The sequence below is a fragment of the Chelonia mydas genome, chromosome 5, assembly GCF_015237465.2.
Source record: "Chelonia mydas isolate rCheMyd1 chromosome 5, rCheMyd1.pri.v2, whole genome shotgun sequence".
Lineage (NCBI taxonomy): Eukaryota > Metazoa > Chordata > Testudines > Cheloniidae > Chelonia > Chelonia mydas.
Window position 1 is genome coordinate 84231569 of NC_051245.2, and position 72089 is coordinate 84303657.

The following is a 72089-nucleotide window of genomic DNA, read 5'->3' on the forward strand; positions in this document are numbered from 1 at the left end:
GGATATTTGTCTATGTGATTGCGCCCATGGTATGCCATGATCAGCGTGACTTGAGAGTGGGGACAATAGATCTCCATGTTAACATGCAGCAATGTTATACAAGCTCGGAAGAGGGTAGATCTTTTTACTCGGAGTGACTGTTTCCCAACGTGCTTTTCCTATAATGAGAATACACTTAATTTTTTCAACTTGTCTCCTGTGCACATGTTTATAAAATTTTAAAGCTAACAGTGTAACAAAGTCCAATAATGATACTGTAGATGTATTAGGTATCAAGCGGAGTATCCCAGGGGTTGGTCCTGGGGCCAGTTTTGTTCAACATCTTTATTAATGATCTGGATGATGGGATGGATTGCATCCTCAGCAAATTTGCAGATGACACTAAACTGGGGGGAGAGGCAGATACACTGCGGGGTAGGGATAGGGTCCAGAGTGACCTAGACAAATTGAAGCCAAAAGAAATCTGATGAGGTTCAACAAGGACAAGTGCAGACTCCTGCACTTAGGACGGAGGAATCCATGCACCGTTACAGGCTGGGAACTGACTGGCTAAGCAGCAGTTCTGCAGAAAAGGACCAGGGGATTACAGTGGATGAGAAGCTGGATATGAGTCAGCAGTGTGCCCTTGTTGCCAAGAAGGCTAACAGCATATTGGGCTGCATTAGTGGGAGCATTGCCAGTAGATCGAGGGAAGTGATTATTCCCCTCTGTTCGGCACCGGTGAGGCCACAGCTGGAGTATTGCATCCAGTTTTGGGCCCCCCACTACAGAAAGGACGTGTACAAATTGGAGAGAGTCCAGTGGAGGGCAACGAAAATGATCAGGGGGCTGGGGCACATGACTTACGAGGAGAGGCTGAAGGAACTGGGCTTGTTTAGTCTGCAGAAGAGACGAGTGAGGGGGAATTTGATAGCAGCGTTCAACTACCTGAAGAGGGGTTCCAAAGAGGATGGAACTTGGCTATTCTCAGTGGTGGCAGTTAACAGAACAAGGAGTAATGGTCGCAAGTTGCAGTGGGGGAGATCTAGGTTAGATATTAGAAAACACTATTTCATTAGGAGGGTGGTGAAGCACTGGAATGGGTTACCTAGGGAGGTGGTGGATTCTCTGTCCTTAAGAGGTTTTTAAGGCCTGGCTGGACAAAGCTCTGGCTGGGATGATTTAGTTGGGGTTGGCCCTGCTTTGAGCAGGGGGTTGGACTTGATGACCTCCTGAGGTCTCTTCCAACCCTAATGGTCTATGATTCTATGAATCATGAGACTAAGATCTATAGGAGTCACAACAAGTTTCAATTAAAGCAGTAGCAGCTGCACAATTGAAAATAGACTGTCATAAGGTCTAAATATGCATGATGGGGATCAAATTTTAAAAGCCAGGCAAATTCATTCATGTTTCATATCTGCCTGTGTGATCACCTGGGAACTGTTGATGAACAAGCCTTAGAAAGCTAAGTTCAGAGTGGTAGGGAAGTTTGTGGACTTAGCTAAACTGTCTGTGAGGCTCTTTAGTTTGCTGTATTGGTCTGGAAATATTATAACTACGGGTTTTCTTATGAGATTGCTGGTGCTAGCCGGGGACTGGAGGTGACAAAACAGCTGAAGAGGCAGAGAAGATTCTTACTGTTTTGTGACTCATCCCTTGTGAGAATATTTGGTGTTCAAAGCTTGTTGTTTCTTTGGGAGAAAATGCTTGGTCCATAATTGTATAATTAGCCTTTCAGAATCCCCAAGCCCACTCATGTTCAGCCAGAAGGAAACTGTCCTGGGCAAGGGTGACCAACACTATCAACTTCTGCAGTAGCTAAGCTTTAATTTAAACTAATAATAAGTTACTAGCCTTCCAACTGAGGAAAAAACTAAAAATGTAGCTGAGTTTAACTGCTGCTTTAGCTACTGGTGGGAATGCAGCTGCTGCTGTTATGCTGTCTGGTCTGTAAGGATGCTCCACTCACTCTACCTGAACTCTTCTCCAAAGTGATTGGAGAAGCAGCTGTAACAGCCCCTGTTGGTTCCTCCTACACTGATTCCTTGAGGGAATAAAGATCAGCAGCTTCTCTGGGCTCCCCCGCCCCATCCCTGGAGTAGGCCTGTTTCCCCCTCATTTCTTAGCTGGCTGAGACCAGAAACAGAGCAACACACAGCCTCCTTCTCCCATGCAGCACTGGTGGCCTTCTCTTCACATTTAGGGGGGAAACAGACGATACCTAGCTCCCTATCCCTTTACAGGGACAAGGGCCCTGCTCTCTCTCCCTCACACTCAAAGTAATGTGGCCAGGATGATAAGTGCAGTGCCTGCTATTTAGAGCCAAGTGGAGGCTGATGGCACTTACGCGCAGGATGTGCTCAGCATTTGGCAAAGGTGGGTCAGATGTGAACAATTTAAAGAGAATTAGCCATCATCTGTAAATCTGTTTTATCCCTCTGTATTCCTAGATTTTAAAAGGATGTGTCCACTTAAAAAGTCACATTTCTGCCTATACACACATATGGTTCCCATTAGTTATGATTCATCTCCACAAGCTAATAGTTTTTTTTCATTGGTTTCCTGAAGAAGAACATATAATGGTCCTTGGACTGATGTTTTTTACATTAAATACACTAAAGGGCCTGTACTTGTCAGAGGATTAAAAAATGTGGGACTCTGCCTCTAGAGTCATTGGTAAAATCCATGTTATTAGGATTAAAGAAAAAATATGGACACTTAATTGGTCACCATTAATATTCTGTCTTTAAATGGAATTAACTGTTTATCTGTGGAGAATCTTAGTAACAGACATAAGTATGGTTGGATAGGAAGGAATATTTCCCTCATAACATAGAGGCTTGTAGGGAGAGAATCACTTTCCACTGAGAACTAAGCAGGTGTCATCTATTCTTGTCAGGTGAAGCTATCCTCCAAAACCAATTTCCTGTATGGGTCGTTCTCAGTCCTTTCTATATTATTCCTTTTTTATGTTTCTATGACTGCTTCTGCTCTGCAACGAGATAAACCATATCTTTGAATACCAGTTATCAACATGCAAGTCTTTATCATCGTTGTCACTATGTGCCATCTTGATTTGTGAGAGATATGCTGATAAATCAGATTAGTTTATAGCAGCCTGACTTTTAGCTCAGTATAACAGAAGCTTAACGGGTGAACAGTTGAGGGTCTGAATCCCTGGTGAGAAGTTCTGTGTTACTTTATTTCCCAGCACAAGTCTCTAGTCCATAATTCAAAGATTGTAAGATACTACTTTAACATGTTATTAATGTTAGTCATTACATTTTTGAGCATTTATTTTTCTGCTTTGAAAACCTTCCATATACTTCTAGAAGTTTGTTGGCAGTTAATGAAATAACTCAGTCAGTGAACATGATTTCATTTTTTTTGAGAGAAAGAGTGAGAATCAACATACTTGATACGTACCAGGGAAGTGAGTATTCTACAAATAACCCACACCTCTCCAAAATTCATATTAATGCTATATGAGGATATCTAATAATCTCAGTGGAAACAGAGTTAATTTAATACCGTAGATTCAAAATCCAATCAGTGTTTTTTCTCTGTTAGTGTAAGGGAAAGGTTCAGAGAATGCAGTAGCACGAGGGCATTTGATTTCTAAATCACTAATTTGGGAAAGTGGAAGAAAAAACAATTTATGAACATGGTATAGTGGGAGGTAGTATTAAATTCCATGAGCATGGATGAAGGCTAAAGCATTTTAAAGCCACTGTAATTAAGACTGAGGAGAGCATAATTCTAGTGAAGAAGAAAAAAAATAAGGACTGAGGAGCTTCCAGTGTGGCTCAGAAATTGCTCAAAGATGTGAGCATAAAAGCAAATCCGTATCAGAAGTGGAAAAGGGGCATAGTCGAGGCTTTGCAGGTGAATGGTAAGCATTTTTGTTACCCTTATCTAAGAATTGATGGTAAACATGAGCAATCTGAGTTTAGTACGTCCAAAATATTGATATGCGCCAGAGTCCACTCAAATTGAAATTAGAGCTTTGGGGCCTCACATAGAGTTAGGTAGTTGAGACTGGCATTTCTTCTGCAAAACGGCTGTATGTGTTTGTGTATACTGGAGACCACATACTGACATAGCAGGGAAACCAGGCCTAAAGGGTTTGATTTCTACCCCCAATACTTGTTTGTTTTTCTTTTGTTTGCCCCAAATACCAAACAACCCCGAAAATAAAGCCAGTCTGATTCACTAACTCATTCACCACAGTATTCCTGCTACCCCTGAATAGGCTTTTAACTGTCTTCTATGGGTGATGTGGTGATCTCTTGCCCACTTCAGCCTTTAAGATTAAGCTATCTGGTGTCCTCCCCATCCTGACATTTTCAGTAGGAGGGTAGGCAAGGTACACCTAGTTCCCTATTCTCCATATCTCCCAGTATTATTATTAGAAGATTGTGCAGTTTACCTGAAAGGTGTCCCAGAATGCATCTCACTGTTGGGAAACTCTGATGTCTAGCTGGGTTTTTACATTGCTTCAGATTTTGATGCCAAAGGTTTGCACAGCTCTAGATGTGCCCTGGGAAATGGGATATGAACTTCCTGTGAAGGCTTCTACCCTCAGAGGAGGAAGGACATCTTCCAGAAGATGTCAGTTGCTGTCAGAGAGAAAAACATCCACATAGTAAAGGAGAGAGGGAAGAAATGAGAATACAAAGCAACAAAAAGCAAAGAGAAGTAAGCGAAGTCCAGCAGCATACAGTTTTCTACAAGGAAATAGATTGTGTGGGATATTTTCATTTCTCCATCTCAGAACTCATGTGGAAGATAAAATCTCCCAAGCTGTCCCAACTGATATGCCTTGAGGGAAAATTTCTGCACAACTACAAAATAGTCTCTAAGGTGCCACAAGTACTCCTTTTCTTTTTGAAAATAGTCAGTATTATTGATTTTAATTCCATGCATCCCTGGTTTATGTCACCATTTTTCACCATTCTTATTCTCACCATTATTTGTATTCTCTATTTACTAAACACAATTCCCTTTATTGTTGGTTAATTGTTAATTGAATTTACCCAGTCAATACGTGCTTATCCTATCTATTCTTGATGTCTGGCTACTGGTCCTTGGTGCTCCACATGTTCTGTTTTCATCTTCCATGTGTATTGAGATGTCTGTTTACTATGTTTTTGGATTCTGGTATGAGCTGACACAATGTACATCTCTTCAGTAGCTGCCAACAGCAATGACCATCATGTTGGCAAATAAAATGAAGGCCATGGCCCACAAGAGAATGCAACTGTTTAGCTTCTTCCTTGTGTTTTGGCTTTTTCCAGCAGCAGAGCTTCACATTCAGTAGAACTGTATTTAGATAGTTGTTTACATTCCATTACCGCAGCTATAACACATCTGCCTGACGTGAGCTCTTAACAATATTCCCGTAAACTTGGTACCATCAGAGTCATATAACCTTATCTAATGAGTAACATTAATTAAAAAACACGAAAGATGATTGTTAATACTATGAAGGCTTAAAAAAAGGTCATTTTTAAAGTGCAACTTTTGTCCCAGGCAGGCAAGAGTAGTTCATATAATCCTGCCTTGAAAATGGTATGTCAGGCTTAACACTTACAATACACTACAGCTTGCATCTCATACACTTGGCCTAGATGATGACCAAAACCGATGGATGATTCCTTTTAGCGGTTATATTCCAAACTTTAATATATGGTACCATGCTTGATGGATTAAAACAGCAGGCCGTTCATTTGTAATATCTTTTAAAATAGCTTGAAATTGCTTTTAAAGTATGCTTAATGTTCACTTGTGACATGAGTGAAAGATGCTTTTCATAATGTCACCAGGATTCATCAAAGAGGTGTAAAAGACAGCAAGGTTACAATAACAGAAAGCTCTTGTAGCAAGACTCTAACTGTTGTGTTTATTTTCTGCACTGTTTGTAATCTCCAGAATCACCAATCATTGCAAGTGTCAGACTGATAATCAGGATTAACTGTATCACATTGATTTTACTGCTACTTAGGGTAGCATCTGCTCTAGTTATGAGCAACACTTTAAATCACTGTAAATATGAAGAGTGATGATAAAAAATATATTGTCTCTGGAATCACAGTCCTCTGTCGCACTGCAGGAAGCTGACCACAATCAGCTTCACACCTCTCCATGTTTAATCGGGAAGAAATCAGTGATCATCTTTCAGTAGAAGTTGGAACATAATCAGAGATTTTGCATGAAAAAGGTCTGAAAAATAAAACAAATAAGTGAAAATAAAAACCGCAGTGCCTCTTAACTTTAGCAGGGCAATTAAGTTTCTTGTAGCCACTCACACTACTGTCTGAAGTTACAATGCAAGTTATCACTGTCCAGTATATAGGTATTTCATGGTAATATTAAACTCATGTGAAGGGGATGCGAGGGGAGCAGTTTGTCTTTTTATTGCTTGACCAGTGATGGGGTCACTGAAATTCACTGGGGGCATGGCACTGTACCACAAAACAGAACAGAAGAGCTGCACGTTACCTTTCCTTCCCTTCATAGTAAAAGTGCTGGTGCTGTAATTTTCATAAGAACATAAGAACAACCATACTGGGTCAGATCAAAGGTCCATTGAGCCCAGTATTCTGTCTTCCGACAGTGGTCAATGCCAGGTGCCCCAGAGGGAATGAACAGAACAGGTTATCATCAAGTGATCCATTCCCTGTCGCTCATTCCCAGCTTCTCGCGAACAGAGGCTAGGGACACCGTCCTTGCCCATCCTGGCTAATAGCCACCGATGGACCTATATTCCATGAATGTATCTAGTTCTTTTTTGAACCCTGATATAGTCTTGGCTTTCACAACATCCTCTGGCAAAGAGTTCCACAGGTTGACTGTGTGTTGTGTGAAGCAGTGACCCCTAGTTCTTGTGTTATGAGAAGGAGTAAATAACACTTCCTTATTTACTTTCTCCACACCAGTCATGATTTTATAGACCTCAATCATATCCCCCTTAGTCGTCTCTTTTCCAAGCTGAAAAGTCCTAGTCTTACTCATCTCTCCTCATATGGAAGCCATTCCATACCCCTAATTATTTTTGTTGCCCTTTTCTGAACTTTTTCCAATTCCAATATCTTCTTTGAGAGGGGGGGACCACATCTGCACACAGTATTCAAGATGTGGGCGTACCATGGATTTATAGAGAGGCAATATGGTATTTTCTGTCTTCTTATCTATCCCTTTCTTAATGATGCCCAACATTCTGTTAGCTTTTTTGACTGCCGCTGCACATTGAGTGGATGTTTTCAGAGAACTATGTACAATGACTCCACCAAGATCTCTTTCTTGAGTGGCAACAGCTAATTTAGACCTCATCATTTTATATGTATAGTGGGGATTTTGTTTTCCAATATGCATTACTTTGCATTTATCAACACTGAATTTCATCTGCCATTTTCTTGCCCAGTCACCTAGTTTTGAACAATCCTTTTGTAGCTCTTCACAGTCTGCCTAGGACTTAACTATCTTGAGTAGTTTTGTATTATCTGCAAAATTTGCCACCTCACTGTTTACCCAGTTTTCCAGATAATTCATGAATATGTTGAATAGGACTGGTCCCGGTACAGACCCCTGGGGGACACCACTATTTACCTCTCTCCATTCTGAAAAGTGACCATTAAAGAAGGGAAAGAGGAAAAGGTTGGGGAGGAGACTGAAAACCAAACACTTTGGGCTTTTTGTTGTTGTTGAAAAACTAGAAAATTTTAAACTAAAATGTTTATTTTTATGTAACCCCATTTGGTGTTTGTCATTCCTGGAACACTGGACTGATATGCTAGTGGACTTATCCTATTGACTTCTGCAACAATGGCTCCAGACCCTCCAGATACCATTTCTCAGTCTGGAGGAGTCTCACTGTGGCGTGGGGACAGAATAGACTGGAAGCTCCTGCAAAAGCCAACAGGGAGGCTTTGGATGGGGGTGATTTATATAAACAGTTTGCTGGGTCAATGAGGAGCTAGGGCTTCTCATTCTCTGAGTGAGGGGATAGCCTGACTCAGAGACAAAGGGACTAATTCTAATTTCACTTTTGAAGCTTTATTTGAATTTGGAGATAAGAGAAGAAGCAATATGCCTTAGGGAGTCTCTGCTTAGCTCCCCGTTCCCACAAAGGGAGACTTGGAACTGATGTGGGACAGTCAGAAAATTGATGTCAGACAATTCCAGCCCTGTGGACACCAGTGCTCAGAGAGGAAGAGAACCAACCCACGCTGGCTACCTACCACCAACTAGGAGAGGACCCTTCTCCATTTGTGTGAAAACAGTGTGAGAAGAGTGCTTTCATTCCCTTTAAGATGTCTTACATTTTCAGCACTGCTATGCTTATCTCTGGACTCATCTTATGCATTCCATCTGGCTGGATAGGAGCCCGGGAGAGAGCTGGCAGGTTGTGGGACAGTTGTGAATGAATGCGTCCCAAGCACAGAGAGCAGTCCTCTTGGGTGGAGTCACCAGTGGTCATAAGAAAGGACCCAACCCATGCAAGGATGGGGGAGAAGCCACTCTAATTAGCAAGCACCAGGGAGGAGGTTTGAGGCATGCCTCTAGGATGGGGTTACACATCAAAAAGACATTTTTTTCATTAAAAAAAAGTTTGATGAAAAAATGTTCACCAGTTGTAGTTGTAAGATTTCTTTATGGTCAACTTGCTGAGTTTCATATATTTTGACATTCACCGTCCTTTCCACTTCTCATCCAAAACTATGATGATTTTAGATGTTATCAGGAAATCAAATGTATGGGCTTCAATGCCCTTGATCTGCAGAAATAATACCCGGCTTGAAAGATACCACTGAGTTAGGCATTGCCAGGCACCCTTGAAAGTGCTTTTAATTTATTCTTGTGAGTAATTTTGGTTTTGCAAAAATTCACTGATTAGTTTTGCAAAAATAAAACTAGAGTTTTGCATGGTTTCAGGTCTCAGAGTTCATAGTTGGAGGGAAGGGGCTTGATTTTTCAGGTGGGATAGTAGATTTGCTCATGATTCTGGAGATCGGAAAGCGGAGTGTGTTTGGGGGGGGAAGATGAGATGTTCTAGCCTTAATTTATAAAAAAAGAGACTTCTGTAGACTTAGACACCTAAATGTGAATGTAGGAAGCCTAACATTAGGCATCTAATTTTGAAAATCTTGGCCTCAGATTTTGCTACATTGAGATAAAGGAAGTAGTATGACATCCAAGAGGAAACATGGTCAGAGAGGAATAAATGAACACATGAATTGGGGAAGAGAAGTAGTTTTGACAGGTGTTTTTCAGCAGAGTGGACAAATCTCATGGGAGTAGGGAGAGTCTCCTGGAAGTCTGTGTGGAAGGAAAAAAAGAGGACTAAGAGCAGTCACTAAGAAACACTAACAGAGGAGGAGGAGGAAGAAGAATAAGTGAAAGTATTGCTGAAGGAGAAGTGTATCAGGAAAGTTAGAGGTACAGAAGCCCAACAAAAAGGCAGTCTTACAGGGAAGTGGGTGAATAGTGAATAGCAGAAAGATCACAAGGTCTTGAGAAAGGACCCTTATGCTTGGAAAAGAAAGAGGCCATTAATGATTTTTATGAGAGCAATATCAATGGAGTGGAGAGTGCAGAAATCATACTGTCGGATTGAAGAGGGAGTTGGAGGAGAGGAAGTAAAGGGATTGGAAACATTACAATAAATACCTCTTTCTAAGAAACTGGAGGTAAAAGAGAAGGGAGGTGGGGCAATGGTTAGGGAGAGAACTGTAGTCAAGTGAGGATCCTTTAAATATGAAGAACAGTATCCTTGAAAGCAGAAGTGAAGAAGCTCATGAGGAAGAAGGGTAGAGATTGATGATAGGAAAAAATTAAAAATGAGGAAGACAGCAAGGGAGGTTAGGAGGCATGAGGTGATGGGGTCAAGTTTAACTGAATCTGAAATAGGTCAGTGAATCAAACTTAATTTACATATATTTGCTTTGATCATCATTAAATACACATAATTCCATGTGACAAAGCAAGAGTGATAAAAAAAGTATTTTTGTTTTCCTTAGAAATACATCTTTGAAGTAAGAATTAGGAGTCCAAGGATTCCTCCATTGCAATAACTATCGTGAATAAATCTGTTCAGATAATTAAAGCAGCTTTGAAAGAAATGCCTGTAGTAATACATGGAATATATTAAAACTAATTTTGTGAAATTCAATTCAGGGAATAGCAGCATATTGCATAGAAAATTATTAAATGTTCCCCAAAGCTTCTCTGAACCCTTTAGAGTGTCTGCGAAACCCAAGGGGGCCACATTACTTTCCATGTTTACTCTCCAAATCCTCACATTATTGTATTTGTGCTTCTGACTGTGGAGGGATGGACACAATTCCCTCAAGAGCCTGTTAGTGCTGACTACGTATCTCCCAAATACGTTTCTGTAGACCAGTCCAAGACTTTTTTTTCTCTCTAGGGATTGCTGAGTGCTGCTCAGCCTTTTCTGTCATATAAACAAGTGACCATTTGAAGTTATGAACTCAAGTCCCTGAAGTTAGCACCTTCCAGTACAGTTAGACCACTAGCTTAATTTCTGAGCGTTCTTAATTATTAAATAAAATATTTTGAAATTATAATTTATTTAGACAGATACTCATGAAGAGTATTAATGTTTGATCCTGTTTCCACTGATGTCAGTGGAAGTTTGGTCATTGATTTCACTGGAAACAAAATGGGGTCCTTGGATGTGACATTGACTCAGAGAATATTTACAGTCAGTCCATCTCTAATGAAGAGAACTTTGAAGAAATCTCTTCCTGAGCTACAGTAAAATTTGAAAATGGACAAGGAAGAGGAACAAAGTTTTTTTGTTTTTTTATCATATGGAAGTGTGATTATTTTGGGCCGGATAGTGGCTGGCTGCTATGTAGGTGCACAAAGGATGGGAGAAGTGCATGAAGATATCTACCCTGCTGCCCCTGAGCAGGGGCTGGGCAGAATTCCAGTGGGGGGGTGTAGTGCCTATTTCCTACTAAGTGCTCCATGGGTGTTAGTTGTCTGCAAGGGGACAAGGAATGAAATCGTGGGGGTGTGGCCATGAACCCATCCAATTCTCTACTAGTTAGAGAATAGAGTGTTCTATGCCTAGCTATAAAAAATGCTATAGAACACTCTATACTCTTTCCAAAGGTGGTAGATCTGTCACTCCAGCAAGTGCATCCTAGTGGCCCCCAGGTGGAATTTTGGCTGATTCAGACAAAATTTCTCCAGGGATATCAGATATAAGGTAGCATCTCTACACCTTCACCCGGTGAGCCTCCAGTTTCCCTGAGAGAATGTTACTCTGAGAGAGCAGTGATTTTAATACACCTCTACCCTGATATAACGCTGTCCTCGGGAGCCAAAAAATCTTACCGCGTTATAGGTGAAACCTCGTTATATTGAACTTGCTTTGATCCACTGGAGCGTGCAGCCCCCCACCCCGGAGCGCTGCTTTACCACGTTATTTCCAAATTCGTATTATATCAAGTCGCGTTATGTCAGGGTAGAGGTGTATTTGTAAAAGGAAGACTAGATGAGTTAACAGAATCTTCAATCAAGTGGTAGTGAGACAAGATCATCAAACCCCAAAGAGACAGATTTTTCTCTTTTATAGCGATGTCTGGAAATATGCTCACCACTTTTGAATTAGTATTTGTTAGATTTAAATAAAGTGGAAAATGTTGATGTGTTCAGCACAATTTCCCCCCCCTCCCCCCCCAGCTTCTGTCAAATCATACATGAGAGAGGATTGGGGGATTTTGTATGTTTTTTGCAGGCAAAACCTACCTTGTTGACTTAGCAAACACTTGTATAAAGGACTATGCAAAAATGGTTCTGCTGAATTATTTTTTAGTAAAAATGTCATGATACTATTGCAAATTAAGCCATTATCCACATTTCTATTATTATTTTTTATTCTTCATTTACATACTTTTCTACTTTATTTTCTGAAGTAAAACTTATTGGTTTTACTGAGCTCTGTTTTCTGGCAGCCCTTTATTTTGGGGTATGACCAGTTTCTGCCAGGCTAGTTAACAGTATCAGCCTCACACCTTCTGTCCCAAGGAAGATGTGTACATAGGGGTATCCATTACTCTGAACAACAGTGAGCCCACTGTTCTTCGACATTTCCAATAAAACTGTGACATCTTAAATCTTGATTGCTTTACTTTTAAAGGTTAAGCTGGAAAGTGTGCGATGCCTCCCACTTCCATCAAAGCAGTAAATATATACAAAAATAAGACTCGGGGGGATGTGCTCACCATCTATAAATACTACCGACATATCAACATAAATTAAAGAAGGGATTTATCAGTCTCAGAAGATGTTAGAAAATGGAGTAATGGCTTAAAGCCAAGAAAGGAAAAATGTAGGCATGATATTAGAAAAAATTCTTAACTGTGGTCTCAATCCAGCAAAGCACACACTTAACTTTAAGCATATGAGTAGTCATATTGATCTCAATGGGATTACTATGTGGTAAAATTAAACATATCCTGAGATGTTCTGCTGCATTCTAACTGTGACAAAGTGGGAATTTTTTGTAATATTTTTATGAGCCTTCATGTGCATCAGTTTAATCGAATACTTTGCTTTGCTACTTAGTGGGGGTGGTGGGGGTGGGAGGGTTAAGTGTGCTCTCAGGGCATACTAAGAGATGTAGGGGTGTGTGTGTCGCCTACCTGTCTGGGTGGAATGAAGGAACTGTTTGACACAGATCAAGAAGGGGTCCAGAGAGACAATGCAAGCTCCAGTGATTCAGGGATCAATACTCTTTGCAGGAAAGCTGAGCAAAGACCCTGCCTTGAGGGGAAAAAAAGACCGAGACAGAGAATAAGAATGGGCTTCTGATTTTGGAGGAAGCTAGCTCTATACTGGGACTGAGTAAGGAAGTCAGAGTGAGACAGAACCTGAAAATGGAGTTCATTACTACTTGGCTGGTGAATTGCTTTGGCTTGATCAGAATGGACTATGCATTAACCGTTATTTATCTATGCTAACCTGAGGATTTCCAATGTTGTATTCTATCTGACTAATTAATCCTAATCTGTTTTGAAAATGCTGCTCTGGTGTCACTGAAAATACTTGCTGAGATGCATTAGTCCCTGAAGACTGAAAAGTCTCGACCAGGAGTCTATTTAAATTGGACTCACGAGGCAGAGCTCATAGTGTGAAGCAGGAGTGCTGGAGCCCAGCAACTCAGTCTAGGAGGTGGAGAGGCCGTGTGGCCTACATTGAAGGAAGAGTGAGATCCCTGAGGAGTCTTCCACATTAAGGGGGTTTATCCAAGAGACTGTTTAATAGCTGGGGTGTAGCACAGATCCTGTGGATCCATGACACTGACCTTTTGAAATCTGTTCCAGTTTAGAATGGAAAATGGGGAAAAATATCAAGATTTCAGAATTTTTCATGGAATGGAAATTCAAAAATTCTAAACTTCAACAACAGCTGCTCCACTGAGCAAGCCCTAGCCTTAAAAGTTGGTTTCTCTTTTTCCCATCCTAAACTGCTTCATAGAAGAATGCTGCTTTTGAGCAGCCTCATGCTGGGGTCTGCTGGTTCCACTAACACAGCTTTCAAATGGGAGCTGTGTCAGGGATGGTGCAATATGGGATGAAGTGGGAATAGAGTCGGAAAAAGACTTTTTTTGTTGGTTGTTTGAGAGTCAAACAGTTTCTGAGTCTGACCTGAACTGCCTTCACTCCCTCTTTTTACCTTTCAGAACAGCGAGGCAGCTTTGTGAGGTGAAATCAATAAATATGCCCTGCTTCATAGCAGTACCCAGCAGCCTTGGGGGTCAGAGACACTCAGCAGTACCCAGCCATCACTGCTCCCTTTAGCTAAAGATGCAAGTCAGAGAATCACAGACTCACCCAAAGGCAGCAATAACAGCGAATTACCACTCACACTGTGACATCATGCAGGTAAACTGAATCAATTTGAAACAATGTGCGCACGTCCAATGAAAGAAAACACAGGGAGATATGTCACAAGCCAGTCCCTACACTGACAAGAAATTTTTCCACATGAAGTCAAAACGACACAGTCAAAATGAAACAATGATTAAATTTGGAATGAAGCAAAACAATAAAGTTGAAATGAAATACTCTATTTCTATTCAAATTGTATCAAAAGTTTTCCATTGAAACATGTCAAATCAAAATGTTCCAGTGAAATATTTTGATAAAACAGCATTTTTCAATGGACAAATATTTCACACAAAAATTTCCAGCCTGCTCTAAACTGAGGACAGTCCAGTAACGTGCAGGGTGTCACACTTGATGACCCACGTGATCTTTTTCAGACCTACTATCTATCATTCTATAATAAAACAATTTTAACACCAAGCCAAAATTTGAGATCCTTGTTCAGTACCTATTTATGTATCTGGATTTTTACATCCTTCCTGTCACTAAAGTATCTGAGTGTTGTCAATCTGTTCTTGAAAATCGTCAGAGGAATTATTTGGGCCCAGAATCATAAAGGTACTTAGGCACCTAAACCATAGATTTAGATGCCTAGGTCCCAGTTTTAGGGTCTGCTGTGGTCCATAAAACTCCTGTTCAGTTGTGCCTACCCCAGTAGTCTGCTAAATACAGCTGGCACATAAGTTTCCAGGGTAAAAGTTCCCCACACACCAACGTCTCTTGCTTTGAGCATGTGCACTGTTGCCTCAGTCGAGGCATCCAGACACCTCTCGCCCACCTAAGCTCCACAAATCAGGGGAAGAGAAGTAGAAGAGCACCTATATTACTTCTGGAGCCCAATCTGGTAGGCATGCTCAGAGGTTGTCTACTGGGTAGCTCCCATTCAAAATCTGGCAAGAGCTGGTTGAGTTTCCCCTCTCTGCTTGATGAGGAGAAGAGACACACCTCTACAAGTACTACCCTCTAAGCACTGAGCTATGGGATATTATGATGTGGGTCTCCCACAGTCTCTCCTGTTGGAGCTGGTCCACTTTGGATCAATACTTAAATAGTCATTGAGCCAGATAGTGAGAGAATGACTCTATGGTCCAGTGGTCTATAGTCCACCTAGGAGGTGGGAGTAGAGGTGCTCCTCTACTTCTATTTTCCCTGTCCCAATGACTCTTTAGTTATTTATATAAAGTGGAATAGCTTCAACTGGAGAGATGGAGGGACCTCCGTGTTACAATATCCCATAGTTCAGTGGTTAGAACATTCTCCTGAGAGGTGGCTGTTCAAATCCTTTCTTCCCATCATGCAAGGGTGGAAATTAAACCTGGGTCTCCCTTATCCCAGGTGAGCGCTCTAACCACTGGGCTAAAATTTATAATGTGGGTAGGATGGCACCAACACTTCCTCCTCCTCTTCTCACTATTTGTATTGTTAGGCATCTACCTAACTCCTTCTCACAAGAAATGACTTATATTCCTAAAGCATTTAACTTCTTGGCCAAATTAACTTTGTCATCAATCCCTTGTTACAAGTCTATTTTGGAGCTGTAAACTGGGAGATGTCTTTGGGCTGCACAGTCTATTCAGTTTCCTTAACTTTCACTTACCTGGAGAGGAACACTGCCCTCCCTCCCCTGGCAAGCATACACTTGTTGTGATGGCCTCATCTCTTACATCGTTCTACAGAACTCAGCATTCTTTCCCTTATTTGGTTCCATTTTAGTTTTCCTTGTGATGGCACAGACTTAGTATGTGTGTGTGTGTGTGACCTGTAATGATGATGTTAATTTGATTAAGATCAGTAAGCTTGTTATGATTATATGCATTTCTTAAATAAAAATCTATTTTAAAATGTAGGACTGGTTCCCACATTAACTTCATGTGTACTTTACCACCTCAGTATTCTGATCTACACCCTTACAATTGATATTGGGTATTTTAATATACAAAGAGCACAGTGAGCCAGTGGAAGAAACTTTTAGCTCCAGAATTAGTACACATTTGCAGATAGAGCTATTTATCATTTAAAAAACTAAATTACATTTTTTCGGGGGTGCAAAGGTTACACAATGGTAATGCTTTAACTTGTCACCTCTGGAAATGGTCTTCTTTTTGACATATTGTAAACAATAGGTGAAATAAATTAGTTCTCTAATCAGTGCCTGGCTGGCTCACAGTTGCCCATGCTACACAACCATAACACATTTATCAGTTTCTGTTCAGGTGACGCTCAGGAATGGAATAGATGGGATGTCGTAAATTAGGATTAAGATGCATTGAAAGCAGTGTGAGAAAGTGATGCACGTATGGTCAAACAAACGCTGATCTGTTACACTAGCGCAAATCCAAAGTAATTCCACCTCCGGGAAGATTTTTCTCTATTTAAATTGATGTTACGGAGAGCACAATTTGACCCAGTGGAGTTAATTTAGATTTTCACCTGTGTAAATGAGATAAGAATCTGCTTCATTTTGTCTCCTCAGAGTGCATTGGTGTCTAACATATGGCTACACCTATGCATGGAGCTAGGGGCGTGATTCCCAGCTCTAGCAGACATACTTATGCCTCACTGAGCTAGCGTGTTAAAAGTAGTAGTGTAGCCAGGGCAACAGTGAGAAGTGGCACAGGCTGGCCATACTGAGTACATACCCACAGGGGTCAAGCAGGTTTGTTCTTGGCACAGCTGGCCAGGCCACCACTTCCAGCTGCCCATGCTACCTCAGCTACACTACTATTTTTAGTCAGTTAGTACGTACCCAATGACAGCTAGCATGGGTACATCTACCTGAGCTAGGAATTGCACCCCCAGCTCCCACATATCCTATGTGAGCTAGTAAATGTATGCTACAAACAAAAAAAACCTCCCTCCCACTCCTGGTAATTCAAACAAAAGGCAGCCTTTGTTTTAACATAATTGTCATTTTTTTCTCTGAATGTTAAGCCTCGATGGTAGGCCTGTTCTTCCCTTTACCCATGAATAGTCCTATTGAACTTAATGGATTTACTCACATGAGTAAAGTTAAACACATACTTAATTGGTTGCTAGTTTGGGCCTTAATGTTTATTTTTGGACAGTTTATTTTTATAGCATTTTATATGATTACTTTCTCTCCTTCCCCATTAGTTTCTTAAATTACTTGAAGTGGGTTCTCTAGTTTTGGGTTTCTTTAAACTATCTAAGAACAGATCTATGTTTTTTCTTCCTGAATTGGAATGATTTTGCCTTTTTAATAACAGTTTTGATTTTCACTCTTTTCTGGAATTTAATTATTACAATACTTTTTTTTTTTGTAATGTATCCATTTGAGGATTTTCCCCCTTGTGTCTATGCTTTCAACATGTCTACTTCAGCATTTTCCTCTTCATTTTGAAGATAAATATAGCAGTAATGATTTTTTAAACTATTTGCTTTGAACATTTTCTCTCTCTCTAAACTACGTTCTGGTGAGGCACTGAAAAGTTTGACAGACTAGAATGATTCTTTACCACCTAGTTAAGGATTTTTCTACCTGGTAGATAAATGGGCAATAATAATCCATGCTTCCTTCTTTCCCAGAGCTGCTTGCAGATTACATATGTTTTGTAGACTGATATTAGATCTCTTGTTAGCATGTGCATATCTCCTGTTCAAAGCACAGTTTTGCAAGTATATGTGGACTTCAGGATCTATCTTTTAGAGCATGACATCTTCAAAGTGGTGTTTTGTAGAGCTTAAATAAAATGTATATTATTTTCGTGTACTGCAGTAGTACAGTTCTTCTTTAATTCCTCTGTATCTAATAGTATTCTGTAACTCTCAAGTATATTAGGCCAAATTCATTTGTACTGTAACTCCATTATACCAGTGATAAATTTGTTAATTTATTTCATTGAATAAAACAGAGAGTGAAACCAGTTTTTACGGTGGTGTTGGAGAGAGCAGAATTTGGTCCATCTGTACTTTGCTATTGCATCTCTTTTTAGTAATGCTGAATGTTTGCCTTCTTCTGGTTTGTGGCCTTTATGCCAATTTCTATTTCTTCTAGAGATGGATCCAAGCCAAAACCTTGAGGTTGAGAACTGCTGAACTTTGATGGGGTTCACAACTCAGATCTGAATTTTGTGCCTCAGGCCCTTCTTTAAATTTATCCATAATGTTGTTTACCAGCATAAGCCAGAGACACTTCTCTTAGCGCACTCTTGTAATAATTTGGAGTTCCCATACCTTAAAATAAATAGAAAAATCTGTTTGTGTCACTTGGACCCTCTTGGCCTCTCTTGGCTGGGTCCTGCTTTTACAGAACAAAGTATTTACAAGAATAGCAGAATTTTATAAAACTCAGTGAGAAAAAAAGACCTGAAAAGTCCCAACATTGCATAAAAACTTACCCTTTGGGGATTTGCTGATTGAAAAAATTATGTTGTGTTTTCCATTGTATTCAGGCTTCAATGGGCACAAAGACATTAACAGGGAAAAAGTGATGGGAGGATTTAGGATGATTTTCTTTATGTAATAATTTTATACACTGTGATTGAAAAGGGTAGAAGCAAAACATTCAGTTAACCCATTGGTATCTAAGAATCAATTGTGTTTCTTGAATGTGAGGTTGGAAATGTTTCTATAAGTGTTATTTTTGTTTCTTCCAAATTGTGAGATCCTCTGACATTTTCATAAGCTCCTCACGGCAAGAACCATGTTATCCTATGATTTTGTACAACAAGGGGATAATATAATGTAAATAATAGTAGTAAATAAAAATATACATCATCTGTATACCGCACTCCCACATTTTGCTATTGCTTTGAGTCACACTTGGAATGGTTATTGAAAGAACACCAAGGCTGTTCCTCTGTAGTTTGGTTAATGCTTGTTTTTTTAATAACTAGTGTCCAGAAAATATTCATGTGTTGTATTTGTGACATGTGGTATGTTATATTGTTTTGCTGATATTTGCCACTGTAAAAAACCCATTGTCAGAGTTTTGGTCTGTTTACATTAAACAAAACAAAACAGTTTGCTTCTGACTTCTTCAGATCTGTGTGATCAATACTGAGAGTTTGTCAAGAATAGATTGTGAGGCTCCGCTCAGCACAAACTTCAGGTCAGAGAAAGCCTGAATGATTTTTCATTCCAAGAGAGGGCTGATCTTTCAGGTCAAGAATGAGGTTATTCAGAGAACAATATGAGAGTGCCTGCAAAGTGTCTATACTTCATTTGGCCAGTATGTAGACAGCATTTTCCAGAGGTGTACATTTCTTCACTTTAAAATGGATGTACTTTGGATTATTCTACATGGATTTCATGTTCAATATCTCTGCAGATTAGATATCTATATTTTAAAAAATTCTGGTATAGCTTGGGATAGTGAATTCATTAATTGAGTTTGCCAGATTCTCCACAGAACCAGGCCTGGGAGGCACATGATTAAAAGCAATAGATAATTTAAGAGTAAACAGTCAAAAAAGACTAGATTATTTGAAAGCAGCCCTGAAAATATCTTTAGACCTACCAGGAACAGTCAATATGGATTCACCAAGGACAAGTCATACCTGACCAACCTGATTGCCTTCTATGATGAGATAACCGGCTCTGTGGATATGGGGGAAGCAGTGGACACGATATACCTTGACTTTAGCAAAGCTTTTGATACGGTCTCCCACAGCATTCTTGCCAGCAAATTAAAGAAGTATGGATTGGATGAATGGACTATAAAGTGGATAGAGAGCTGCCTAGATTGTCAGGCTCAACAGGTAGTGATCAACAGCTCAATGTCTAGCTGGCAGCCAGTATCAATCAGAGCGCCCCAGGGGTTGGTTCTGGGGCTGGTTTTGTTCAACATCTTTATTAATGATCTGGATGATGGGATGGATTGCACCCTCAGCAAGTTCATGGATGACACTAAGCTGGGGGAAGAGGTAAATATGCTGGAGGGTAGGTAGCAGATCCAGACCTAGACAAATTGGAGGATTGGGCCAAAATAAATCTGATCACAAGGACAAGTGCCGAGTCCTGCACTTAGGATGGAAGAATCCCATGCACTGCTACAGGCTGGTGACCAACTGGCTAAGCAGCAGTTCTGCAGAAAAAGACCTGGGGATTATAGTGGATGAGAAGCTGGATATGAGACAACTGTGTACCCTTGTTGCCAAGAAAGGCTAACAGGCAGCATTAGTAGGAGCATTGCCAGCAGATTGAGGTAAGTGATTATTCACCTCTATTTGGCACTGGTGAGGCCACAGCTGGAGTATTGCGTCCAGTTTTGGGCCCCCCACTACAGAAAGGATGTGTACAAATTGGAGAGAGTTCAGCGGAGGTCAACGAAAATGATTAGGGGGCTGGGGCACATGACTTATGAGGAGAGGCTGAGGGAACTGGGCTTGTTTAGTCTGCAGAAGAGAAGAGTGAGGTGATGATTTGATAGCAGCCTTCAACTACCTGAAGGGGGATTCCAAAGCAGATGGAACTAGGTTGTTTTCAGTGGTGGCAGATGACAGAACAAGGAGCAATGGTCTCGAGTTGCAGTGGTGGAGGTCTAGGTTAGATATTAGGAAAAACTATTTCACTAGGAGGGTGATGAAGCACTGGAATGGGTTACCTAGGGAGGTGGTTGCATCTCCATCCTTAGAGGTTTCTAAGGCCCAGCTTGATAAAGCCCTGGCTGGGATGATTTAGTTGGGGTTGGTCCTACTTTGAGCAGGGGGTTGGACTTGATGATCTCCTGACGTCTCTTCCAACCCTAAACTTTTATGATTCTATTCCAGCCATAATTCCTTTCCTGCTTGTTTTAGAAATTTGTCATCTTGCAAAAACATTTTCTTCCCCAACACCCGCTTATCTATCTATCTACCTTCCTTCCTTCTTTCCTTCTTCTTATGTTTTGGAGCACAGGCCACTTTTGTTTGTTTGTTTGTTTTTTAAGGTATGTCTACATATATAGTGGTGCAGTGCACATGGTGAAGATGCTCTATGCCAATGAGAGAGAGCTCTCCTATTGGTGTAAAAGAACACCTCCGCGAGTGTCATAAGCTATGTCTTGGGAGAAGGTCTTCCACTGACATAGCGCTTTGCACATGAACACTTACGTTGGTGTAACTTATGTCACTTGGGGGTGGTGGAATATTTACACCTCTGAGCGACATGTGTTTTGCTGACATAGGCTGTAGTGTAGTCATAGCCTTAGTGTATTATTACCAAGATCTCAGTACAAGTCTGGGAACAGTGTTCGTTCAAGAACAACAACAAAATAAATATGGACCCTCCCCAGAATTCTTGAAGTGTGTCTTACGCACATCTCAGTGAGTTTTAAATATCTGAGAGGTGAGATGACAGAAGTCTGAATACAAATTTCTTTTTAATTAATTTTAACAAATTAACAGATATACTTGTAAATTCTAAAAAAAGATGTATTCTGTGTTCAGAGACCTAAACACTGGTGTAGTCTGCTCTATTTCCTGCCAACATGGCTACCACATCTTTATTAAGCCAGTGAGATAGGTCTTTCCCATTGGCTTAGAATATCTTCACCAGAAGCGCTACAGTGGCGCAGCTGCGCTGCTATAAATTATGTAGTGTAGACATAGGCAGGGACTGAGATGAAAAGCCTGAGGAGTGCAGGCTGGGATATGTGTCCCATAATATAGAGGAAGATAGAGGACTAGGAAAGGGACAGGCTAGAAGGGATAGGGCAGAAGGGAGTATACTTAGGGGGAAATGAGCAGAAGAGTCTGATCATTAGAGCACATTCCTCTCCAGAACTTGAAATGGAACCCGAAATTCCTGAATCTCCCCTAGTCTGCTGTCAGCATTATCTGTGAAACCCACTGGCAAACTGTGTTTTCCATCCCCCTCTAGTGCTGGTCCACATAGAGAATGACAACCTGTTACTGCTATTAGTTCCTCTGTTAGCTCAAGTGTCAGAGGTCTGTGTGGTGGATCGAAATGTTCCAACGCTGTATTATGTAAGAGTCAATATGATTAAATTTTTTTTCAGATGCTTTTTTGAAAACCTAGGAAATTACACACACACAAATCTGTATTAAAAGAACATTATTAAGATTGAAAAATCAAGCTCCCAAAAGTTAGGAAAAACCAGAGTTAGGGTTTCCAGTATGTCCATAGGCATTCTGATACAGGGTTTAATTACAACACTTTTGAAAATCAGGGCACTTTTTAAGGCACTTAAATAAGAACCTCAGAGTATAAAGGTAGACACCCATTTAGAAAAAAATCTTGGCCTGAGTGCTTAACTATACGACCTTAACATTATTTTAACATAACTCTTTTAATGTAATCTAATATGAATCTGGAAGACGAATCTTACCTGTTTTGATGATTGAATTTGGGGTCTGCCCTAGAAGACTGTACTTGACATTTGCTTTTAATTCTTCTTTAAACCATCTAACTTTTCTTTGAAGTTGTATCTCCAGCCAATACTCATCTGATACACTGTACTTTGTGTTGAGAAATAGGAAGCAAGATACAAAGCTAAAACACTCCTTTTAAATGAGAAAGCCACATTACCCAAGCAAAGCTCCATTCATTTTTTGTATATAAGTGTGCCTAATTATTTAACAATTCAAGATACTAATTACAATATTTACAGATGTTACATTATAAAAAAGAAATTTTACAGGAATTAAACTATCCTATAAATCCCTTTGGAATTATTACAACACCCAGGCAAACTAATTACAGTAACACTTTGAGATGTTCAAAAATACCATGTGCCCCTGGCTTCAAGTACCAAACATATCAAGGGCTACTTATGACTGCTTGAAATTTATATTCAGATTCCATTTATAAACAGTTTATAAAGCGCTGATGGTTAAAATTTTAATAAATTGTTAATTCTTGTAGATTATGAAGTCCAACAGGTCAATAGGTTTGTTAACACCATATACTGTGATGTGCTTTTCAGTGCAGAGACTGCTTTCTCCTAGTTCACCATGGGGTTCAAGACACTCCAAAGGAAACAAAGAGATGGTGGTGTTGTAACTCTGTGGTTGCCAAACACCAACCAGCAGAGGGCCTGGTTCATGTAGGGGAATAGGCATATAGCAGTGAGTGCATTGCCTTTCATACCTCACAGCTCCAGGAATAATTCTGCTTCAAAGCTCTTCCTGCAGTAGTTCATCCCTACACTTCTCCCATTGCAGGCTAGTGCTTAGAAGGCATTTTAGGCCTGAGTAGTGTTCTTCCCACTCTCTTTTTGTATAATGAAATGCTGATCTAGCCAGTGCTCATTTATTAGCTTCCTCCCCACCCCAGATTCCCTTTGATCGGATGTTTGCTAACTTTCTGGTTCCTAATAACTACTTCAGTGCAGAGTTACCCTCTCTAGGAACTCTTTTTTTTTCTTAGCAGGATTTTCTGTGACTGGCCTTTTAAATTTGGTAGCCTCAACAGCTGCAGGTCTAATTTAGGCATTTTGCAACTAAAAGCTGCTTCCTGTATCTTCCAACAGCTAGGTACTTACGTTTCCCTCTTTTTATTTCAAAGAAGGCACTTTCTTCCACTAAGTATTGGACATTTTGTCAGATTGAAAAGGCCATTTGCAATTGCTAAAACATTAAAGGAATGTAGCATTGTAACAATTAATGCCCAGTAAGAGGGAAGGGGGGATATTAATGTATATAATGCATTCAACCAGATGACTTTGTCACATCAACTAAAGTGACATATGATCAATGAGAAAATCATGAAAGTGAAGCATGTGAACTATCACAGTGGCTCAAGACTAGGGCTACGATTTTGTCCCAGAAGTCACGGAATCCATGACTTCCAGAGACCTCCGTGACTTGAGCCCCCAGCGTCTGGGAGCTGGCCTGAGCTCCCAGCCACAGAGGGAGGCAGGGGTGCCCCGCAGGCAGCCTCCAGCCAGGGCAGAGGCAGGGGTGCCTGGAACTCCGAGGCAGCGCAGAGACCCCAAACTCCCCGCTGTTGCAGGCAGCAGGGCTCCCAGGAAGTCACGAGTGACCCGGGGCTCGGAGCCACTGTGGGCAGCTGTGGGCGGCCCAGGGCTCGGAGCCCCAAACTTGGAGCTGCTATGGGCACTGGGGGGACCCTGCACCTCCAAGCCAGGCCCCTCCGGTTGATATGGGGAGCCTGCAGCTCCTCATTTTGTCATGCATATTTTTAGTAAAAGTCATGGACAGGGAATGGACAATAAAAAAAAATTCACAGAAGCTTGTGACCTATCCATGACTTTCACTAAAAATATGCATGACAGAATCTTAGCCTTACTCGAGACTGACTTTATTGATGTACATTGTCAGATAACTTAATAGCCATAGAGGACATCATAGGATAAGTTTTCAAAGCATTCCTTGTTAGCTGTTCAACTTGCCTTGACTTAATTGGAGTCAAGCAGCTAAATCACCACTTGGCACTCTGAAAGTGTATCCCTCTCTCAGCTCCCCATGTCAAAGGAAATCAGAGCAGAAGACATGCCATGGATATTGAAGCACTGCCGGGCAATGACATTCATTTAAAAATATCCGTAACCATGTACTCTGCATATAATGAACTGAGAGGCCCAGTTTTGTAAATCATTAGCAGAAACTAACCTCCTACTTCGTGACATCTCATTCATCAGGATCTTGTGCACACTGTTAGGCTGCTAACTGAATATTCTGATCCCATGAAGTTAATCAAGTAATATCAAGGCTCCAGATACTGTAGAAGACATTGGATCTAAATTATGTGGCATGGCTTCCCAATTTATGCAGCAGAGCTGCCATAGAATTATGTGGCAATGCAGATTGCTTACCCAACCATGCAATAACCTTCACTTTTACTGAAACAATTCTAAAAATGCACATCAAAGTGAGACTATATAAAATGTATATTATTAGTTTGGACTATAGCAGAGAAATAGTAAGTTTGGAAAGCTTAGGGGCTTAGAGGACAGTCATTTTGAACCAAGGAGCTGGCTGAGGAAATGTGGGACATCTAGAGCAGTGTTTCTCAACCAGGGTATGCGTACCCCTGGAGGTATGCAGAGGTTTTCCAGGGGTACTCAACTCAACTCATCGAGATCAGTGTTTCTCAACCTGGGGGTTGCAGCTTCTAGGGGGGGTGTCAAGGGATGGGTTTAGGGGGATCACAAGTGAAGGGCCGGCATAAGGGGATGGCAAGCAGGGCAGTTGCCCAGGGCCCCTTGCCACAAGGGGCCACGCAAAGCTAAGTTACATGCTTCAGCCCCACTGCCTGGGGTGCTGGGTTCAGACAAGGCTCACAAGTGAGAAACAGGCTCAAGAATCTCACTGAAAGATAAGTACAATATTTATATTCCAATTGATTTGTCAGTATATGGTGAAAATGAGAAAGTAATCACTTTTTCAGTCATAGAGTGCTGTGACACTTTTGTATTTTTGTGTGTGATTTTGTAAGCAAGTTGTTTTTAAGTGAGGTAAAACTTGCAGTATGCAAAACAAATCAGACTTCTGAAAGGGGTACAGTAGTCTTGAAAGGGTGAGAACCACTGATCTAGAGTCACTGTGAGGCAGAATGGGCTGCAGCACTTTACTGGGAGAAGCAGGTGGAGCTAACAGAACGAGTCAGCTGCCACCCAGAGCTTCTAAGCAGCACAGAAGTAGAGTGATTTCTACAGCAGCCTGAGGACCTCAGTCCACGAGGGTCACAAGGTCTCACCCTCTCACTTGAACTCAAGGACCATCACCAAAATCCCAGGGCTTTTAACCTCTGGAAACCATTCATTTTATTCTCTTAACCAAACTGGAAACCGACTGCAAGTTGTGATGAATAAACAACTCCCCCCTAATTACCTCAGTTTGGTTCTAAGTGCATTTCTGTTTAACCCATTGTGGGTTGAAAGTGCTGTGAGAAAGACAAAAAAGCAAAACAAACCCCAGCCTGGTCCTCTGCCAATTGGCCTATTGGAGATAAAATTCCTTCCTACCCCCTAAATTGCCCCTAAATAGGCAATCAGCTAGACCCGCAGAAGCAGTCAGGGTGGGTTCCCATTCCTAATCTGGATGGGTAAGGTGGGCTTCTGGAACAAAGCCAAAAAAGGCTTCCAGTGGCCCCTGAGCTGAGTTAAATCCTGTGAGTTGGGGAATGCTAGCCAATCAGCATCCCTCCCCAGAGCTGGCCAATGACTGCCAGAGACTCCCAGAAGGAGGAGCTACCTATTATACCTTGGTGAGTGTCTCCCTCCCTTGCCTTTGGGACTGTCTGCCTTTCAGTGCCAGACCCATCAAGTTCCCCACACTGGTTGATGTGGGGTAGGTGGCATTTTTAAAGAAAGCAGTGTGGAAGCAGGTGCTGGAAAACCATTGATGTCGCTGTTGTGAACGAAACACAGAAAATGTACAGAAATTGAGAGAGGGAGAAAAACGGTGGTAGGAGAAGCTGAGGACCTAGAAGATGGCAATCAACAAACTAAGTAAGAAATTCAGAACACTTTCTGACAGCTGTTATGAAGAGAAGCTGATCTGAAGCATGTTGTAACTTGCTCTCTGAGTTAATATTGATGGAAACTAGAGGGATGAACTGGAGCTATCAGAACAAGTTTTTAAAGTGGATATTTAAATGAAGCTCATGGAGATAATGGGTCTTCAGATGGACTCAGTATATTGTGAAACAATTGTCATAACTGGAGAGAGAAGGTGGGTTAGGTAATATCTAGCTTGTCTCTCTCACCAGCAAAAGTTGGTCCAAAAAAAGATATTACCTTACCCACCTTGTCTCTTTAATATCCTGGGACACACATGGCTACAACGACACTGCATACTGGTTTTACAATTGTTAAACAACTTATACTAATGAGGCTGCTTTCTCAGTTAGATACATAATTAAAATACTTAGCAGGATTTTGTCATTGCAGATTTCTCTGCACACTTTCCAAAATCTCAAGATAATCCACATTGTTTCCCCCTTTACTTCCCTTTTAAAACTTTTTAAGCTAACCTTCCGTCCAATAACCTAGTCCCAGGTCTTATATAAAATAAAACAAATACCTGAAAGGGTGCTAGCTAGCATTCTCTCAGTATGTTTAACCCTTTAAAATCATTTGTTTATACTGGTTACTGCTTGATTTTATTTTATCAAAATGTTATTGATAACCCCATTTTCGTACACACTGTATCTGTGGATTCACCCTCTATTTTACATTAAAGACCTATTAGAATATTTATTTAAGAACTGCATCCTGCATACTTCTTATGTGAGAATAAATATAATGAGGCAAAGAAAAGACCAGTGCTGCCCCCTCCTCAACTTCTAATCTCATTTGGCTTCTGCTCAGTGAAGAATCCTCTTCTCTTCTGACGGAGGCTGCTGCCTCAGTTGCTACCACTGTGGCTAGCTCTGTTCTTGCTGCTAATATATGAACTCCACAGAGCCGGGGGGTAGGGTTTCTGGAAGAAAATGGAAAGGGTCAATCAGGAACCCCTAACGATTCAAAATGTGCTTAAAAGTAAATTAGTTTGTAATAAATAGTTTTTAAAAGTTTTGTCCATTTCTACCCTGACTTGCACTAAAAGGTAGGTACTGCTAATGAGTAAAACTGCACTATTAAAGCCTCTTACCTTTAGCATGAATTAAACCCCATTTTAAACTTAACTGAGTTTTGACTAAACGCTTATTAAAGTTGTCTACTAAAATTAACAAGGATTTCCTTCCCAAACCAAAACAGAATATCAACATTTACCGTAAATATGTCTGCTCATCAGAAATCACTGACGTACTCTCATATGAGAAATAATTCCAAATAAAAAGCTAGCTACAAGGAGGACCATTCAGAAGATGAAAACATGAGTTATATCTACCTAGTACTTTGGTTTAATGAATGTGTTTACAATGTTCTTTGCAAAAGGTGTAGTAGCAAATTGGAAAAAAAAATAAAGAACAGGAAATCACTGGTTTTATATTAAAAGGATAAGCAATGAAAACAGCTTCACAGTTAGGCAAAAGGCAATGGCAATAACTCAATCTATGGTTTAGGCTTTTTACAGTACAATAATGGGAGGGTGTATTTCAACCACTGTAGAGGAGTGTCCCCTTTGTAAAAAATCTTGTTCTGCTCTTGAAAGGGCCTCCAAAGATTTCTCTCTTTCATTCGGGCTTCTATAAATATTTATATCCATAAATATTTCATCCGTACTAGCACTTGATGGGAGAACAGGGGATGCCAATAAAATACACCCACTAGGGAAATATGTCTAATAATAGATTGAAAGGTAATTCCTGCTTTTGTGTGACATGGCATCTACAATCATTGCTATACTAGAAAAGAAGCTTAAGTAACACATCTGGAAAGTCTGTGACAAAGTCCTCATTTGATGAGTACTTTACAGTTGCCTATTGGAGTTTCAATGCCAATCAACCAGTTTATGCAGCCTGTGAGAGAATGCTTGCAGCATTCTGTCCCAAATTAGGATAACTTGGCACAGACTTCGGTTCTAAACTACTTAAGTGGTAGTGTAGACATGGCCTATGTCGACAAAACTTATGCTGCTCAGGGGTGTGAATCTCCCCCGCCCGAGCGACATAAATTTTGCCGGCATAAGTGGTAGTGTGCACAGCGCAATGTCAGTGCGAATGCAGCTACTGCCGCTCAGTAGGGGTGGTTTAATTATGTTGACGGGAGAGTTCTCTGCCGTTGGCATAAAGCAGCTACATGAGAAATCTTACAGTGGTGCAGCTGCATCGGTGCTGCTGTAAGGTCTCTAGTGTAGACATAGCCTCAGTGTTTTGTTTAATTTATTTTGCCTTCTTAGACTTTTGACCTATAAAATTGGGTCGGGGTGCCCTTCTGATACCTTTCCTTTTCTAATTGCATAAAAGGCTACTAAGGGAGATTATTGTTAGCTATTGTGGGCTGCAATAGTACCAATATATGAAGGGTGCGCAGCTGTATGCCTCTCTTTCACTGAAGCCAGATCATGTAATTTTTTGTTTTCAGACTGCATGGCAGCATTTGGGGTAGCCACGATCTCAAAAGGTGTAATTTTGGTTTGTGGAGAAACAATGTGGCTTGATTTTCAGATGTGCTGAGCACCGACAACTCCTATGGTCTTGAGTGGGAGCTAGTGGTGTTCAGAGCCACTGAAAAAATCAGGCCTGATGATACCTAGTGACTTTCTCCCACAATAATGTGGCTTTAAAATCCTAGCTGGATGATGGTTCTGGGAATGGCATTACAGTGAAGATGCTGTGAAGCATCACTTAATAGATAACACCCCTTGCTGAAATGTAACTAATCCTGTCTAACGGTTCTAAACTCAATATTATAGAATTTCAGCATTTGAGATATGGTAGTAAATTTAAGTAACAAAGTACATTGTTTGGTTTTGCAGTCATAACAGTTTCCACAAACACATTAGTACCAAACATTAGCATGAAATCTGAAATTATAGCAAGTACTTAACTCCAGAAATTGATCCATGTGAAATCACAAAATTAGTCATATTTGGAAACTGATTGTGTGATGACTAGTGCAGCTGAAACATTTCAAACTATATATACAAAAGATGGTTAGATAATCATTAGGATGCTATTTCATGAGGTGGTAACCAAAACAATCCCTGTAGTGCCATAGTTTGTGCAAAGATTTCCACAATTAAAGTAGAGATGGACATGAGATGGCCTGAGCCAGGACATCCTGGGCTTTGATATTCTGAATCTTACAAGCTAAGTAGGGTCAGGCCTATGAAATGCTTGGCTGGAAGATCGCCAAGGAAAAAACAAGTTATAGATGGCACACTTTCTTCAAGTCAGAATTTTAACTGGTAAGTTCTCGGGGTTGAGACTCTCTTTGTTTTTAAGTCTTACGTAGTGCTGAGCACACTGCCCTGCTTGACAAATTGACAGTACATAATAATTAACTGAGCCAACATCCAAGTGTGGAGTTAGGGGAATAGCTATCTATTAGGGCTGTTGGTTAATCACAGTTAACTCTCACTATTAACTCAAAAAAATTAATCGCGATTAAAAAAATGTATCATGATTAATCACAGTATCATAGAAATTTATTAAATTTTTTCGATGTTTTTCTACATTTTCATATATAGTGTATTCTGTGTTGTAACTGAAATAAAAGTGTATACTATTTTTGATTATAAATATTAGCACTGTAAAAATGATAAACAAAAGAAATAGTATTTTTCAATTCACTGATACAAGTACTGTAGTGCAGTCTCTTTGTCGTGAAAGTGCAACTTACAAATGTAGATTTTGTTTTATTACATAACTGCACTCAAAAACAAAACAATGTTGTTTTGTTCATGCTTCAGCCACCATTCCAGAGGACATGCTTCCATGTTGATGACTCTTGTTAAAAAAATGCGTTAATTAATTTCGTGAGTGAACTCCTTGGTTGAGAATTGTATGTCTCCTGCCCTGTGTTTTACCCACATTCTGTCATATATTTCATGTTATAGCAGTCTTGGATGATGACCCAGAACACGTTGTTTGTTTTAAGAACACTTTCACTGCAGATTTGACAAAACGCAAAGAAGGTACCAATGTGAGATTTCTAAACATAGCTACAGCACTTGACCAAAGGTTTAAGAATCTGAAGTGCCTTCCAAAATCTGAAAGGTATGAGCTGTGGAACATGCTCATAGATTCATAGATTCATAGATATTTAGGTCAGAAGGGACCATTATGATCATCTAGTCTGACCTCCTGCACAACGCAGGCCACAGAATTTCACCCACCACTCCTACAAAAAAACCTCACACCTATATCTGTGCTATTGAAGTCCTCAAATTGTAGTTTAAAGACCTCAAGGAGCAGAGAATCCTCCAGCAAGTGACCCGTGCCCCATGCTACAGAGGAAGGCGAAAAACCTCCAGGGCCTCTTCCAATCTGCCCTGGAGGAAAATTCCTTCCCGACCCCAAATATGGCGATCAGCTAAACCCTGAGCATATGGGCAAGATTCATCAGCCAGATACTACAGAAAATTCTTTCCCAGGTAACTTGGATCTTACCCCATCTAAAACCCATCACAGGCCATTGGGCCTATTTACCATGAATATTTAATTACCAAAACCATGTTATCCCATCATACCATCTCCTCCATAAACTTATCGAGTTTAATCTTAAAGCAAGATAGATCTTTTGCCCCCACTACTTCCCTCGGAAGGCTATTCCAAAACTTCACTCCTCTGATGGTTAGAAACCTTCGTCTAATTTCTAATCTAAATTTCCTAGTGGCCAGTTTATATCCATTTGTTCTTGTGTCCACATTGGTACTGAGTTTAAATAATTCCTCTCCCTCTCTGGTATTTATCCCTCTGATATATTTATAGAGAGCAATCATATCTCCCCTCAGCCTTCTTTTAGTTAGGCTAAACAAGCCAAGCTCCCTGAGTCTCCTTTCATAAGACAAGTTTTCCATTCCTCGGATCATCCTAGTAGCCCTTCTCTGTACCTGTTCCAGTTTGAATTCATCCTTCTTAAACATGGGAGACCAGAACTGCACACAGTACTCCAGGTGAGGTCTCACCAGTGCCTTATATAACGGTACTAAAACCTCCTTATCCCTACTGGAAATACCTCTCCTGATGCATCCCAAGACGACATTAGCTTTTTTCACAGCCATATCACATTGGCAGCTCATAGTCATCCTATGATCAACCAATACTCCAAGGTCCTTTTCCTCCTCCGTTACTTCTAGTTGATGCGTCCCTAGCTTATAACTAAAATTCTTGTTATTAATCCCTAAATGCATGACCTTACACTTCTCACTATTAAATTTCATCCTATTCCTATTACTCCAGTTTACAAGGTCATCCAGATCCTCCTGTAGGGTATCCCTGTCCTTCTCTAAATTAGCAATACCTCCCAGCTTTGTATCATCTGCAAACTTTATTAGCACACTCCCACTTTTTGTGCCCAGGTCAGTAATAAAAAGATTAAATAAGATTGGTCCCAAAACCGATCCCTGAGGAACTCCACTGGTAACCTCCCTCCAACTTGACAGTTCACCTTTCAGTAGGACCCGTTGTAGTCTCCCCTTTAACCAATTCCCTATCCACCTTTCAATATTCCTATTGATGCCCATCTTATCCAATTTAACTAATAATTCCCCATGTGGCACCGTATCAAACGCCTTACTAAAATCTAAGTAAATTAGATCCACTGCGTTTCCTTTATCTAAAAAATCTGTTACTTTCTCAAAGAAGGAGATCAGGTTGGTTTGGCACGATCTACCTTTTGTAAAACCATGTTGTATTTTGTCCCATTTACCATTGACTTCAATGTCCTTAACTACCTTCTCCTTCAAAATTTTTTCCAAGACCTTGCATAGTACAGATGTCAAACTAACAGGCCTATAATTACTTGGATCACTTTTTTTCCCTTTCTTAAAAATAGGAACTATGTTAGCAATCCTCCAATCATACGGTACAACCCCTGAGTTTACAGATTCATTAAAAATTCTTGCTAATGGGCTTGCAATTTCTTGTGCCAATTCTTTTAATATTCTTGGATGAAGATTATCTGGGCCCCCCGATTTAGTCCCATTAAGCTGTTTGAGTTTCGCTTCTACCTCAGATATGGTGATGTCTACCTCCATATCCTCATTCCCATTTATCATGCTACCATTATCCCTAAGATCCTCTTTAGTCTTATTAAAGACTGAGGCAAAGTATTTGTTTAGATATTGGGCCATGCCTAGATTATCCTTGACCTCCACTCCATCCTCAGTTTTTAGCGGTCCCACTTCTTCTTTCTTTGTTTTCTTCCTATTTATATGACTATAGAACCTTTTACTATTGGTTTTAATTCCCTTTGCAAGGTCCAACTCTACTTGACTTTTAGCCTGTCTCACTTTATCCCTACATATTCTGACCTCAATAAGGTAGCTTGCCTTACTGATCCCTCCCTTCTTCCACTCCCTATATGCTTTCTGCTTTTTCTTAATTACCTCTCTAAGATGCTTGCTCATCCAGCTTGGTCTACAACTCCTGCCTATGAATTTTTTCCCCTTTCTTGGGATGCAGGCTTCCGATAGCTTCTGCAGCTTTAATTTAAAATAATCCCAGGCCTCCTCTACCTTTAAACCCATAAATTCTTCAGTCCAATCCACTTCCCTAACTAATTTCCTTAATTTTTGAAAGTCAGCCCTTTTGAAATCAAAAACCCTAGTTGCAGATTTATTTTTGTTAATCCTTCCATTCAGTTTGAACTGAATTAGCTCATGATCACTTGAGCCAAGATTATCCCCTACAACCATTTCCTCTATGAGGTCCTCATTACTCACCAAGACCAAATCTAAAATGGCATCCCCTCTAGTCGGTTCAGCAACTACTTGCTGAAGGAATCCATCAGCTATCGCATCTAGGAAAATCTGAGCCCTATTATTATTACTAGCACTCGTCCTCCAGTCTATATCTGGGAAGTTAAAGTCTCCCATGATCACACAGTTTCCATTAGTATTTACTTTATTAAAAACATTAAAAAGGGCTCTATCCATATCCAAATTAGATCCCGGCGGTCTATAGCACACCCCAAGCACTATCCCAGGGGAGGCTCTAATAGTTTTCTTCCCCAATTTAATTTTTGCCCAGACAGACTCAGTCATATCCATTTCATCGCTTCTTATTTCTTTACATTCTATCTCATCATTGATATACAGTGCTACTCCACCACCTTTACCTTTATTTCGGTCTTTCCTAAACAGCACATACCCTTCAATACCTGTAGCCCAGTCATGACTACTATTCCACCAGGTCTCTGTTATACCTATAATATCTGGTTTCACTTCCTGCACCAGTAACTCTAGTTCCTCCATTTTGTTACCTAGGCTCCTTGCATTAGTGTACAAACATCTTAATTTTTGCTGTTTAGCCTCACTCACATTCTGTACCCTATTAGGCACGGTTATTTTACTACCAGTATAACCTATTAGACTTGTATCTACACTGCCCTTCCTCCTACCTACAGCTGTATCCACTCTTACTTCATTTTCTTTCCACTCTATGCTTAATTCTGGCGTGGAGATTACCTGGACATCTCCCAACCATCTCCCCCAAATTCCTAGTTTAAAGCTCTCTTAATCAGTTGTGCCAGCCTCCATCCTAGAAGTCTATTTCCTTCCCTACTCAGATGAAGTCCATCCCGAGAGAACTGTCCTCTATCCATGAATGCCTCCCAATGGCCATACATCCCAAAGCCCTCCTTATAGCACCACTGCCTAAGCCATCTATTGATAGTCATAATCTTGTCACACCTTTGTTGCCCTTCTCTAGGAACAGGCAGAATCCCACTAAAGATCACCTGAGCCTCAATTTCCTTAAGCGTCCTCCCCAGCCTAGCATAGTCTCCCTTAATACTTTCCAGCGAGAATCTAGCCGTATCATTTGTTCCCACATGAAGGATAATTAGGGGATTCTTTCCCGCTCCCTTTAGAATCCTTTTCAACCTCAGGTCTACATCCCGTATCTTAGCACCCGGAAGACAGCACACCCTCCTATTTTCTGGATCAGCTCTGGTTACAGGCCTATCTATTCTTCTCAGTAAAGAGTCCCCAATCACATAGACCTGCCTTTTCCTAGTGACTGTGCTATTCTCCAGTCTATCCCCTGTTCCCTCTGGCTGCAAGTTCTTTCCATTCCCATTCTCCCTTGTAATCCTTTTTAACCCATCCTGTATCCTCCTGGGGCTCATATTTGGTGTAATCTCCATTAACTCTTCCCCTTTTCCTATAGGACTAACCTCTCTTCTCTTCTTCCTTGCCCTGTCACCTTCAGTGACTACCCGCTGAGCCCCTTCTTCATTTTCCAACTCTGCAAACCTATTCTTAAGCTCTATTTCTCCTTCACTAGCCCGTCTTTTCCTCTGCCTAGTTCTTTTAGTCACATGCTTCCACTGACCACTTTCCTCACCCAGTCTCCCCTCAGAATTCCCTAGTCCTGCTTCCATCTGCAAGTCTGAGCTTTTCCCTTCAGAAGTCTTAAAAGAGCAACACTCTGATGCGGAAACTACAGAACCCAAACCATCAAACAAGAAAATCAACCTTCTGGTGGATCTGACTCAGATAATGAAAACGAACATGCATCAGTCCGCACTGCTTTGGATTGTTATGGAGCAGAACCCATCATCAGCATGTCCCCTGGAATGGTGGTTGAAGCATGAAGGGTCATATGAATCTTTAGCGCAACTGGCATGTAAATATCTTGTGATGCTGGCTACAACAATGCCATGAGAACACCTGTTCTCACTTTGAGGTGACATTGTAATCAAGAAGTGGACAGCATTATCTCCTGCAAATGTAAACAAACCTGTTTGTCTGAGCGATTGGGTGAACAAGAAGTAGGACTGAGTGGACTTGCAGGCTCTAAAATTTTACATTGTTTTGTTTTTGAATGCAGGGGGTTTTTTTTACATAATTCTACATTTGTAAATTCAACTTTCATAATAAAGAGATTGCAATACAATACTTATATTAGGTGAACTGAAAAATGCTATTTCTTGTTTTTTGTAATCAAAAATAAATATAAAGCGAACACTACACACTTCGTATTCTGTGTTGTAATTGAAATCAATATATTTGAAAATGTAGAAAACATCCAAAAATATTTAAATAAATGGTATTCTATTATTGTTTAACAGTGCGATTAATCGCATGCCTGAATTTTTTAATGGCGCGACAGCCCTATCTATCTATCTATCTATCTATCTATCTATCTATCTATCTATCTATCTATCTATCTATCGGGCACTTTTGACCCCAACCCCATAGTATTTATGCACTGGAGAAATATGTCGCTCAAGTGAAACATAAAACTGAGATCTTGATATATCTCATCTTTAAAAATCACATTGTATTGTATTTTTCTAAGAAGAAGAGGGATTTTTTTGCCCTGTTGTTCTGGTCCAACTCCAGTCTGGGTTATTTGATGTAAAATGTAGTACTTTATATAGCTCATGATTCTTTAAAATGCTTTGAGGCTTGCAATAGGCACTATACAGTCATTAATTTCAGCAAGTGGGGAACTATTTTAGTTCACAGTTTAGGTGGAAATGTGAAAAACCAAAAACCAGCCTCCTGTTTCTCTGAACAAGGAGAATTCAGCAAGACAATATCATCATTTCGTTCAGAAACAAGGGAGAGGAAAGGCCAAAGAGATTGCTTATAGCCATAAGCTGTCTATTTTCAAAGAGGATTTTTTAGAAGTAAAGGTTAAAAAGAATCTAAGAATTCAAACCTGTTTCATCAAAGCAAAATACATTTTTACCTAAAGGGAGGGTTAATTAGCAGAAGGATTAGCAGTCATTATGCATGGCTAATTAGAAATGAGTCAAAAGGTTGTATAATTTGGACAGTGGTAAACTTGAAGTGCTGGTTAGCTTGAAAGAAGTCCTAATCATTACACCCTGTTATGCATTTGCCTAAATTGACAGATCAATCTAAATGGAAGGATAAAGGGTAAGGACTGTCTGTGATGCATGGCAATTATAACCACTAAGTGTGTTTACTGTGAATGGAGTTAACATGTGGACTTATACACAAAGGCACTCTCTAAAATCTGGACAAGAACGCTTAATTTCCAAACCATGGAAAAGAGACTTCGGAATGTTTTTCCATGGAAATATGTTGTGTAACCAAAACCATCATTTTTTGTGGCGTTTGATAAACCTTGCGTCATTGGGCTTCAGGCTGATAAGATTAATTGAGATTCAATTGTAAAAGGAAAACATGTTGCCCACTGTCCCTTCCCCCGCCCCAACAAAATAGATTAATTTAAAACCCTAAAACAGATTTTTTTTTCCTGGAAATTTTCTCCTTTTCTGGGAGCACCCATGGTCACCTTAATGTCTGTCTAGAGAGGTTTCAGCATAGTTCCTTCTGTCTCTTTCCTGCTCAGTCTCTTTTCAAATTTCTTGGAGAAATGGCCCACTTGATGAATTTATGTAGTCATTTGTGATTCTACTGACTGTCTCACTTTCTCTGTTTTGCTCCCCTGAAAGGAGGAATAAGGAAAGAATATTTTAAATGGAAATGAAAGGAATACTAAAGAGTAATATTTTAAAATCCATTAATTTAGACATTGATTTTACACCAAAACAAGAATTCTGTAGTCTTAGTGACTTAAGTTGGTTTTTTTCTCTATGGAATAGTTCTAATATGAATTTCTTTTATAAAAGACTGTTTTTACTTTTGGATCCACACTGTAGACGTCTTCTTTGCTGACACCAGACTGAACCAGTACAGCAGAACTGAGGAGCTTCAGTCATCAATGACACACACTTAAGAGATGTTCAGTGCTTAATAGCTTTTTCTGGGATTCCACTCCTGCAAATTTGTTAGTAGACTTGTTTGGGATTTTTCTAACTAAATGTTTTTAATTGGAAAATGCCAGTTCATTGAACCTGAAGCTACCCATAGGAAAGAGTTGATTTTGAGGAATTTCTCTTTGTTTTTTGGGGAAAAAAAATTGAAATTTTTTGTTTCACTTGTTTCGACATGTTCCATTTTGACAGTTTCAAAACAGAGTTTTTCAGTTCAAAAAAATTTTGTTTAGAAATTTTTAGTTAATTTATACCAAAAAAGTTTAAATATAAAAAAGGCAAAAATGAAAACAAAACATGACTATTGACCTGCCTGCACATTTTTTCAGATTATTCGGTGGTGACAATTTGAGATTTTGGAGGTTGTCCTGGTTCAGGATGGAAATAATGTTCAGAATCTTGAAAATTCTCATAGGATGGAAAAAGCATTTCCAGCTCTATTGATTAGGCTGTAATAAATGCAAATTCCATTTTTTCCAATAGGTGGCTGCCAAAATACCTGTGAGAACAATTAAAACTGCACCATAACCATCTCTGAAGTGGCTACATGTTTTACAAGAGCTTAAAAGGTCTTAGTTCAGTTTTGGAGCAAAGTCCATTTTATGAGTTTCAGAAGGTTTGTATGCTTGGGCTGGATTCTGTCACCAAAGTGTCAACTCCAATTCTGACAAAAATGTTAGCCATTAAAGAATGATTCAATAATCCCAAACCAAAGTGTGTAACATAATCCATCTCAATCTAATTTTTTGGAAGAGCAGAAGACAAAAGAGCTCTGCTAATGTGTACAGCTCACGTGCATGTGCCTAGGGGACTTTCGGGCACCTTTATGTTCCTCAATCCTATGGTTGTCTCCTGCATTAAATTAGAACAGCCTCAAGGCTGCTTTATTATACACCCGCTTCCCATGGTATCCTGGCAGTTAGGGATCCTCGGCCTATGGATACCCTAGCCATGCCTTCTCTTCCTAGGCCATGTCCTCTGCAGGGTTGCCCTGTGACATCCTAAGAGTCCCCCTACACAAGCAAAATCCTCTAGTGACTGACTAATCTAGATTTAGGGCAACTCTGTACCACCCCATGCTATTCAAGAAGATGGGTCAAGATACTTTGCAGACTGCTTTAATAAGAAATTCACAACGAAAAAGGGAAGCTTCTTTTCTTCTGCTCTTTTGTCCAGGGATCAGACTTTCAGAACGTTTCCCCCAGTGACAGGGTAACAAAAAATAGCATCCAAAGGGGCTTAGTTTGGATAAAGAGAGAGGTGTCCATTAACTTGTTGTTTACAAACACCACTGTAGAAGTCTGAGAGATGCTTTCAATTGGATGAGATTTTTAAAAAGGGTGAGATTAAAAAAGGTTTTTTGTTTTATTTCCCCTTTTGAACTTTTGACTATTTTTATGCAAGATGCACCCTCAGTACTGCCCTATGGAAGGTACAGTCATCTGTGCAGTGCTGGCATGGACAAACACAGCAGTGTTGAGTGATACATAAGTTTACTGGAAGTTGTCAGTGGAGGAGTTAATATTTTTAGAGCTTTTCTATATAGTGAAATAACCAGCACTAGCTATTCCACAATATTTCCTCATGTGGATTCTTATTCTTTGGGAGTGGATTAAGCTAAACCACAAAAAGATGCTGTGTGCGGAATAAGAGTGCCCACATGCCGAGCTAGTGACGAAGAGCATTGCATTTAAAATTCACACTCTAACTCATTTTGCAATAGTGTTTAGACCAGATATTATGCTAATTGATATGTCTGGCAGGCACATTTCAAATGTGTGTGTTCCATTTTATCAAAATAGATAATTTGTCATAACTATTTTAAGTTACTGTGGCTAAAACTGGTTTGATCAAGGCTGACTATGACCAGCTATATTGATATTCAGAAGCCAGCAGCTTAAGCATATGTTGATATCAATAACATTAATTTATAATGAGTGGCAACAGCATCTAGTCTGTCATATCTAGAAATCCTGGCTTTAGGATGGGAAATCTCATTCCAATACCTTGACATTAATCCTGTAAGTACCTCTGTCTGCTTATTTAGATGTATCCAAACAGAGCAAAGAACAAACAAGCACACACTTATATAGGCATCCTCTACAATTATTAAAAAGCACAATGAAAGACAAAAAATAGCAGCAAACTTCATCAATTACAGCAATGACTTATTAGACCTTGGAGTAAAAGGGGAAAAATAGAGCACTACCCCACTCTCCCTAAACATCACCCCTCAAACAACATTCCTTTCCTCAAAATCTCCCATAAAAGATACACCCATACACATTATGAAAACATGACAGGGACCTCCCTTAGCATCTCAGTAGGCCAGCTGAGTTTTTGAGGGAGAGCGGTTGCAGGAGCTGAAGGAAGAGAGGTGGAGTGCCAAAGGGAAAGGTGACTATCAGATATTTTCCTGTCACACAGCTTTTATTTTAACTAGTAGGCAATTTGCTGAAAAATAATCCTAAAGTTGCATTTTGTTAAATGACTCTATTTGAAAGTTATTTTAAGATGTTTCAAATGCTGCCTGCCAGACATTCCGGCTGGAGTCCAAGCCCATTTGATTCTCTCTTTACATTACAAGCAGCTTAAAAACGGAGAGAAAGTCCCTCAAGAACCAAATTCTAAGGATTTGTGTTCCCCCCCCCCCGACTCCATTTTCTCTGTGAAATTTGGATCCTCTTAAATGAAAGCAGAAATAGTCTATGAACTTCCTTCAATTTCTTTTAGCACAGAGCATGTTTTTCTAAACATATTTCTCATGCAAGTGTAGAAGGTGTTTTACAGACAGGTTCCCCCCCCCCCCCCCTTGGAATTAGCAATTTAGTAAAAAATGACATCTCTGCTCAAAATGGTATTAACAATGGCTTGATGACAAGAAAATACAATCCTGTCAAACTGGACTTCATGAATAAATCACAAGGTCCAATTTAATGTTTAATTTCATCATTAAAGAGAGAAAGTGTCTCTATACCAGGGGTAGGCAACCTATGGCAGGCATGCCAAAGGCGGCACACGAGCTGATTTTCAGTGGTACTCACACTGCCCAGGTCCTGGCCACCGGTTCTAGAGGTTCTGCTGCTGGCCTGGGGTACCGGCCCCCTGCCAGCTGGGGTTCCATCTGCCAGCCCCGCTCAGCCCGCTGTGGCCCCCACAGCCCTGGGGTCCCGGCTGCTGGTCCGAGGCTCTGCAGCCGCCCACAACTGTGGCCCACTGGCTCCAGCCTGGGGCAGTGAGGGGTGCAGACAGGGGCAAGAGGGGGCGCAGCTCCGCACACCCACCTTAAAAATTGTTCCAGCGCCACTGTGCTGGAATATTTTTAAGTCCTGATTTGCTGCTTACGTCACTATCACGCCACGTGGAACAGCACACTGCGTTTGACGTTGAGCTTAGATTGTACATGCAAGAACTGGAATCAGAATTTTCTGACAGATTTCCAGATTTCCAGCTATTTGGCCCAACGCTTTCTTTTCTAATTAAACTGGAAAAGTTCAATGAAAGTGACTTGGATTTGTCTGTATTTCAGTGGATGGGTGTTGAAGATTTCAAAATGCAGCTCATTCAATTAAAAAGCTCAGAATTTTGGGCATCAAAGTTTGGAGATCTGCAGAGTGCACTTGAAGCTACCTCTATTCTGGCCTCTATTCTGACCTGCTGGATGTCCCTGCCAGTGAAATTTAACTGTTTGAAAAAAATTGTGTTTGCAATGCTTTCAGCATTTGGATCCACATACCTGTGCGAACAGGTATTTTCACACATGAAATCTGTTCTCTGTCCCTCTTGGAGCTGGTTAACAACTGATCACTCAGAAACCTGTGTGCAGCTTAAAGTATCCAAATACGTGCCAGACATTGGAAAACTCAGCAAGGAAAAGCAAGGGCAAGGATCACACTAAACTGATAAGATCTGCATTTTAGTTTAATTTTAAATGAAGCTTCTTAAACATTTTAAAAACCTTATTTACTTTACATACAACGATAGTTTAGTTATATATTATAGACTTTTATAGAAAGAGACCTTCTAAAAACATTAAAATGTATTACTGGCAGGCGAACGCTTAAATTAGAGTGAATAAATGAAGACGCGGCACACCACTTCTGAAAGGTTGCTGACCCCTGCTCTATACCATACATGCTTGTGAATAACAACTTTCTGGTATTTGTAGAAATCACACTGTAAACACTTCTCTGAATTGTGATATCATTTTGGTTTTATTTGAATTCTAATTCTGAATCTCACAACATTGCAGGCCACCATATTAAAATCAATAGTTCCTGCTAGACTAGATGACATGGTTGTTTACTCAAATGCATTAAAAAAATCCCTATGCTGCTAATTTGATTTTGGATTGTGACATTGGAACCCTTGGAACCAAGGGATGTGGTTGACTTTCCATCACCTGAAACCTTTAAATCAGAGTTGGATGTCTTTGAAAAAGAGATACTCAAGTTCAATCCCAAGTTACTGGGCTTGATGCAAGAATGACTAGGTGAACTTCATGGGCTCGTGAAGTAGGTAGGAGGTCAGATTAGATTATCACAAAGGTTTTAATCTATGAAGGACATTCTGGCTATGATGTGGCAAAGCTTTATCAAGTAAGAAGATTTTCCAGAATTTCCTAAAATTAACTAGACTGTATTATTTTTAAATCTTCTCTGAAAGCTCATTTCACAGCTGAATGCCCTCAGCTCATGTGCTTTGTTGTAGGTTTTGTGATCCCTGTTGTTCTAGGGGAACACATCTCCTCCTCCTGCTGCAGAAAGATTATCTAGCTGTTAGGGAGCTAACCTGAGATATCCAGGTTCAGTTCCCTTCACTGCCACACATTTCCTGTGTTTCCTTAAGAAAGTAATTTAGTCTTTGTGCTTCCATTCCCCAACTATAAAATGGGGCCACTAAATCAGACAAACCAGGCACAGGTTAAGCTTTGCCTGGTCTTTCCTCAGGCAGCATAACATTCACTAAATCTTGTATAATCCACAGCAATCTAGATCAGCAGCCCCTCTGTCTAGTCTCATAGTCTTGGCGCTCTGAGAAACCTAAACTCCCATAACTCACCCCATAACAATATAGACGACCAACAGGACCACTAAAATAACCCTCTCGCACACAAGTTATCACAGCACTAAAGGATGCTCCATATTCTGGGTCTTTACATATTCACTGTAATACGCTGCCTCAAACATCCCCATCCATGAACGCTCTGCAGCTACAGAGAAGGCATCATAGAACTAGTGTTCTGTGTAGTACGAGAACACATCACCAGCCATCAGCAATATCAGGACGGATAAGCTGGAGTGCTGATGAGAAGCGCAGTCGGGAAAGTAACTGAAATACTTCCCTGATGGACTGTATTTTCTAAATGGACAACCTACCCTACATTCTCAACTACTGAGGGACAGTCTTTACTCATTGCTATATTTGTGTTCCACAACCAACTCTCTGTATAACTTTTCATGAGTAATGTCCCCAAATACTTGGATGCTAATATCTAAACTGTATTGTTAAATCTAATCTAGTCACCTTAATTTGGGTTATTGCTGGTTATGCAGTATATGTATTTTATGACTTTTAAAAACAAACTTTGTATTTGTGGATAATCTAAGCACTATACCCAGATGTACAGACACTCGTTTCTTAATCTGTGTATCATATAATTTTTAACATTAGCTTTAATAAAAATTTTAAATCTGTTTTTATCCCCTGGGGCTACTAAAGGAGATTCTTCCCTACTCTAAATAGGTGTTAAGACAAATACACTAACAATTGTGAGACATTAAGGGCTTGGCTATACTTGAAAGTTAGAGTGCAATAAAGGAGCCCCGGGCGCCCTAGCTCACTACCCGTCCACAATGGCAAGGCACGTAGAGCGCTCTGACGCCGCGGCTAGAGCGCTCCTGGTACTCCACCTTGGCAAATGGAATAATGTTTGGTGTGCCCCCGCTGGAGCGCTGTGCTGTCAGTGTGAACGCCCTGGTCTGTTAGTGTGCTCTGATCGGCCTCCAGAAGTGTCCCACAATGTCTGTTCTAGCCACTCTGGTCATCACTTTGAACTCTACTGCCCTGCCCTCAGGTGACCAACTGTCACACCCACCCTTTAAATTCTCTGGGAATTTTGAAAATCCCCTTCCTGTTTGCTCAGCCAGGTGTGGAGTGCTCTCAGCGAATCTTTCCAGCTGACCATGCTTCCATGCGCCAGGAGATCCCCAGTATGGAGCAATGGCAAGGTGCTGGACCTCATCAGTGTGTATGGGGAGGAAGCTGTCCAGCCCCAGCTGCGCTCCAGCTATAGGAATTACGATACCTTGGGGGAGATATCAAGGGACATGATGGAAAGGGGCCATAACTGGGACGCACTGCAGTGCAGGATTAAAGTGAAGGAGCTGCGGAATGCCTACCGCAAAGCCCATGAGGCAAACAACTATTCCGGTGGTGCCCCCGCAACCTGCCGTTTCTACAAAGAGCTGGATGCGATATTTGGGGGCGACCTCACCTCCATTCCGAGGACCACCATGGACACTTCAGAGCCCAGTTCAACAAGGCGGGAGGAGAAGGAGGAGCAGCAAAGCGGGAGCGAGGGTGCCCAGGCGGAGGAAGACACCCCAAAATCCCTAGATGCATGCAGCCAGGAGCTGTTCTTAAGCCAGGAGGAAGGTAGCCAGTCGCACCGGCTGGTGCTTGGGGAAGGACAAACACCAGATGAGGTTCCCAGTAAGCAGCTTTTATTTTGGGAAGGAAGTTATTCGGTGCGGGCTCTTGGGGCGAGGAGAGTTAGGGCTGCATGCCTGCCTGCCTAGATGCGGAATAGGGCATTCATGTGCTCTCTCATATCGCGGTAATCGGCCTCAGTGATCTCTTCAAAGGTCTCAGTCCAGAACTTGGGCAATGCGCTTGTGCAGGTTTCTCGGGAGAGCCACTGTTGTCCTTGTCCTAGTAACGCTAACTTGTCCACACCACTGTGCCATGAGGGGCGGGGGGACCATTGCTGCACACAGGCAAGCTGCATATGGGCCAGGGCAGAAGCCGCATTGCAGTAGAAGACCCTCCCAGGTCACCCTCAGCAGCGAGATATCTTCCAGGACGAACTCCTGTGGAAAATGTGGGGACAGTGTTCAGTATAGGGGCCCCCTGCTGCTGTTGGCTCTCCCTAAAGCTCAGAAACCCAGAGGACAGTACAGCCGTGAAACAATCAGTCACGCTTGACCCTGCACTTATTCACTATTTTGGGGCTCCCCTGGGTTATGTGCGCTCGCTTTGGGACAGGCAAATTATGCTATTGTGTAGGCTGCTTGCCCTTAAGTATGGGGAAATCATTGCTCTGTCTGGTGTGAACAATGCTGCCTCTGTTAAGTGTTGCATTTTGCCTTTACAGATGCAACCTTGAGATCTCAGCTGTCAGTGTTATCACCGGCTGAAAGACTCCAAAGAATCATAAAGAGGCCACGTAAAAGCAAGGAAGACATGTTGCATGAAGTAATGCAGCATTCGAGTAATTAAAATAAAAAAGTGCAGGAGTGGCGGGACAGTGAAAGGAGGATCTGCCAGCAGAATAAGGAGCGCCAGCACAAAAGCGCAGTGCTCCGGCAGCAAAGCACGGATCGGCTGATAAGCATAATGGAGCGTCAAGTGGACTCGATAGCCATGCAGGCGGAGCACTACTGTGCCTGACCCCCCCCCCCCCCCCCGCCCCACCCGCAGCCCTTGTCCCAAAACTCTTTCCCTTGTGCCCCCATGTCACCTCCAACCCACTTTCCCCAGCCTCTGGGTTCTTATCACCACTAGCTGCCTCTAACACCTGTAGCTTCACCACCCAGCCCTGAAAACTATGACCCTTACCCGCTGTAGTCAACCCCCATCACCATGCAGTATAGCCATCCAGAAGTGCAGCACTTATTGCACAGCACTCCAGACCGGAAGGCTGAGTATGATAACAGGACATATGCAAATCTGTGATTGTCCTGTTCCCCACCCCACCCCCACCCCCTTGCCCTTTCTGTTTCCCAAGCAGTTATGTTTCTTTTCAATAAATGGATTTTTTGGCTTTGAAAACATTCTTTATTATTGCATAAAGTAAAAGATACCTTAGCCCAGGAAAGAAACAGGCACTGCAAGTCAGCGTAGCAAACACAGATTCCTACTAACATTGGAACAACTGCACTTCACTCCCGTGCAGGGCACCAGATATTACTGGTGACTTTCAGCTTGTTCCCTCAAGGCATCCTTAATCCTTGCAGCCCCTCACTGGACCCCTCTAATAGCCCTGCTCTCTGGCTGTTCAAATTCAACCTCCAGGTGTTGAACCTCCGAGTTCCATGCCTGAGTGAATCGTTCACTCTTCCCTTCACAGATGTTATGGTGGGTACAGCACGCGGCTATAACTGCGAGGATGCTGTCATCAGCCAGGTCCAGCTTCCCATACAGAGAGCGCCAGCAGCCCTTTAAACGGCCACAAGCACACTCCACAGTCATTCTGCACTGGCTCAGCCTGTTGTTGAACCACTCCTTGCTGCTGTCAAAGCTCCCTGTATAGGGTTTCATGAGCCACGGCATTAAAGGGTAAGTGGGGTCTCCAAGGATCACAATGGGCATTTCAACTTCCCCTATGGTGATATTCTGGTCTGGGAAAAACGTCCCGGCTTGCAACTTCCCAAACAGGCCAGTGTTCCGAAAGATGGTGCATCATGCACCTTTCCAGGCCAGCCTGCGTTAATGTCAATGAAATGCCCACGGTGATTCACAAGCACCTGGAGAACCATAGAGAAATAGCACTTCCGATTAATGTATTCAGAGGCTAGGTGGGCTGGTGCCAGAATTGGAATGTGCGTGCCATCTATCACACCTCCACAGTTAGGAAAACCCATTTGTGCAAAGCCAGCCACAATGTCATACATGTTACCTGGAGTCACGGTTTTTCTGAGTAGGATGCGATTAATGGCCCTGCTAACTTGCATCAACACGATTCCAACGGTCGACTTCCCCACTCCAAACTGGTTAGCGACCGATCAGTAGCTGTCTGGAGTTGCTAGCTTCCAGATTGCAATAGCCACCCACTTCTCCAGCATCAGGGCAGCTCTCAATCTCATGTCCTTGGGCCGCAGGGTGGGGTGGCAGGTGAGCTCCTCACACAGTCCCATGAAATTGGCTTTTCTCATCCGAAAGTTCTGCAGCCACTGCTCGTCATCCCAGACTTGCATGACGATGTGATCCCACCACTCAGTGCTTGTTTTCCAAGCCCAAAAGTCGCGTTCAACAGTGGTGAGAATGTCTGTGAAAGCCACAAGCAAACTCGTGTCATATGCGTTACTCGAGTCAATATCATCGTCGGAGCCCTCACTGTTCCTTTGGATCATAAGGAATAACTCAACTGCCAAATGTGATGTGCTGGTGAGACTCGTCAGCATACTCCTCAGCAGTTCGGGCTCCATTCCCGCAGACCGAAAGGGAAGACAAAGCACGCAGTACAAAAACCGTTGAAAGATGGCACCAAATGTGGACGGAATCACAGGATCGCTGGGATGCGAACCGAGGCAAAGCGGGGCATTGGGACAGGACCCAGAATGGCCCCCCTTCCCACAAGTCACAGCGCCAGAATGGGAAGTGGTGCTCTGTGGGATAGCTGCCCATAATGCACTGTTCCCAATGCCGCTGCCAGTGCCGCAGATGTGGCCACGCCAGTGTGCTTGTTCCTGTCAGTGTGGACAGACTGCAGCGCTTTCCCTATTGCGCTCTCTGAAGGTGGGTTTAACTCAAAGTGCTCTACATCTGCAAGTGTAGCCATGCCCTAAGATTCTATGGTAATCTTATCTGTAGCCAGAGTAGAGAGACAAAAAAGTCTTGTGATTCATAGATAAAGAAGTAGTCTCTAAGTGTGCTGCATTAGTTGTTTTGCAGATTAGGACCAATATCTTAAAATGGTAATGGAAGTAGAGTAGGAGCCAGCAAAAAAAGAATGGAGCGTGGGCTTGGTATGTTCCTGGGTCCCTAAACTGTGCAGGTGGGCAGCTGTATTTTGCACAACTTGGAACCTTTGCATTGTTTTCACATTCAGTTTCAGATACCCTTTGAGACTAGCTTACTGTAATTCAGTGTATGTCTACACCGGAGATTGAACATGTAATTTCCAGCTCCGATAGATGTGCCTGCACTAGCTCTGATCCACCTAGTGCTCTAAAAATAGAAGCCCTGTGAGCAGTCCTGAGTATGAGCCTATCTGAGACCATAGGTACAAGCTCAGGCGGTTAACCTCATGGTACCATAGCTAAACTTCTGTTTTCAATGTGCTAGCTTGATCAGAGCTAGTCCAGGTATGTCTACGCCAATGGAAATTATCCCTTCAGTGTAAGAAACACTCAAAATGACACATGCATGCCTAGTCTAATGCTGCCTAGTCATTCAAGTTCAGTGATGAGTCAAATATAACTCTCAGGTGAGGGTTGCCAACTTTCCAATTGCAGAAAACTGAGCACCCTTGCCCTGCCCCTTCCTTGAGGGCCTGCCCCCCCCCCCAACTGCAGCCCCCTCTCCCACACCCACACTCACTTTCACTGGGTTGGGGAAGGGGGTTGGAGTTCAGGAGAGGGTGAGGGCTCTAGCTGGGGGTGCAGGCTCTGGGGTGGGGCCAGAAATGAGGGGTTCAGGGTGAGGGGGGGCTCTGGGCTGGGGCATGGGATTGGGGTGCAGAAGAGGGTTTAGGTCTGGGGCAGGGGATGTGGGAGGGGGCTCAGGGCTGGGGCAGGGAGTTGGGGTGCGGGAGGGGGTGCAGGCTCTGGGAGGGAGTTTGGGTGTGGGAAGGGGCTGGGGGTTAGGGTGTGGGGTCTGGGAGGGAGTTAAGGTGCGGGAGGGGGTTCTGATCTGGGGAAAAGGGTTTGGGGGCAGGAGGAGGTTCGGGCTCCAGCCGGAGAGTGCCTCCCTCAGGCAGCTCTCAGTTGGTGGTGCAGCGGGGCAAAGGCAGGCTTCCTCCCTGCCCTGGCTCTGTGCTGCTTCCAGAAGCAGCCAGCATATCTGGCCCCTAGGTGAAGGTGCAGCCAGGTGGCTCTGCATGGTGTGTGCTGCCCACGCCCGCAAGCACACCCCACCCCCCAGCTCCCATTGGCCATGGTTCCTGGCCAATGGGAGCTGCGGAGCTAATACTGGGGGCAGGGGCAGCACGCGGAGATTCCCTGGTTGCCCCTGTGCGTAGGGGTCACAGGGACATGCTGTCTGCTTCCAGGAGCTGCATGGAGCCAGGGCAGGCAGGGAGCCTGCCTTAGCCCTGCTGTGCTACTGACCGGACTTTTAACGGCCCGGTGAGCAGTGCTGACTGAGCTGCCACGGTTCCTTTTCGACCAGGCGTTCTGGTCAGGTTTTTGCTCCACTTTTATTAATGGGACTCTATGTTGTTAATGAAAACAGGAGAAACATTTTCCTAGCTAGTTTTTCAAAGCATTTTCCCCTGCCAATCTACATCAGCTTGGTTTTGCTGGGGTTGAGTTTTAATTAGCTTCTCTTCATGCCGGAACTGATTTCTTGGGGTGTTGGATTTCTTGGAACTGATATGTTAGGAGTGGAAGTACTAAGCATTTTGATCAAGCATTCAACTTCTGGGCGCCTTGTCTGAACTGCAACCTGGAAATTTTTAAAGTTTATTACTCTTTTTATATGCATCAATTCAGAGTGAGATACCCAGGTGGTTGTTATCAGCATATTGTTGGTGTCTGAGCCCATGGAATTTCACTCTCTCTCCTGCTGGTCTTGTATAGACATTGGAGAGAAGATGGGATAGTATGAATCCCTGTAGGATTCCATAGCAGTCAATGCCAGGCCCAGGTGCTAGCAGTATGGCTAAATTGTTTGAACTAAGCTGGGGACAGAAACCAGAGCCAGTGGTTGGAGCCCGAGTCAGGAACCAGCACCGAGAGTCGGAGCTGGAACCAGGAACAAGGCTGGAGCTGATGCAGGACAGGAGCAAGACAGGAGTAAGAGCAATTGCAACTGTGGGCTGAAGCACTGAGCAGCCAGCAACCTGCTGCTGCTAACTTAAAAGCAGGCCTGCTGGATTCAGGAACCAGGCCTGACTCTCCTCAGCCAATCAGGCAGTCCTACAGCAACCCAGCTGAGCTGTTTAATCTAACTGGAGGCAGGTCTGGCTAATCCTCAGACACAGTTGAAGGTGTTTCATCCTGACACTCACGATTCTGAGTTCTGCTGAAGCACCATAATTGGAGGCAATATAGTGCTGCGCCACCTACTCAAGCTGAATCATGGAGGTATATTAGCAATGCCTTGTGGTTAGTCTATCCAAAGCTGATGAGAGATCCAGTACCATGAATATGAAAATATTGCCTGTATCTATGGACATGAGGAAGTGTTTTTTAGTCTTATCATCCCTGTCTCCATCCTGTGCCCTGGTTTGGAGACTGAGTGCAAAGTAGCCAGATCACAGGAAGAACCAGTGAATGTGAATATGGAGAATGAAAAAGGTTTCCAAAAAGAACATTGCAATTCATTACATTTCCAGCTGCTGAAATTTTCTTAGGTTATGCTCTCAATAGAAGTGTCCATGTGTCAAGCATTAAAGGAGACAAAGTTAATCATTAAAACTGGTTTACAATTTGAATTTCAAAATCTGACAGAAAAAGGGGAGACATTTCACAGTTGTTTTTTAAAATAATTGTTCCTGTTTTCAATCAGCTCTATTAGTCAACCACAAATTGTTTCAATAATCATTAGTTTGGATAAGATAACTGACTCAACCTTTTGCCTGAAATTCAAACAAAATATTTTTCAAATTCAAATAAGCTCATGTAAGTTTTTCACAATTACTTCATGTTTTCACATGCATCTCCATATCCTGGCTCCAGACAGAAGCAGAAATTTCCAGCTCAATTTTTCTGACTCAAGAAGTGCAGACAGGCCAGATAAATTTTGGTTAAGCCCCCACTTCTGGGTGTCTTGTTCAAACTGAACTCTAGCCATTTTGGAAGTATATCACTTTTTCTCCATCCCACCAAAATCTGTGTACGGCCCAAGCCCTTTGCCAAAGACTAATTAGTTTTCCCATTCTTAGCATCCATTTTCACTCTTGCTTCCCTAATTTCCAATTTCCTGCAAAACATAGGGCCAAAATTTAAAGCTATCCTCCAATTTTGAACTCAAAAGTTGGAGTACAAATTTTTCAAGGAAAATAGCTGTGGATGCTAATTTTGGCAAGCATCTAACGTGGGGCAATCACATGCTAGTAGCCATTTCAATGCCCACAAAATTGTGCCTTAATGTGATAGATGAAGGGGCGGGGGCTGGGGAGTAGCTCCCTTTGATGGACACCCAGCCAGCCAGTTAGCTGTAAAATCCAATTTGAGCTTTTCTCTGCTTGCTTTACCTGTAAAGGATTAACAAGCGCACAGGTATAAGAAAAGGAGTGGGCACCTGACCAAAAGAACCAATTGGAAGATGATAACTTTTTAAAATGGGAAAAAAACTTCCCCTTGGTCTGTTGTTCTCTGCACTGCAGGAATACGGAGCAGCAATGCTATAAGCAGAAATGCTGTGTAAGATTTTTGAACCAGGTTTGAAAAAGTATTTTCCATACCTAGAAGAAATAATTTGGATAGGGAATGTTTAGTTAGACGCTATCAGTTTTATTTCTTATTTTGGCTTGTGGATCTCCTCTGTGCTAACCACAGATGCTTTTGTTTGCTTGTAACCTTTAAGCTTTAACCTTTAAGCTGAACCCACCAAGAAAGCTATTTTGGGTGCTTAATTTTTGGAATTGCTCTTTTAAAATCTAGCAAAAGCTTAAATTCCAAATGTATTTTTTTTCCTTTTTGTTTTTAATAAAATTTACCTTTTTTAAGAACAGGATTGGATTATTGGTGTCCTGTCCTGTGCATGTTGTTTAATTAGCTAGTAGGCACAGCTAATTTCCTTTGTTTCTTTCTCAGCTCTTCCCGGGGGTGGGGGGTGTGAGTGTGAAAGGGCTTCAGGGTGCCCCACAGGGAGGAATTCCCAAGTGCTCCTTCCTGGGTTCAAAGGGGCTTTTTTGCATTTGGGTGGTGGCAGCGTTTACCAAGCCAAGGTCAGAGAAAAGCTGTAACCTTGGGAGTGTAATACAAGCAGGGAGCGGCAAGTATTAATTTTTAAAATCCTTGCGGGCCCCCACTTCCTGCACTCGAGTGACAGAGTGGGGATTCAGCCTTGATACCTCATTTGACTGTGGAGGCCATGTTAAAGCTACTTTAAAAATTGGGCTTATAATGAAAATCTTGTTCATTCGATTACATTATTACATTTTTTTCCCATATTAGTAGTCATATCAGTAAAGACATTAGAATAACATATCCAAAAATATTTATTATATGCATAGAACACTAACAAAAATATGATAAGCTTGAATTAAATTTATTGCTGCTTGGGTTTTACTTAGGGCTGTTGATTAATTGCAGTTAACTCACATGATTAACAAAAAGATTAATCGCAATTAATCACAGTTTTAATCACAGTGTTAAACAATAATAGAATACCAATTAAAATTTATTATAAATATTTTGGGATGTTTTTCTACATTTTAAAATATATTGATTTCAATTACAACATAGAATATAAAGTGTACAGGGTTCACTTTGTATTATTATTTTGATTACAAATATATGCACTGTAAAAATTATTTTAAAAGAAATAGTATTTTTCAATTCACCTCATACAAGTACTGTAGCACAATCTCTTTATTGTGAAAGTGCAATTTACAAATGTAGATTTTTCTGTTACCTAACTGCACTCAAAAACAAAACAGTGTAAAACTTTAGAGCCTACAAGTCCACTCAGTCCTACTTCTTCTTCAGCCAATAGCTAAGACAAACCAATTTGTTTACATATATGGAAGATAATGCTCTCCGCTTCTTATTTACAATGTCACCTGAAAGTGAGAACAGGCATGTGCATGGCACTTTTGTAGCCAGTATTGCAAGGTATTTACGTGCCAGATATACTAAACATTTGTATGCCCCTTCGTGCTTTGGCCACCATTCTAGAGGACGTGCTTCCATGCTGATGATGCTAGTTAAAAAACCTAATGCATTAATTAAATTTGTGACTGAACTCCTTGGGAGAGAATTGTATGTCTCCTGCCCTGTGTTTTACCCACATTCTGCCATATATTTCATGTTATAGCATTCTCGGATGAGCACACGTTGTTCGTTTTAAGAACACTTTCACTCCAGATTTGACAAAATGCAAAGAAGGTACCTATGTGAGATTTCTAAAGATAGCTACAGCACTCAACCCAAGGTTTAAGAATCTGAAGTGTCTTCCAAAATGTGAGAGGTATGAGGTGTGGAGCATGCTTTCAGAAGTCTTAAAAGAGCAATAGCCTGATGCAGAAACTTCAGAACCTGAACCACCAAAAAAGAAAATCAACCTTCTGATGGTGGCATCTGACTCAGATAACGAACATGCATTGGTCCACACTGCTTTGGATCGTTATTGGGCAGAACCCATCATCAGCATGGACGCATTTCCTCTGGAAGTATGAAGGGCCATATGAATCTTTAGCATATCTGGCACATAAATATCTTGTGACACTGGCTACAACAGTGCCATGCAAACAGCTGTTCTCACTTTCAGGTGACACTGTAACCAAGAAGTGGGCAACATTATCTCTTGCAAATGTAAACAAACTTGTTTGTCTGAGTGATTGGCTGACAAAGAAGTAGGACTGAGTGGACATGTGGGCTCTAAAATTTTATATTTATTTTTGAATGCATTTTTTGTACATAATTATACATTTGTAAGTTCAACTTTCATGATAAAGAGATTGCACTACAACACTTTTATTAGGTAAATTGAAAAATACTATTTCTTTTGTTTTTTACAGTGCAAATATTTGTAATAAAAATAAATATAAAGTGAACAGTGTACCCTTTGTATTCTGTGTTGTAGTTGAAATCAATATATTTGAAAAGGTAGAAAACATCCAAGATATTTAAATGGTATTTTATTATTGTTTAACAGCATGGTTAATCACGTGACTAATTTTTTAAATTGCTTGACAGCCCTAGTTTTACTATTAAAACCTTGCAGGAGATAGAAAAAATGAATCAATAGCTTATAAATAGAATACACTTCTCTGGGGTCACCATATGCTTGCAAGAGTTCTCTGTTCTTCAGTAGAGAAGAGTCTCCTCTAATCTATTTGATCTGTTGAGTGCTTGATCTTAGTCAAAGAATAGTTCACTAACATTCAAGTTTCTCCACTCTGTCCACAGGTGTTTTCCCAATAGCATGTTTTCACACAGAGGTGTCATTATATCGCTAACCTTCATTAGCCAGGGAGTAAGCAGTCACATGGAAAGAGAAGCTAGTGGATTCGTTTTTCACAGGCATCATGCTGTTTTCTCTTCACTGATGGCTGGCTGCTTAAGCCTGTACATACCCAGCAATTTGGGTTTAATGTTTTTTTCTTCCTTTACATCCATCCATCACCGATACAGTAATTATTGTCTATTGTTGATCAGTTTTAGTTATGACATTTCCCTAGAAGCAGGGAAGATCAATGCCTAAAACATGTTGTGCTCACTTGATCGATTTTTTTTTAGATCAGCAGCATTGTGGAGTAGCCCAGCTTGCAATAGAAACTTATCAAATTGCTTTTATATTTCAGCACCTTTTCTTCTCTTGGAAGTTTACTTTATTTCCTAGTGACTGTAGTTGGCTGGCTGTCGGCCTGGGCTTGTACATCATCTCTTTATGTCTCTTGCCCATGGATCCCCTCTAGAAGCCCCACTCGTGGGCAAGCTCATTGTTCCTTGTAGGAGTTGAGCTCAGTCTCAGGGTTCTTTCAGAGTACAATTTATCTCCAATCCCTGCTGCTGCTCCTCAGATCCAGCTACAGAGCACTGATGCTGAGCAGACATCCACAGCCCCTCACAGGGCTGCAGTGTTTGTCTGCCCTAAATAAGGGTGGAGACGGCTAGCCACTGCCTCAAGTTAGGCTCCATAACAAACTTCCCCCTATACTCTGTGGCCAGCTACACCTTTTTAAGCTCCCCTTGTCAAAGTAGAACATGTGATGCAAGTCTGCCTAAGTGCAGCAATGCTCATTAAGCTTGCAGTCAGTGGGATGAGGGTGTTTTCCATTACAGGGACATCTTGCTCAACATAAATGTTTGTGTATTTAAAAGATTTTGAACTGCACAATAATCAAGTAACTTCCCATCTTCAGTAAGTGTATGGCAGTACTAAACACTAATGATATTACAGTAATCACATTGCTTCTATAGTAATACTTCCTTTCTTTCACTCTTTGGTTCTTGTCTATTTACATTGAAGCAGGGGCTTTCCCTTACATGTGTAGGGACAGTGCCTAGAACAATAGAGCCCATATCATAATTAGGGACTCTAGGTACTACCAATATACAAATAATATTGATAAATGCTGTACTATGCATTAGAGACAAACTGGTTGGAATATACACCTCTTGGCATGTAAAAAGTACTTAAAAAGATGTCATTCAAGCAGATCTTTCAATGTCTGCCACATCATTCCAGGAAGTGCTGCTTTTAGGGCTGATATTTTCACTTATAACGGCAGATACCACATGGCGCACACCACAGGCAGATAATTGTATGGGTAGTAAAATGGCCACTTTATCCACAGGCATCTCCACACCCGTCTTTTTTTAGCTTCCTGAAACATTCTAACATGGTTTACCTTGTCTCTGCTGTGCATTCTTCAATCAAAACTTGTGCTTTGTCCCTTAAATATTTTTGTACTTCATCTCACTGACACTCAATTGCTTTTTGACTCTCCTTTTTTGTGGGGTTTGAAGTGATGAGAAATATGTAAATTTCAGGAGAATTAGGTGTATTATTCAATTAGTGAAGTGTTTTGAGCCAAAAACTGTTCCATTCTGCAACTTTTCCAACCATCAATTAGACATTTTTTCATAAAAATCATGTAAAAATAACATAAGTAGTCTTTGTGTCATCCCAATTAACATTCTTCAATACTGACACACTAACCTTCAGAATCAGAGGGGTAGCCGTGTTAGTCTGGATCTGTAAAAGCGGCAAAGAGTCCTGTGGCACCTTATAGACTAACAGACGTATTGGAGCATGAGCTTTCGTGGGTGAATACCCACTTCGTCGGATGCATGTAGTGGAAATTTCCAGAGACAGGTATAAATATGCAAGCAAGAATCAGGCTAGGGATAATGAAGTTAGTTCAATCAGGGAGGATGAGGCCCTCTTCTAGCAGTTGGGTTGTGAACACCAAGGGAGTAAAAACTGCTTTTGTAGTTGGCTAGCCATTCACAGTCTTTGTTTAATCCTGAGCTGATGGTGTCAAATTTGCAAATGAACTGAAACTCAGCAGTTTCTCTTTGAAGTCTGGTCCTGAAGTTTTTTTTTGCTGCAGGATGGCTACCTTTAAATCTGCTATTGTGTGTCCAGGGAGGTTGAAGTGTTCTCCTACATTTATCCTTTTATGTAGGGACTGTCCAGTTTGGCCGATGTACATAGCAGAGGGGAATTGCTGGCACATGATGGTGTATATTACATTGGTGGACGTGCAGGTGAATGAACCTGTTAGGTCCTGTGATGGTATCACTGGTGTAGTTGATATGTGGGCAGAGTTGGCATTGAGGTTTGTTGCATGGATTGGTTCCTGAGATAGAGTTATTATGGTGTGGTATGTAGTTGCTGGTGAGAATATGCTTCAGGTTGGTGGGTTGTCTGTGGGCAATGACTGGCCTGCCTCCCAAGGCCTGTGAAAGTAATGGATCATTGTCCAGGATGTGTTGTAGATCAGTGATGATGCGTTGGAGAGGTTTTAGCTGAGGACTATATGTGATGACCAATGGAGTTCTGTTGGTTTCTTTCTTGGGCCTGTCGTGCAGCAGGAGGCTTCTGGGTACACGTCTGGTTCTGTTGATCTATTTCCTTGTTTCCTTGTGTGGGTATTGTAGTTTTGAGAATGCTTGGTGAAGATCTTGTAGGTGTTGGCCTCTGTCTGAGGGGTTAGAGCAAATGCGGTTGTACCTCAGTGCTTGGCTGTAGACAATGGATTGTGTGGTGTGACCGGGATGGAAGCTGGAGGCATGTACATGTACATCGGCCAAACTGGACAGTCCCTACATAAAAGGATAAAGGATAAATGGACACAAATCAGATATTAGGATAAAGGGACACAAATCAGATATTAGGAATGGCAATATACAAAAACCTGTAGGAGAACACTTCAATCTCCCCGGACACACAATAGCAGATTTAAAGGTAGCCATCCTGCAGCAAAAAAACTTCAGGACCAGACTTCAAAGAGAAACTGCCGAGCTTCAGTTCATTTGCAAATTTGACACCATCAGCACAGGATTAAACAAAGACTGTGAATGGCTAGCCAACTACAAAAGCAGTTTCTCCTCCCTTGGTGTTCACACCCCAACTGCTAGAAGGGGGCCTCATCCTCCCTGATTGAACTAACCTCATTATCCCTAGCCTGATTCTTGCTTGCATATTTATACCTGTCTCTGGAAATTTCCACTACATGCATCCTACGAAGCGGGTATTCAGCCACAAAAGCTTATGCTCCAATACATCTGTTAGTCTATAAGGTGCCACAGGACTCTTTGCTGCTTTAACCTTCAGAAGAAACTCCCAAATGCCTGATAAGCTGCTCTTCCAGTAAAGAGGATTTTAAAAATCAACAGCTAGTTCTTCCTCATAATCCTTAGAAAGAAATGTCACCAACAATTATTCTTGAAATCTTGCTCATGGGTAGCGTAGTGTGACAAGCTAACTCCTCACTGTTCCAGTTCAAGCAAGGTACACTGCATAATACATCAATAATCTCCTCTTCAGCCGTGGACCACTATCTAAGATAAAAGTTCTGGCATTTGGGAAAGATAAAATAGTGGATCAAAATTCTCAGCAGGATCACCAGTTACAGGAATGTCAATTTGACAGTTATTATTCATGCATTGGTTGAAGTCAGTTTTTGAATGCAAGGTCCTGACATGCTTGACCAGGATGTCCCTTTCCCCGTAATATCACGAAGGCACAATTTCTTTTACATTGCGCTTTCTAATTTCCCATTTGGAAGCTTAGGCTATATGACAAAGGCCGTCTATGATAAATTGTTCAATCCTGTGTTCTCCTCTCAGGTGACCTTTCATCAGTTCTTGACTTTTTCTGTAAATTAGATTCCATGTATCAAAGGGGTCTTTTTTTCTCTCCCCTCTTTGATGCTTGCATCATGGGTTGCATCATCATTTTTGATCCATTATTTGTTTTTCATTCTCTGTAAAGATCAGTGTAAACTTCCCCTCATCTATTAATGTCCTTAAATATTGTCCCAAAGGTATATTTTTAAATGGCTAAAAATGACAACCAACTAAATCACAATAAAATTTAGTCAGGTGTTTGGGATGAAAATTGTTGGGAAAAAATGCCTTTATTCCAGAGAGTTTCAGAACCAGCAGATGACTCTAGGCCCCAAACCATTAAGAGCCAGATTCTAAGGGGCTGTGAATTTAAAAGTATCATTCAATCAACGTATGCATATTTACAGTAGCTCAAGGTATTGTCCTTAATGCTGAATATGGCTGTGAAATCTTGGAGAAAACTGACGAGGCAAGCATGCAGTCTTGTACACACTTTGCTTCTTTTCTTTTAAATAAAGGACCGTAAACTAGTGGGGTTAGGAATGTATTTAACATATTATGAAGAAACCTCTCCTACAGCTCTCCTGTCCCCAATACATACTTTAATGTTTGTTCATATGTGTGTGAAATCACCAAACATTTTCCCCTAACTTGTTTCCATAAAATCACCAACATTTCCCCCATGACTAGTTTCCATCTCAGATTAAACAACTGAACTGATAAAACTGCAGGATGTTCCTCAAAGCATGGTAATAAAAAAATACTTAGCACTTTCCTTCAAATTGCTTTGCAAACATTAAAGCCCGGATCCTGTCAACTGCTGAACGTCCTCACATATCTCGTTGACATCATATGGAGGAAACAGATCAGATTAATCATGACCTAACTCCAGTTTTACACCTGTGTAAATTTCTGCACCAAGATAAGCACTGAATAGCAAAAAGGGAGACTGCCAGGGAGCCAGTTGCAGCTCCTTTCATCTCAGGCTGTCCTGAGATCTTCTTAGTTATTCAAGATGACTATGGGCCCTAAGGACAATATACCAGCTGAAAATTGCTCTGTTCTGCTCTGCCCCTCAAATGCCCTCCCTTTTCTGGCATGATCCCTGTTCTGTAGGTGGTGCCTTCCCCAGCTTTACACCAGCTGATGATTTCCTTCTGCCAGGGAAATTCTCAACTGTCCAGCTGTGGCAGATTATCTCTTCTTTGTGCTGCTCATTTTGGGAAAAGGGGAAGGAATAGGGCTAAGAAACTGGTCCATTGGCTTCACTGAAGTTACACTGGTGCAAAACTGGAGTAGTGTAGTGGTGAATCAATCTATAGCAGTTTTAGTAACTCACAACACATCTACGATGTTGGCAACTATTATTACTCCATTGAGACTGGGTAACTGAGGCAGAGGGGTTAAATGACTGGCCAAGATCCATAGTGTCGTGTCATCAGAAAAGTCAGTGTTAGAACTCAAAACTTTCTGGCTCCTAATTTTGTGCTCATGCTACCAGACCATATCTCCTTTTCTAAAACACATTTATTTTTTTATAAAATAGCAGACTTGGCCTTGAGTCAAACATTGCAAAATGTTTTTTGTTTTTCCCTCTGTTGTTTCTTTTGCCTCAAACAAGATAAAATGGACAAACTACTTTTTTGGGGGATGGGAATACATTTTCCAAGTATTCTTTATATAATCTATTGTCAAAGTATCTCCATGTCTCTTGGGCAATGTCTTTGAAACCGGGAATGGGAAATTAGGTTTCCTGGACTCTATTCCTGACTTCAGTAGTGACTCTTTCTGACCCTCAGTTCAACCATCTGTAAAATGGGTATAACAAAAATTAGTTCATTAGTGGTGAGGAAGAAACTTAACTCCAACAAATCACTGAAAATAGCAGTAGCAGTGTGCTATTGAAACTGAGATAATTAACTAGGCCTCAGTACAACTAATCTTACCAGCAGCAGTAAATTGAATGAGTCTTGTTAGTTTCATTCAGTTGCTAGTTTTGTAAAGGGTCTTACTGGAATAAAAGTTAAACCTCTCCTTTCTTGCACCTTACAGAGCAGCAGAAGAAGATAGTATTTTTGCTACTGTTGATACTTCTAGGGTTCTAAGCAAAGGCAAAGGAAAACTGAAAAAAAGTCTGGTTAGTTTGCTGCTACTGTTCACAAGGCTATTGGGTACCAGTGAACTAGAACAGAATCATCTGTTTCAGCCTGCTGTAAATGGGGGAAAGTATGAGTAGCAGCAAATACAAAAGGGTGATCAGAGCGGAAAAGAGGTGTAAGAGCCCATGGAGAATACAAACAGTATGAAAGTGAGAGAATGGACAGCAATTTGGGAGGAGGAAATTCCCAAGAAGTGGGAAGAAAATCCTAGAATAGAAAAGGATGGAGATTGTCTGTGCTTGGTGTCTACTTGTAAGGTTTTCTTTTTTTTTTAATTTGAGCACAATCCCTTCAGCTTTCTGAGTTATGAGTCCTTGATAAAAAACGCATAGTTCACATTTTACAAAAATATCTGGTCACTTTTTATTCCCCCATGCAATAAATTCAAAATTGGTTGATATTTGAAACATCAAACTTGATGCACATGAATCATCCTCACCCAGAAGTGTGTGCTTTGATAAATTTGGAAAAGATAGTAATAACGTTAGAAGCAATTAAACAAGACATTTATGAGAATGCTCAGTGGCCTTCTGATAAGGCTTTTAAACTAATGGAAGTTCATCACTTCTGACCATGTTCTTCCTGACTAGGGGCCCAGTCAAGGACAGGCTATTGCTTAAGACAGTTTTTATGAGGGAGTCTCTAAATGTTTCATTTAAAAAACACACAAACAAACCAAAAACACCACTGGAAACCACCTTAAAACTACTTTAACATCAGAGGTGAGAAAAAATGGGCACTGTACAAGAATGTGAATAGACGCAAAACAATGGTATTAAAAATTCCTGGATCTGTGACTTTTTCAGGGTCCCTCCACAATTTTTGATGTATTTGTCTTCCCTCTGCAAATTCTAAACGATTGTTATTGATTTTGTAGTTATGTTTTTGTCTCCTTCTGTTGCTAAGATACAGACATAAAGATCTACTATTAACACAGCTGTGCAGACAAACAACATCCATCTGTTTATTTCAGTTTTTAAGAGTGCCCCAGGTGCTCATGCAAAAATTAAAATGACAAGCGCATAAACAATTACTGCAACCGCCCAAGCCTCCTACAAATACACAGTCATTTGCCCGCAAATTAAAAGGACCTTAGCAAAAATTCTTACAGACAAAACTTTGTTAAAGTGTAGTTAAGGGTGCTTAATGCCTTTCAGAACAAGGCATGACACACACAATTACAAACTATGGAAATCCCAAACGAAGGTTACATATGCAATTATGAAGGTAGCCTTAATCACAGTTTTTTTTCTCTCTTTCTCTCACACACATACCCCACCCACTCCAAACCCAGACACACCTTAATTCTGGTGCTGTAACAAAACACTCCCAACAACTACTAAGCATTCAACCATATCTAGACAATAGATTTACCCAAATTAAAATATTTTGTTACTAGCCACTGATATAGCTGCATTGGGGCAGCTCCGAATTTAGACTGGCAAGTAGGGCTAGTTGAAATTTGGGGGAGGAAGTCCATGTGGGTTTTTTTTTTTTTTTAAACAAATGGTTTTCATTTCATTCGAAAGTTTCCCATGATTTTCCCTTTTTTTAGTGAAAATATTCAAAATGATTTGTTTCCAAATGAAACAGTAGTGGTAGTAAAAGTGAGCCGGAGCAAGATTTGCCTCCACCCCCATCCATTCAAACCAAAAAATTCCATAACTGGGGTGAGGGGAGGAGGGGTTAGTTCTAAATTTTCCATCTTAAAAAAAAAAGGGGGCAATGAAAAATTGATATTGTCCCCCAAAACCTCTGTTGTCCTTGCAGATGTAACTACTGGGGGCCCAGTAGAGAGAAATTACAGCCTACCATGTTGTCTTTTTGCCCTGACCTCTGCAGGACAGTTTGGGGGTGAGGATAAACAATATAGATATTTAAATTATTCAACCCCCACCCCAACCCCTAAGCTGAACCTTTCTTTCTAATAAGACACTGGGGTGTTCCCTGTTTTTTTTACTTTATCAGAGCATACTTGTTTTTAACCAAAGTGATTCAGGGTATCCACTGTTTAATATAAATTGTCAGCATAATGTATCTGAGACTTGTGGTTAAATCCTACTGTTTTGCTTTGCCTTTCTTGATTGCCATATTATCCATTTCCATACAAGTCTGCCACTCTAATATGGGATAACATCAGCTTCCTGAAAGATTACATATCAGTGAAAGATGAATGGAAAAAATTGTTCTTTAAAAAATTACAGGATGACTGCAGAAACGCTCATTGTAAAATACTACACCTTTCACCTTCTATCTTCTCTTGTCAGTGATTTTGTGTAGTTTCTTCTCTGTAATCCCTGGAAGGAGGGCTTGAGTGCTTTAGTTCATTGTGCAATGTTCTGAAATCTAAAGAGGCATCCTGATCTCTTTGTTTGTTGAACTTTATTTTCATTTACCTGATGGATCTATAGAGTAAGAGGGGAAAGAATAGTCGCAGCACCAGGTATGGTTACCATTACACTTCAGACAGATGGGTCTGTCATAAGTATATCATTGGATAGAGCATTGGACTGAGACTCAAGAAACCTGGGTTCTGTCTCCAACTCTGCCCCTGGTCTGCTGAGTGACCTTGGGCAAGTCACTTCCCCACTCTGGGCCTCAGTTTTCCCATCTGTAAAACAGGAGTAATGAAGGTGATCTTCTTTGTAAAATACTTTGATATCTACTGATGATAAGTGCTATTTAAGAGCTAAGTATTATTCTTTAGTATTATCTCCTCTGTCTATAAATTTCAATGAAATATCTTAGAATCATTAATATTAATTTATCTAGAATAAAGAGCACAAAAAATTAAAGGTGTTATCATGATCTTGAAACTGTCCAACAATCATTTTTAAAGAAGGTTCAGGGGTTAGTATACAGAGACATTAGCTTGCTTAGTAACATGGCAAACACACTATAAAATTCATGCCAAAGGTTAGTAATTCGTTGATTGAAACACGCAAAAGGAAAAGAATCAAAATGAGGTAAAGAGCATTGAAACTGAAATTGATTGTTTATGCAAAACAAACTTAATCATAACCTGTCAAAGTCCTGTTTTGGAGATAGTGTATATTGGTTATTGTCTCTTATTTAGTCAGAAAGTCTTTCTTAGTGGAGAAGAAATGGTTAGTTTTGTTGTTTAACTTTGAATCAGGAATGATAGTTACTTTCCTGCTTTAGACAAAACAGACAGAAACAGAAGAGAGAGAAGAGAGGATAGTAAAGATGAGGGAAATATGGCTTTGCTGATGTTCTCAGGATACAGGGTGGCTAATCAGTTACAGATGGATGTTTTAGTCTGACAGGTTAGCTACAGTCAGGGACATCATCTGATTGATCCGGTCATGTCTCTCTCCTTCACAGGTCCTTTTTAGGCTGAGCAGAGCTGCATGGGCCCTCTGATCTTGCTATGCTGGTGCTGTGCATTGAAGTTGATTTCAGGATCAGTTGAAAAGCAGAGAGAGAGAGAGAGAGAGAGAGAGAGGGAAAGGATAAGGGGAGGAAGCAGAGCAGAAAGGAGCACACAAGGGAGGGGAAGACAGAGTAGGATGTCACATATATCCAGTTGGGGTCCTTGCTGTTACACCAATGATTGTCGGGTGTCTCCACTGGAGTATCAAGGTCTGGTGTCGTGATAACAATCCTTCCTTTGCAGCCACAGTGATGGTCAAAGGTTATTTTCTCCCCAAGTCTCTTTTAAAGGCCCCAAAGAGGCAATGGGTGGATGTGCACGCACCCCTGCATTCACACCCTAATCACTATTGTAATAATCTTTGTACAAGGTATGACTTGTAAGATACCATTTGAAAACTCATAATTTGCTGGTCAGTATTGTCCTGATTACATACAGTGTTGCCACACACATTTTAAGTTGTAAGATTCCCCTATAGGATGTAACACATGTTCCAAAACCTACAGCCCTGATCAAGCAGACATCAGCAAACAGAACTGCCCTAAACAAAGCAATGTTTGCTTGCCTTAATTTGCATTAAACAGTAAACAGAGTCATCAAGCAGGAAAGGAAAACAAAGAAAGCTCAAACAGGTGAAAAAAGCCAACAGGGAACATCTTTCCACATACACTCTTTGGCTCCTGGTACTCAGTTGGAAATGTTTTTCAAGAGGGGTCTGGAACTATTAAAAAGCAGTAGCAAAAAACTCCAGACACCACCCTTTTCATTCTCTCCCTGCCCACCACATTTTCTGCACCTGGGAAAACAAAAGCAAAGAGCTGCTGGATTCTGGGGAGGGGTCCTGACTGTAGAGTTCGGTCAGTAATTTTGTTGGAAGTATGTGGTGAGAAATTGTGCTTGAATCTAATATATATATTTTTAGGTTAGGCACTAGTAAGTGTTTTATCTTTATTTTTCTTGCAACCATTTCTGACTTTTATGTCTCATTGTTTTTACTCACTTAAACTCTATCTCTTTGTAGTTATTACACTTGTTTTATTGTTTGATCTAATCCAGTGTGTTTAAGTTAAATGTCTGGGTAACCCTATTTAAGATAATAAACTGGTACATTATTCCCTTAAAGTAATAACAGACTTAATATATTTGTACTCTCCAGGAGTGGAGAGGGCTGGGCAGAACAGGACATACATTTCTGAGGGAAAATCTAGGACTGGGGTTGTGTTGGGGTCACTTTGCAGTATAGACAAGGCTGCTGAGATCTAGGGTATAACTGGCAGGCTGCAGTTACACAGACACTCAGGGTATGGTTTGCATGCGCGCAGGCTGTTTGTGAGTGGCCAAGGTGGGAGCTACTAAAGCAAAGCATTGAAAGGCACCCAGGGTTGCAGGACAGGGGTGTGGATAGTACCACAATATGTCACTATGGAATAATCATTCTTTCATTATTTTGTCCATCAATTAGGCCTTATTTCTGACACACCAATTTTGGTTCTGTGATTTCCTATTTTTTATTCCTCTTGTTTACCAGTCATAATCTTAACACAGTCCTTGAGTGATATCACTGGACCCTTTCCTTCGATTGTATCCTTCTTACATCTTTTCTTAAACAGTTTTGTATAACAGGTCATTATAAGAATGCATGAACTTTTATCCACTTTTCACCAGCCAGGCTAACAGCTGAAGTAGGTCTGCTGGGCCTCAGTTATTACAACGCTCTTTGTGAGTTCTAGTGAAAGGAGTAAAACATGTTTATCTGCTGATTTGTTCCCCTTTTGTATTCTGTTGCTATCAGCCCATACAGGTGAAGGACGGTAGAATCTGAAAGAGAAACTGATGTGAAAATATGTGCTTTGGTAGGTAAACCTCACCCACTTGTGCAAGAACTTATCCTTTTTGGCCCCCAAATATAAGTCAGAACTTGAGCTTGTAGAATGGTTAAAAAAATAATTGGTAATTAAAGCCCAGAGTTTGGCTCACTGTAATTAACAAGGACCTATTCATAATTTGTGAAATGTGAAGTTTGCCAAGGGGACATTAACTCTTTTTGTAACAGCATGTGCTTTGCATTCAAACTGTGTTTCCACATGCAAAGCTCTTTTTTGTTTGTTTTTAATTTTTTGAAAAAGATGAGCTCAGAGAAATGCTTTGCTTTTTTTAAAAACCCAGTAAAATATAATTTTCTTAATACCTGTTTTACCAGCTATCAGATGGATTTTTTAAAAAAAATTCTTAATACATTGGCACTGTCAGCAAAATATTGTAAGACTTTTTGATTGAGGGAAGGTAGTGAAATGTTTGACTTTTTCTTCTTTATATTCTGTAGGTTTATTAAAAATAATTAGACCACAATATTATGTGAAAAACTATAATGCCTTATCTTATTTATTTGTATTGGGGTAGTGCCGAGGGACTCCAGTCATGGATCAGGACCTGGTGTTAGATGCTGCACAAACACAGAACAAAAAGATGGCCCCTGCCCCCACGAGCTTACAATCTGAGTATAAGATAAAAGACAATAGGTGGAGATATAACATGGGGAGCACAAAGAAACAATGAGACAATAGTCGTCAGCATGATAAGCAGCAGCTGTTACACATCTGCTGCCTAACCACTGTCATTGGTTGAGCAATTAAATACAAGAAAGAAATGCCCTGATGTTTAAAAGAAAATTGCAGATGAACTGAGCTGGAGAATAGGTTCTCCTTAACTGAGTCCATTCTTAACTTTACAAAAATTCAGGCTCAACATATGGGCTGAGGTTTCCAGCTGATTCTCATTTTGTAAGAACTAGTTCATGCATCTCATTATTACGTTGACGTGTCTTCATGTTTTTTCATTTAAAGAGAGACAGACAGTGATAAAAGAGACTAGTTCACAGAAAACTTACTGGACAGGCAAAGACAGTACTGTTTTTCCTTCTGTTTATCTATTTCTTATGATCAAGGCTCATGCTTATTATAACTCATACATAAATTAGGACTAGGTTGTGCCTGGCCCAGCACAGGTGTGTAAGGGATGAGAGAGAAGAAAGAAGTCTTTGCTTCCTGCTCCTTGAACTTCTGTGCTGGGCTGAGTGAAATCCCAGTCCTTGTGCTCAGAATAAGATGGCTCCAGCTAGTTAGTGTTGTGCCAGTCTCCCCCAAGAGAATGAGGAAAGGAGGGAATCCCAACTTTGTCTCCCTCTCTTCACTGGCCAATTGAGCTGATGCCACCAGAGCAAGAGTAGAGTCCACACTTCATCCACTCCAAGGGGATAGCAGTGCTCCTAAGTTCTGAGATGCATTGAACCCACAATAGGCACATGCATCTTGGAGGCCAAGATAGTGTTCCTCCACATTGTTCCTTACAGAAGGCTACAGTAGGAAGCCAAATTCTAGCCATAAATAATTTGTTCTTCAACAGTCTACGACAGCTGTTAAAAAATATCCAGGGCTTCATGCTAATGGACTGGCACAAGATAATTAAAAAAACCCAAGTTTTATTTTAGACTTTGTGTGTTGTTTGTCTGACATCTATTTAAAGTGTAAGAGCAAGAACTGCCTCTTATGCTAGTACATATTGGTACAATGCCTCGTATAATGGGGTCCCAAAAATGACTGTAATACAAATGATAATAAGGGCACGTCTACACTGGCAAAGTTACAGTGCCACTCACAGAGCACCGACGGAAAACCGCTGTTGTGTGTTCACACTGACAGCTGCCTGCGCAATAGTGTGTTCACACTTGCGGCGCTATTCAGAGCGGTGCACTCTGGGCAGCTATCCCACAGAGCATCTCTTCCTCTTCTGCTGCTAAGACTTGTGTCCCAATGCCCTGTGATTCATTGCTTAACATCCCAGCAATCCCTGTGCTTCCGTCCATATTTGGCGCTATCTTTCAACGGTTTGTGTACTGTGCGCCCTACTCTGCCTCTTTCTGGGTGCAGGTATGGATCCCGAGCCATTGACCAGAATGCTGCTCACACTGACCAACATGTCACGAGTGGCAGTGAAGTTATTCCTTAAACTACAGAGGCAAGAAGAGTGCGACATTGATTTTGCTGACTACAATGGAATGCCACTTTTGGGCTCGGAAACAAGCACTGAGTGGTGGGATCACATCGTGATGCATGTCTGGGATGACGAGCAGTGGCTGCAGAACTTTCGGATGAGGAAAGCCACATTCATGGGACTGTGAGATGAGCTCGCCCCAGCCCTGCGGCACAAGGACACGAGAATGAGAGCTGCCCTGTTGCTGGAGAAGCGCGTGGTGATTGCACTGTGGAAGCTGGCTACTCCAGACTGCTCCCGGTCGGTCACTAACCAGTTCGGAGTGGGAAAGTCGACCGTTGGAGTTGTGTTGATGGAAGTGTACAGAGCCATTAATTGCATCCTGCTATGAAAGACCGTGACTCTGGGCAATGTGCATGAGATTGGGGATGGCTTTGCACAAGTGGGCTTTCCTAACTGCGGAGGGGCAATATATGGCACACACATTCCAATTCTGGCACCAGACCACCTAGCCACTGAGTACATTAATCGCAGGGGGTATTTCTGAATGGTTCTCCAGGTGCTTGTGGGTCACTGTGGGCATTTCATAGACATTAACGCAGGCTGGTCCGGAACGGTGCATGACGCACACATCTTTTGGAACACAGGCCTGTTCAAGAAGCTGCAAGCTGGGACTTTCTTCCCGGAACAGAAGATCACTGTAGGGAAAGTTGAAATGCCCATTGTGATCCTGGAAGACCCCGCCTACCCCCTTAATGCCATGGCTCATGAAGACATACACAGGGCAACTTGACAGCAGCAAGGAGTGGTTCAACAACAAGCTGAGCAAGTGAAGAATGAGTGTAGAGTGTGCTTTTGGCCATTTAAAGGGACGCTGGTGCTCTCTGTATGGGAAGCTGGACATGGCTGATGACAATATTCCTATGCTTATAGCCGTGTGCTGTACACTCCATAATATTTGTGAAGGGAAGGGTGAAAGCTTCACTCACGGCTGGACCGCAGAGGCTCAGTGCCTGGAGGCTGAGTTTGAACAGCCAGAGACCAGGGCTATTGAAGGGGCAGGTTCATAAGGATCAGGGATTCTCTGAGGCAGAAATTTGAAGCTGAAAGCCACTAATATTTGTTGCTATGCTTGGGATTGCAGTGCTTGTATTGCTAGGAGGTGATTGGTGTACATAATTCAAGAAGGGGCCTTAACGTAATTGTATGTTGCTTTTTGCTTTCACTTAATAGAATAAAGATTGCTTTCAAACAAACACAATTCTTTTATTAAAAGACAACAACCGGAGGGAAAAAAATTCATCAGCAGGGATGGGGGAATGAAAGGATTGGGGGAATGGAAGGTCTCAAGAGGAGGAGAGATCCTGGGACAGCTACAGATTTGTGTATGTCCAGGGATCATACCCAACCTTCTCCTTTTGAGTATGATGCAGCAGGTGCTGTACTTCAGCAGGGCCAAACTGCAGAGGGATGGGTGTTGAGTGCAGTGGGTATTGGAATTCCACACTGCTGGACTGTGAGGAGGGAGGAGTGGAATGCTGCGGGTAGTGCGTGGAGCCAGGAGGTTGATAAGAGTGTGTTAGTGGTGGGTGGGGGGGCACATGGGAAAGAGTTTTGCAACAGCGGCTGCAGGGGAGGGCAGGCACGGAGCTGCTCGGTTTGAAGAGCTAGTATTGCCTGGAGCGTGTCTACTTGGCGCTCCATAACTGTTAAGAGCAGCTCCGTGGCTTCTTTCTGATATGCCGCATTCGCCTTTCGTTCCCTCTTCTCACTGTCCTGCCACTCCTTCAATTCCTGTTTCTCTGTGGCGGAGTGCATCATAACCTCATGGAGAAAGTCCTCCTTAGTTTTTCTTGGACGCTTCCTAATTCTTCACAGCCTTTCTGCCGCCGATAACAAAGAGGGAGTCTGGGCTCCCAAGGTCATCTCTGTGAAGTTTAAATGCAGTATGGTTTGCAACACAGACAACACTGTTTCAGTGATTTAAAACACAGCCAGTACTCACACACCTGTAACTAACTGGCTCACCACAGGCAAGCACATATAAGCCACAAGACCTCCAAAATGGTGAATAGCCTCAGGGGCAGGGTAAATCACTGTTCGCGGACCCTGCTGTACACTGGGCACGGGGCTTTGGGCACATGGGGAGAGCCAGCACTGTAGGGTGGGCTTGATAATCATTCCTGTCCCCACACTTTCCACAAGAGGTGATCATTATGGAAGATATCTCACTGCTGAGGGTGAGCAGGGAATCAAGGGAGGGTCTTCTCCAAGCCTTCGGCTTCCTCCCTGGCCTCTATGTGGCTAGCCTGTGTGCACAAATGGTCCCCCATGATGGCACAGTGGTGCAGGAAAGTTTCCATTAATGGCGCAAGAAACAAAGCAGCTCTGCTGAGGAACCTGCAGGAGCGGATTGCCGAGTATCTCCACGAGAGTTTCCTGGAGATCTCTGAGGGAGATTCCCATGAAGAGTATCAATAGCCTGTTCCACCGCTCAGACTAGGCATGCAGTGGGAGACAAGCCTGCTTTCTGCAACCCTCCTGCCCCCAACAACTCGCTTCAGCAATTCCCCAAATCAGATCCACTTACCAGGTGCCTCCTCTCCTGTTTGCTCTTTGCCAAGATCCGACTGCTATGACTGGTTAGGCTCCTCCGGGGTAGAAAAGAGCTCCTGACTGCATGCATCTCTGGCCTCCAAGTCATCCTCTGCCTCTGGTTTCCCCACCCCCTCGCCATCCAAGATTGCCTCCTCCTGGCTCAGTCCACTCTTGACTGGCATGTGAGCCAATGAAATATCCACAGTGGCCTTCGCAGTGGAGGTGGGGTCACTACCGAGTATCACTTCCGGCTCTTTGTAGAACCGGCAGCTCATGGGCGCAGCACCGGAGCAGTGATTTGCCTCCCGCGCCTTGTGGTAGGCGTTGCACAGCTTCTTCACTTTGACCCTACACTGCAATGTGTCCCGGTCATAGCCCTTTTATATCATGCATCGTGAAATCTGTCTGTAGGTATTACAATTCTGACAGCTGAAGCACAGCACAGCCTCCTCTCCCCAAATGCCAATGAGGTCCAGCAGCTCGGCATTGCTCCAAGTCGGGGATCACCTGGTGCGAGGAGCAGACCTGGCCACCTGGAAAGATGCGCTGAGACCACGGCACGCATCACCAAGCAAAGAGGAAGGGGATTTTGAAATTTGCAAAGGAATGTAAGGGGTAGGGCTGACGGTTGGTCACCTGAGGGCAGGGCAGTAGAGTTCAAACCGATGGCCAGAGAGGCGAGAACAGGCATTGTGGGACACCCCCCAGAGGCCAATCACAGCGCTGTAATCACCACGGTGTCTACACTGGCACCGCAGCACTGTAGCCCCGGCGCAGAAAGCTCTATGCCTCTCGTCGAGGTGTTTTTTTAAGAGCGCTGCAACTGGCAGTTTCTGCACACTAAGTGGCTTGGCAGTGTGCACACCTCGGGAGTTACAGCGCTCAAAGATGCTTTACTGCGCAGTGTAGACGGGGCCTAATTCAGTCAGTATGCAGAGTGCCATAGAGTCTTCCTCAATGATGTTTAAAAGGGAAAAGGACTTGACTGTACTGTGCCAGACAACTCAAAGACCTCCACCCAAGAGGAGCTGCAAATCAAATGTTAACAACAGAAAATAATAATAAGTAATAAAGGAAATAGCTGCTGGTAAAGAATGGCTCTAATCTCTGTGTTGGTGCCTGAGATAAAAAAGAAAGTTGGGCAACTCCTCTGAAACAGCAATTCTTACCTAGAAGGCGGGTCTCCCGTGGGAGGGAGCGGAGCGCTGATCTCTTTAAGGAGAGGTGTGACCACAGTCAGAAGCAAAGAGGGGTTAAAAAAAGAATAGACTTTTTTCTTCCCTGCTTAATCATTTTCATGTGAACCTCATCAGCTGTAGGACTGGGTATTGTCCACTGAATGCTCTGTTGGATGCAAACGCTTCACAAATAGAAAAAATAACAATTCAGCCATCTCAAAAGGTGATATTTACTAAAAATAGCATTAGAAAATGTATGGTCATGGATCAAATTAATCCAAACACAATAATGATGACATCACCTGAGAGCTCCAAAATGGGATTTATGAATCCTAGCTGTCTTTTCTGGTGTCTGCTTTTATAGGTACATTTTAATATGCGGGAACTATTTTCTTTTACATGACACTTTTGTATCTGAAATGTTTTGATCAAATATTTTTTGCCCACCCCAGTGCTCCCTCTCACTCCTTTTTCCTTTTCCATGCTTTAGGAAGGTAATAAATAATGAATCTAGATTAACATGCATGAAGGAATCATCGAATCATGCAAATCTAGGTCTGGAAGGGACCTCAAAGTCATCTTTTTCAGCCTCCTGCATTGAGGCAAGACCAGGTATACGTAGACCATCCCTGACAGATCTTTGTCTTACCTGCTCTTTAATACCTCTAGTGACAGGCATTCCACAACCTGTCTTGTAAGCCTATTCCAGTGCTTCATTATCCCTGTAGTTAGAAAGTTTTTCCTAGTATGCCCCCTAAATCTCCCTTGCTGCAGATTCTTGTCCTACCTTCAGTGCATATAAAGAACAATTTATCACTGTCCTTATAACAGCCCTTTACATATTTGAAAAGTGTTATCAGATGTGTCCTCAGTCTTCTTTTCTCAAGACTAAACAGGCCATTTTATTAACCTTCCTCATAGGTCAGATTTTCGAAACCTTTTATCACTGTTGCTTCTCTCCAGTTTGTCCACATCTTTCTTAAAGTGTGACATACAAAACTGGACGCCATGCATGATGAGAACTCACCAGTGCAGAGTAAAGCATGACAGTTACCTCACATATCTTGCATATGACACTCCTGTTAATACAGACCAGAATATTAGCCTTTTTCGCAGCTGCATCACATTGTTGACTCATTTATCATCCCCTATATCCTCAGAACTTTTTCTGCAGTACTACTGCCTAGCTAGTTATTCCCCATTTTGTCATTGTGCATTTGCTTTTTCCTTCCTAACTTCACAGCACGATATTTATCTTAATTGAATTTCATTTGTTGATTTCAGACCAATTCCGCAATTTATCAAGGTCCTTTTCAGTTCTCATTTTGATCTCTAAAATGCTTGCAACTCCTCCAAGTTTGGTGTCATCTGCATATTTTGTAAGAATATTCTCCACCTCGTTATCCAAGTCATTAATGAAAATATTGACCAGTACTGGACCCAGAACAGATCACTGGGAGACCCCACTAGTTCTCCCCCCATTTAGGAGCAAACCATTGACAAC

The 72089-nt window shown here is 41.6% G+C and overlaps 1 long non-coding RNA gene across 1 annotated transcript; it reads right to left on the reverse strand.

The window, feature by feature from the left end:
* Positions 1-29761: 29761 nt before the first annotated feature.
* Positions 29762-43029, reverse strand: LOC122465856. Its single transcript, XR_006290969.1, has 3 exons — positions 42913-43029; positions 38249-38250; positions 29762-29795 (listed from the first exon to the last, which is right to left on the reverse strand). It is a non-coding gene; the product is annotated as an uncharacterized LOC122465856 (long non-coding RNA).
* Between the last annotated feature and the right edge of the window lie 29060 nt (positions 43030-72089).